General features: G+C 41.5%; 2 protein-coding genes across 6 annotated transcripts in view; one reads left to right on the forward strand and one right to left on the reverse strand.

Annotated features, from left to right (window-relative positions):
- Positions 1-24,400: 24,400 nt before the first annotated feature.
- On the reverse strand, positions 24,401-43,225 carry ELOB (elongin B). 5 transcript variants are annotated; one of them, XR_014494140.1, is made up of 5 exons: positions 41,169-41,305; positions 34,571-34,705; positions 32,804-32,912; positions 27,796-28,131; positions 24,401-24,888 (listed from the first exon to the last, which is right to left on the reverse strand). XR_014494140.1 is itself a non-coding variant. In XM_083376795.1 (4 exons), exons 1-4 carry the CDS (start codon positions 42,989-42,991, stop codon positions 28,019-28,021), a joined length of 360 nt encoding a protein of 119 aa, XP_083232921.1. In that variant the 5' UTR covers positions 42,992-43,225; the 3' UTR covers positions 27,780-28,018. The 5 variants fall into 5 exon arrangements, 4 of the variants coding, with proteins under 4 accessions (XP_083232921.1, XP_083232922.1, XP_083232920.1 ...); XM_083376795.1 differs by lacking the exons at positions 24,401-24,888; positions 41,169-41,305 and adding an exon at positions 42,989-43,225 and having other exon boundaries at positions 27,780-28,131; XM_083376796.1 differs by lacking the exon at positions 24,401-24,888 and having other exon boundaries at positions 27,780-28,128; positions 41,169-41,337.
- Positions 43,226-70,197: 26,972 nt separating this feature from the next.
- Positions 70,198-72,089, forward strand: part of LOC310650006 (vomeronasal type-2 receptor 26-like) — a gene marked incomplete at both ends in the record, with an annotated part of 9,535 nt that continues 7,643 nt past the window's right edge. The window contains one exon of the mRNA XM_083378841.1: positions 70,198-70,295. Coding sequence (XP_083234967.1) covers positions 70,198-70,295 — 98 coding nt within the window. The remainder of the gene's footprint in view (positions 70,296-72,089) is intronic.

The following is a 72,089-nucleotide window of genomic DNA, read 5'->3' on the forward strand; positions in this document are numbered from 1 at the left end:
ACCAGACATACCACAAGCCAGCATCTTGATATGCAGTGATTCTTCAGATTTCTTTAAATCTCTTGGATTCTATGCCAGTACTGAACTTCATACTTAATGCCAGTTTCTGGAGATAGCTTATTATCAGATTCAAAGCATTTATAGACATTATGTAGGACCCCTTTTCTAGGATATCAACATAAAGATTATTTTGAAAGTATTTTTGTTTCAATGAAAGTGGCAGAAATAGTTGTGGTGACCCTAGGCTTTTTTTTTTTGCCTAAACAGTTTGACCCAAAAGCATTTGGAGAAAAGATGCTCATTAAACTAGATGAAAACATCTTTTGAAATTGTCTATGGATTTGGGTAAGTCTAGTTTCTATTCTCTTGGAAATTCACACAAGTAATTTCCTTTTTCTGAAAGACGTTTTTTACAATATAATATTGAACTTAAATACGTTTATTATAAATACAACCCTTTACATTTTAAAAAATGTTTAAAAAAATTAAAAGACAAAATGGGGCAGAAAGACTATTGGGTACCCTGGTTTTAGATGATTCATCTTCAAAACAAATTAATTTCTGTTCTTGCTCATAAAATTGGTTAAGCATAGTGTGTGAAGGACTGACTCCTGAACAGATGTCTGTGCATATTATTATGGGCTACTTCAGGTATTATATTTATATGTTGCATTTTTACCTTCATTATCAGCCTTGGAGTCTGTGTGTTTGGAGCCCATGAATTTCATAACTAAATATGCCATTGAACCCCAATTCTTCTCATCCCCATGCCAAAAACTCTGTTGCCTTCCTCTCATAATTGTAGAGAAAGAGTTAAACTCCTGTTTTGTTTCCACATTCATGAGACCATGTCCTACAATTCCAAGTTCTCATTTCTTGTTTGTTTTGTAGAGGAAGTGTTCCCCTCTGTTGTAAATACAGGTACCAAGGAGGACTGAAACAGACCAGACTAATATTCACATACTGTAAATCTGCAGTTCAGGAATTAGTCTCCCTCATACTATTCTTTAACTCGTTTTATGAGTGCGAACAGAAGTTAATTGTACTAAATCATCTAAAGCCAGGCCCTCTGCCTCACTGGAGGTTTTTTTTTTGGATACTTTTATATATTGAAACAAGAAGGTAGCTTAACAAAAGGTGGATGATACTACATTGTGCCCAACTTGAAGCTTTTTAGCTCTTATTTTGCAACCAGCATATTGTTCAGACTTCTCCCAACTTGCTAAATTGGGGTACAACTCTCCTTACCCCAGGCCAGTGCAGACACCCATATTGGCTGGAAAGCATGAAGGAACCAGTTTGAAGAAGACATAAAACTTCTTTTTTCTCCCTCTCCCCTCATACCCAAGCAACACATTATTCAGTTTTCCCTTGTGGTTTCCTGAACGTACAAGAACATCTTATCTGATGAGGCAAGTCTTCTTTTTTATCTGTTAAGGAAAACAGGCAATGGTATTTACAACTAAGATACTAGTGTCTCAGCTAACGCTCTGTTAAGACTTTTTAATGATGGGAAGTTGGGTGACAGTTGTCTTGGGCCTCTGCTTGTGGATTTTTCAAAGGCATCCAAATGATCAGTATGGTATGCTGAATGCTGGATAAGATGGGTCTTTGGTCTAGTCAATTAGGACTCTCCGTTCATTCTGAGGACACGCAGTTTGGGAGCTACAGACAAAATTCCTGTTGTGACTTTTATTTTTTTAATGATCTGGGTTTCCCCCCCCCTCTTTTTGCAGAAGTAAGGTGACTTCAGGGGAAAAGGAAGTTAATAGTATGTGGGCAGTCTGTGGAGGCATCATAGCTTTGTTGCAAGAAATATTTTATAAGAGAGAGAGAGAGATTAATTTCTGGTATGTCAGACAATTCAACTAGATAGGGTGAGAATCTTCAGTGTCACAAACAGAGGAGAGCTCTTTCTATTATCTGGATTTGTCATTTTAAAAATTTTAAGGAAGCAATGGGTTAAATGCTGGACTACTTCTGAACACAAATATGTATTCTGAATATAGTATGGTTTCTTTTTAATTCAGGGATATGAATTGTGAACAAGTTTAGTGTTATGTGGTTTAGAAAAACAAACTGGAAATTCTTCTTTACCTATGTATTATATCTTCTGGTTGATTTACTAATTTAGCAATTTCCTAAAAGGAGAGAAGCTCTATTGAACATCATAATTAATTAATTGACAACCCATCCATAGAGATCACATCTCTAATGGGTAATGGGTTATAATATGTATATAACAGTCAACTGCATTCTGCCTTCCTTGAAACTATCTCTGTATCCCACAATATATAAAAAATACTATATAGAAAATATATTTTCTATGTGATTCTTTTCAGATATTAAAAATATATAATGTTCTTCTCAGTCATCATTTCTTGGGACTCAAACATACACAGTTCCCTCAATATCTCCTCATAAGACTTAATTTTTCAGTTTGCTATCATCCTTATTAACCTTTTTGCCTGTTTCATCCAGTTCTTCTGAGTCTTTCTTAAAGTATGCTGTTCAGAATCAGAGATAGTAGGTCTCAGCTACTGAGAATATAGTGGAAAGATTACATTCTCCAATTTGCAATTCTGCATTTCTGTAGTCTAAAATTTTATTTGCATTTTTAATAGTTATTTCATATGCTGCTTCATTATTCATTTGTGCTCACCTTCAGAATCCTTTTCATACTTATTATTGTAGAAAAACAGAACAACAGAGTTGGAAGGGACTTTGGAGGTCTTCTAGTCCAACCCCCTGCTCTGACAGGAAACCCTATACCATTTCGGACAAATGGTTGTCCAATCTCTTCTTAAAAATTTCCAGTGCTGGAGCATTCACAATTTCTGGAGGCTGATTAATTGTTCTAACCGTCAGAAAACTTCTCCTTAGTTCTAGGTTGCTTCTCTCCTTGATTAGTTTCCATCCATTGCTTCTTGTCCTGCCTTTAGTTACTTTGGAGAATAGGTTGAAACCCCCCCACACACACTTCTTTGTGGCAGCCCCCTCAGATATTGGAATATTGCTATCATGTAAATTGCTGTGTGAAGTAAATTTGATTTATTTTTTCCCAACTAAATCTGCATTTATTTCTGTTAAATTACATTTTAAATCTGTTCCCTCCCCTATTTGAATTTTGTTTGTACTGCATCTTCTAGAATGACAGCTATACCATCTACATTTGTATTATCGGCAAATTTGAACAATGTTCCTGCCAACTTTTCATCCAAGTCCTTAGTGAAAAAGAATTGGGCCCAGGATAAGTCTGTGGCTGCATACTTGATATATTGCTCTCGTTTAAGAAGAACTATTAATGAGAAATCTTTGAGTACAGCTTTCAAGTCAAATTTTGATCCACCCAATGCTATTCACCCTATATATATCTGAGTTGTTAATCAGAATATCATAGGAGAATACTTTTTTGGAATGAAACAAATCCACAGCATGTCCTTAATCTATTAAAGAAGTTAATAAAAAAATAAAATAAAACAAGACTTGTTCTTAATAACTTCATACTGACTTCCACCTCTTTATTTTCAAGATGCTTATATATTGAATTTTCACAATGCCAATGTCACAATAACTTATTGTAGTTCCTTGGGTTTACCTTTCCCCCCTTTTGAAAATAGGAATAACAATTGCCCTCTTCCAGTCATCTGTTAATTTAAATGTATTTATGTATGCTCGCCTTTGAGTCAGTCCTGGTCATGGACAGGTCCACGCAATTTTCTAGAAAAAATTTTCAGGAGTCATTTGCCATTGTCTTCTTCCAAGGCTTGAGAGAATGACTGGCACACAAGTTACTCAGTACACTTCTGTATTTAAAGTAGACTAGAATTCAGGTTTACCTACATTCCACATGGTAATTTGGGATTTCTCAAAAGATTTCTCTAGGATATTTAGATTAGAAATAGAGAGTCCAAATTGGTGTAGTGATTAAGGCACCAGGCGAGAAACCAGGAGATTGTGGATTCTTGTCTTAGGCACAAATCCTGTTGAGTGACCTTGGGCCAGTCACTCTCTCTCAGCAGTGGCATAATCTTGTCTTACCAAGAAAGCAATAGAGACTTGTCCAGAATCAACACTGACTTGAAAGCACAAAACAAAACAAAACAAAATGACAATGGATAGAGTTTTTGTTAGACTGTCAGCCAGGTTTTTTAAAAATAATAATAAGGAGCTTCTTATCATGTGTAGAAGAATGCAGAATAATGTTTTTGTTTTAGTCTAATAAAAACTTTATCCATTATTTCGCCTTGGAGATTTGAATTTGAGTACTTTCAAGTACCCTTAATATTTTAAGATCAGGCTGATGTTCTGATGTTTCAGTCTGTCCTCAGTTAACAGATGGAATGAATATTTATGTTCTTAGAAGTCTACTAGACTTCTTCTATACAGTCTATACAGGAAACTGTAGGTCCACTAAAGAGAAAAGATGGCAAGGAAATAACAGGCAACAGGGAGAAAGCAGAACTGCTTAACTCATACTTTGCATCAGTCTTCACACAAAAAGAAACTGTAGCCAAATTATAACCCCCAAAAACCTCTGCAAAGACAAATTAGAAACCAAAGTTAAAATAAGCAAGAAAATGGCAAGAGAACACCTATCTGACCTTGACGAATACAAATCACGGGGGCCTGACAGATTACATCCCAGAGTTCTGAAGGAGCTGGCAGATGTTGTCTCAGAACTGTTGCACCTCATCTTTCAAAACTCCTGGAGCACCGGGATAGGAGTACCTGAGGATTTGGAAAAGGGCTGATGTGGTTCCCATCTTCAAGAAAGGAAAGAAAAAACAAAAACAAAACACAAATCCAGGAAACTACAGACCAATCAGTTTAACATCAATACCTGGGAAGATCCTAGAAAAGAAAATAAAAAAAAACAGATCTGCGAACAACTAGAAGCAAACAAAGTTATAACTGGTAACCAGCATGGGTTTGTTAAAAACTGATCATGCCAAACCAATCTTATTTCATTCTTTGACAAAGTGACTACACTAATAAACCAGTGAAATACAGTGGACGTAGTATACTTAGACTTCAGTAAAGCATTTGATAAAGTAGACTACAACCTACTCCTTGGTAAGGTAGAAAAAGGTGGAATAGACAACATCACCACCAGATGGATCTGTAGCTGGCTGGCAAACCGTACTCAATGTGTAGTCAACAATGGCACTATTGAGGAGAAGTATGGAGAGAAGTAAGCAGCGGGGTACCACAAGGTTCTGTCTTAGGCCAAGTACTCTTCAATATCTTCATCAATGACTTAGATGAGGGAATTGAAGGGGAACTCATCAAATTTTCAGATTACATAAAACTGGCATGAGTAGCCAACACCCCAGAAGACAATCTCAGGATCCAAAAAGATCTTGACAAACTTGAACAATGGGCCCTATCCAACAAAATGAGTTTCAATGTGGAGAAAAGCAAAATTTTACATTTAGGTAGGAAAAATCAAAGGTACAAGTACAGACTGGGCAAGACCTGGCTTAAAAACAGTAACTGTGAGAAGGACCTTGGAGTCCTAGTGGACAATCACTTAATCATGAACCAGCAGTGTGCAGCAGCAGCAGCCCAAAAAGCTAATACAATCCAGGGTTGTTTGTATAAACAGAGGCATAGAATCAAGATTACACGAAGTATTAGTATCGCTTTATAAAACCCTAGTAAGGCCACACCTGGAATATTGCAGCCAATTTTGGTCACCATATCACAAAGAAGATGTTGAGAGTTTGGAAACATTCAGAGAAGAGCAACTAAGATGATCAAAGGCCTGGAGACTAAAACATACAAAGAACGGCTGCAGATCTTGGGTTTGGCTAGTCCAGGGGTCAGCAACCTGAAACAGTGAAAGAGCCACTCGGAACCGGTTCCCTCACAAAAGGAAAAACTGGGAGCCGAAAAAAATGTGTGCACATGCGCGTACATGCGCACATGCGCAGAACAGGGTTTGAAGAGTGGAGCCAAGGCGAGATATGCACCTACCCTGCATATTTGAATTGATTGGTTGAACTTTTTTAGTCCCACTTTTTTTTTGTACTGCGCATGGCAGAGGACTGGGAGCCGCAGGAGACGGCTGAAAGAGCGGCATGCGGCTCCGGAGCCACGGGTTGCAGACCTGTGGGCTAGTCTAAAGAAAAGAAGAAATAGGGGAGACATGATGGCAGTATTCCAGTATTTGAGGGGCTGTGACAAAGGAGAGGGGGACATGTGATTCACCAAAGCACCAGAAGGAAGGATGAGAAACCATGGTTGGAAACTGATCAAAGAGAGAAGCAACCTGGAATTAAGGAGAAACTTCCAGGCAATGAGGACAATTAACCAGTGGAATAGCTTGCCCCAGAAATCGTGGGTGCTCCATCACTGGAGATTTTTAAAAAGAGGCTAGATGGTCACTTCTCTGAGATGGTATAGGTTCTCTTGCTTGAGCAGGGGGCTGGACTAGAAGACCTCTAAGGTCCCTTCTAGTTCTATTCTATTTTATTCTAACTAAAAGAAGAGGCCAGTAATTCTGTCTCTTTATTTTGTTGTGTATTTGCTAGATTTATACCTTGTCTTTCTTCCAGAAGCTCAAGGCAGCATAATTAGTTTTTTTCCTCCCAACAATAAACCTGTGGGAAAGTGTTGAACTGAGAATAGTCACCCAGTGAACATTTATTGCCAAAAATGGACTTGAACTCAGGTGTCCCCGATTATTTAGTTGTCATCTTTGGTGAACAACTGTTTATTTTCTTTTCCTTCATTTTGAACTTATCAGATGTTCACGCTTTGAATTTTGTCTTAATTCATCTGATCTTTAAATAAGTCTGAGAACACCACCACCACACTGAGCTACTTATCAGTATTCTTCCTTGGTGATCTGTCCCTCTTTTCATCTCCTGCTTCTTAAAATGTCTTTTTGGACTGCAGGATATGCACAGCTAACTCGGCAGCTGCCACTGAACATCAGGTATTTTTGAACCCCAGTGACAAAAGACTGGTGCCTTTCATCTCCTTCACAAATATTCCACTGGAGAGCCCACGATCTGATTCAGCAAGTCTGTTGTTCATATGGCATTACTGAATCACCTTGTTCTGCTCTCATTTTTTTACTCTTTCATTTCCTTGGCTAGGAGTATTCAGTTCAGTATTTGCAGCCAAGAAAAGTGGGGGGGGGGGAAAACTACTGAGACCCGGCAAAGAAGACGAGGCAACCACATCCTGCCCAGAGCCTGAGAGCAAACTTGAAAGTCCTTCACAAGCTCGTCTGCACTTAGTTTGTTACTCCCTCCCTCCAGTTTGCAGCCTCCCTTGCTCAGTGGGCCTCCTGTGTCCTTACTGCAAGAGCCAGAGGGTGAAGGTGGCTGAAAGAGAAACAAACAAAGAACAACAACAAAAAACCATTGCTAGGAAGCTGGTAGACAAAGCAAGAAAAATGTTCCAGAGAAGGCATTGTACCATAACCTTCCCCTCTGTGAATAAAGGTAAAGGTAAAAGTTCCCCCGCACATGCGTGCTAGTCGTTTCCAACTCTAGGGGCCGGTGCTCATCTCCATTTCAAAGCCGAAGAGCCAGCGCTTGTCCGAGGACGTCTCCGTGGTCATGTGGCCGGCATGACTAGACGCCAAAGGCGCACGGAACGCTGTTACCTTCCCACCGTAGTGGTCCCTATTTTTCTACTTGCATTTTTACATGCTTTCGAACTGCTAGGTTGGCAGAAGCTGGGACGAGTAACAGGCGCTCACTCTGTTACACGGCACTAGGGATTCGACCCACCAAACTGCCAACCTTCTGATCGACAAGCTCAGTGTTCTAACCCACTGAGCCACCGCGTCCCTCTGTGAATATGTGCTTCAAATTTGTGTTGACTCTTAGTGACCACCTAGATACAAGGGTGCGTAAAAGCTTGGCAACCCTTTTGAATTTTCAATATTTCTGCTGATCTGTTCTCCACACAGTCCTAAAAGCAAATAAAGACAACCCAGTTAAACAAATGAGTCAAAAATATGAAACTTGTTCATTTATTTATTGAGGGAAATGATCCAAGTCTACATATTTATGCGTTGGCAAAGGGATATGAATCTCTAGGATTATCAGTTCATTTGAAAGGGAGATTAGAGTTAGGTGTTTTCATCAATGGAATGATAATCCAGTGTAAGTATGGGAGGTCCTGCCTTATTTAAAGAATACAGTTCCAGGTATTCACTATCAAAGTCTGATCTTTATAACATAAGGGTGTAGAAGTGTGTCATGGCTGGAACAAAGGAGATTTCTGAAGACCTCTGAAAAACAATTGTTGATGCTCACTGGACTGGGAAGTTTACAAAACTATTGCCAAAGAGTTTGGGCTAATTCACAGACAGGCAGATGGTTTACAAATGGAGGCAATTCAGCAGTATTGTTACCTTCCACAAAATGTTTGACCAACCAAATTACATCCAAGTGTGTAAGATTTTGGAAGATCTCAAAGAAGCCCACAATAATGTCTAAGGAACTAAAGGCCTCTTTTGCATTGACAATGCCAATGTTCATGAGATTACCATCAGGAGAACACTGAACAACAATGATGTCCATGGCAGGCTTGTTAAGAGAAGACCACTACTTTTCATCGCTGCTCACCTACAGTTTGCAAAAGACCACATGGATAGGCTAGAAGGTTATCAGAAGAATGCTCTATGGACAGATGAGACCAAAATAGAACTTTTTGGCTTGAATGAAAAGCAAGGTTTGGTGAAAGCTAGGCACTACATTCCACCTGTAGAACTTTTTCCCATCTGGGAAACATGGTATCATGGTTTGGACCAGCTTTGATGCCTCTGGACCAAGACTGCTTGTCATCATTGAGGGAACTATGAATTCTGAATTGTATCAGTAAATTCCACAGGAAAATTTTAGGGTATCTGTGCACGAACTGAAGCTTAAGAGGAAATGGGTCATGCGACAAGACAATGACCCAAAGCACACAAGTTGTACAACCAAAGAATGGCAAAAGCAAAAGAAAGTCAGTGTTTTGTAATGGCCACATCAAAGTCTTGGTCTTCATTCTATAGAAGCAGACCTGAAGCAGACAGTTCATGCAAGGAAGTCTACCAACTTTCCTGAATTGAAGCTTTTTTGTAAAGGAGGAATGGGCTAAAATTCCTCCAAACCAATGCATAGGGCTGATTGACAATTATTGGAAACATTTAGTTGCAGTTGTTATGCTTAAGGGGGGGCACAGCAGTTACTGAAAGCAAAGGTTTGCATACTTTTGCCACACACACAAGTACATCGTTTTTGGACCATTTTCCTCAATAAATAACTGAGCAAGTAAAATTTATTTAACTGGGCTCTCTTTATTTAGCTTTGGGACGTGTGGAGACCAAATCATGTCTTGGCTCATATTTATGCAGAAATATTGAAAATTCAAAAGGGTTTACAAATCTTTAAACACCACTGTAGATTTCCTCCTTGGTGAGCTGCCCCTTACCCTTCTTGCCCTGCCTTCAGTTACTTTGGAGAATAGGTTGAAACCCTCCCCCCCCGCTTCTTTGTGGCAGCCCCTCAGATATAGGAATACTGCTATCATGTCAATTGCTGTGTGAAGTAAATTTGATTCCCCCCCCCGCCAACTAAATCTGCATTTATTTCTGTTAATTTAGAGGTCCTTCAGGTCTTCTGATGGTGCATGTATCACCCTTGTAAATGAGTCCATCCAGTTTGCTGCTGGTTGTGCTCTTTCCTTTTCTTCCACCTTTCCCAGCATTTCAGCATTGTTCAGAGAACTTTGTATGTTTACAGAACCTGTCCAAAGTACCGTGATCCGCGGACGTCTCCATGGCCATGTGGCCGGCATGACTAGACTCCAAAGGCGCACGGAACGCTGTTACCTTCCCACCGTAGTGGTCCCTATTTTTCTACTTGCATTTTTACATGCTTTCGAAATGCTAGGTTGGCAGAAGCTGGGACGAGTAACAGGCGCTCACTCTGTTATGCGGCATTCGCAATTCGACCCGCCAAACTGCCGACCTTCTGATCGACAAGCTCAGCATCCTAACCCACTGAGCCACCGCGTCCCATATATATATATATATATATATATATATATATATATAGATCCATATACATATATATGGATATTAGGATGCTGTGAAGAGTGTATATATATATATACTCTTCACAGCATCCTAATATCTTTCCCAGACCTTCCTCGCTAATTCATAGTATTTTAGCAGGAGGGGACCTAGATCCTGGAGTGTAAAGGACTCCTGCTAATATTTCTATGGCATTTTTGTGGGGATCAACTCTATTTCTTTAGATTAAGTTACCTATTAATTTAATATTTACTACTGCAAGTGAGGGCTGGGTGATTGTACAGCTGAGAAGTGCTTACATTGCTTGGCAAACAGTTACATGGTGCTGCCACCAAGAAGGCCCTGCTCCTAGCTACTGCACTGCATTGTACTGCAATGGTGGGGTTATTCCAAGCCAAATTAGAGCCAATAACTCATTTTCCTTGCTGCTGTTGCTCTTGTCATCACCAAATCAGTCCACTAGAATCCTCAAATGCAATATTTGGCCCCAGAACCTATTTTTATTTGAGACTCATACGTGCTGCTGCTATCCAAAGATGCAACTGCTAACGTAGCAGTTTCCTTCTATCTTGAGAAGGAAAGCATGAAAGCAGTAATGTATATGCTAAAGTAGGCATAACATAGTAGTTTTTTTTTAAATTCAACTTACTGGCTAAATCCAAACTCATCCAAGTATTTAAGAAATCATAGTTCTGTCTGTTGCAGCTCCCAATACATCTTTAAAAGTACAATCTCCTGCCAAATGTTTTGCCTATATATTCAGGGAGACCACCTGAGACCCTTTTGCTCAGAAATTCCTTCTCTTTGGGACCAATGTGTTGTTTATTGTATGTCTGATCACTAACTGAGTACACATAATAACATCGATAAATATGCAAAGTATATCAGCCATGATTCCAAAATGCAGGCACTTAACAATTAGTTTTCAACAATCAAATTCTAAAATGTCTGTGAGACATTTTAGGCTATCTTAGCCTAGAACTGGACAATATCATATAAATGCAAGGTCCTGTAACTATGAACACATTTTCTCTTAGAGCTATCTTAATTTACTCATCAATGGTATTTAAGGCATCCTCTTTAGAAGATTGAAGTTTTCAGATTTTTTTTTTTGCACGAAAGTAACATAAGCCATCCTTTGCAGCAAGCTAGTATGAGTCTGTCACAGCTTAAAGTAGGGCAACTTCCATTATTTGAAGAGGCTTAGATGCATCCCTCACTTCTTCCTCTATCCCAGTGTATTTCAGTCTTGGCAATTTTAAGATGCATGGACTTAACTCCCAGAATTGCCGAACTAGCACGATTTATCCAGTTCTTGGTTGAATATTTGTATTCCTCAAAAGACTGGGTTTGGTCTATAGCAGGGACAGATCTGTAACTTCTCATTTCTGCTCTTGCTCTCAAGTGGTCTTGTATAGGACTCTCTTACAGATAGTCCTCGACTTACGACCACAATCAAACCCAAAGTTTCTGCTGCTAGGTGAGACATTTCTTAAGTGAGTTTTAACCCCATTTTTATAACCTTTCTTGCCACAGTTGTTAAGTGAATCACTGCAATTGTTAGGTTAGTAACACTGTTGTTAAGTGAATCTGGCTTCTCCACTGATTTTGCTCATCAGAAAGTCATAAAAAGTGATCATGCGACCCCAGGACACTGCAGCTGTCATCAATATGAGTCAGTTGCCAAGCATCTGAAGTTTGATCACATGACCATGGGGATGCCACAACGGTCATAAGCGTGAAAAATGGTCATAAGTCACATTTTTCAGTGCTGTTGTTACTTTGAAGGTTATTAAACAAACTGTTGCAAGTTGGGGACTGCCTCTACTCCCTTTATCCTTCTGCAGTGGGCCCCAGCATTGCTTTCTTAATCTGTGGCTGTCACTTCCATAGCATCTTATCATCGTTCTTTCCTTAAAATAATGCCTATTTTTTTAGCCCACCACAAAGCTCACAGAAATTACATGCCCCTTGTTACTCCCCTTTGTTATAGTATGAACCTCCCATATGATTTCTCTCATTCCTTTTGTGTATTAGTGATTCTCTGGGCCTAATTGGGAGATGCTCTTTCAGTTGGCCAGATCCGTCCATCTTCTTTATGAGTAGTTCTGCTTCAAGCAAGAACTTACAGATAGCACAAGGAAGCAGTAATGTAAGGTTTGGAACTGTTGAAATACACAGTTAGAATTACAAGCTAAGGTTGAACAGAGCATTAGTGCTTTTCCTGTGCTCAGGCTTGTCAATTTGTATATTTTCCCCATGGACTTAGATGTATTCATGTACCTCTTAAAACACGGTATGAAATTTCCCTGGTGTAATTTTTATCTATATATGATGTGGTAGAAAAAGTACTCTGTTACTAACATGTACATTTGGGGAAAAGAAATTGCCATCTGACATTACTGCCGTGTTTTTTAATCAGCTGTGGCAAACCTGTTTTAAACCTGCAATACTGGGTTGAATTGTGTGAATTTGTGATTCCCAGACATCTGGAGGACCTCAGATTGGGGGCATCTGGTTTAAAAAGTTGGGCTGACATTGGAATTTCCACAGGGCCTTTTTCCTAAACAAATTAAAGTGGCCATGTGATTAAACGAAGTGACCAACTCATATTGATTTAATAGATTCAATCTGGGTAAGCTAGCATATGAATTAAACCTTTCCCCCCCTTGAACATAGTGTACTTTGTGTGCGTGTGTGTACACAAGAGGAAATTATGTAGCTTATTTATTGCAAGCGTTTCCTCTGTGGTGGTGAAGAGGAAGAAATTGTTTGATAAGAATTTTTATACAAATAATTAACATTAAACCCAACCTGTTACTGAAATTAATCAGGGGATTTTAAAAAAAATGATTAAAATGCTTCACTGAAGGGTACTAAATGGTTCGTTAGGGGCTACTACATAATTATGGGTTCAACACACACATATAAACACCCAGGTGGAAGATATCATGTGTATCTAAACCTCAGACTTTTAATTTCTACTTTTACTGATTGGGCTAAAAAAAGAACTAGTTAGTAGCTTCCCTTTCCCTCACCCAACAGCCCACCTGCTTCCTCTCCAATTATACTGTTCTCTTCACTTCCCCATTCTGGATGCATATGTAATTGTGGGGGAGAGCAGAAGTGGGTTTAAACCCTGTGCAAGTTAAGTCAACATTGTCGGAAAGACCCTTGTTCATTGTCCACTGTATAAATGTTCCTTGGATCTTCACCATGAACTCATCTGCATTTCATGATTTTTCAGTGGTATAGTCTTTCAGGGAAAAAAAGGAGAAAAGAAAAAAGAAAAGAAAAGAAAAAATAAGGCATTTTTTTATCTAGGTGATTTTTGAAACTGGAGTGATGCAGAAGGTAATGTGTACAATGCTAAAGAATACCAATCAGCAGAGAATTGGAACTGGATTTAATTATCCTTAGTGTAGGTTGTTTGAAATCATTGGTATTTAAGTAAGTCAGGATATGTTTGAGATCAGCCAATTCCTCTTAAGGATGAATCAATTACATTAATTAAAACAATTCTGCCTAGCTCTGGAGTAAAATTTGTTCATGTTTCCCCTCTGCTCTACTACTCCCTTCACACTGTATAGTATTGACCCAGCATTCTCAAGATTCACATGTTGCACTAAACCATGATGTGTTGAATGAACCTGTGAACTAGTTCCTGCTTATTCTTAAGTCATAAACTATGTTTTTATATCACTGTGGTTGGATTTACACATTACAGGTGGAACCAAACAGAATTCATTAGAATTAAGTTTCCGATGTCAATATAGCCTCTGAAGCTTTAAATAGCATAGTTTTAAAAAAATCTCTACCTGTTTAGTTTAAAACAAACAAACTTTATAAATGTCTGTTAGCCTTAATGTACTATTTTGGTTTTCTTTTTTCTTTTCAAAGAATATTGCATGTGGGAGAAATTGAATTGAAACATTAAATTCTTTTGATGATACTGTCACTTATTTGCATATAAAGATTTTGTCCCAATGCTATGAGTTATTCTATGAGTTATAGCATTTAAAATCAAATACACGTTAAATTCTAAAAGACCTGTCTCCCTTCAATTAATTTTTTAAAAAGTGAATAAAATATAAATCTTTTATTTCTGATTTTTTAAATGCTTTTTTTAAAGGATGGTCTTGGGTGAAATATCAGTACTTGTTTGGTCTTCTGAGAAGTGGAATTTCAGAAAGCCAGACACAGTGAATGAGAATGGCCTTTTTCTTCCAGTGAAACATACCTTGGCCACCACTGAGATATAAAGAGTTTCTCCTTCAGAACATAGGAAATAGATGTGCTGGTACGGGAAGAGATGATCCTTAAGGTATTTTGGACCTCATGTATTTAGAGAAACTGTGATATTTTAAGATCTGAGATGGGTCTGAGAACAAACTGGTGATCACTGCAATCCTTGTAGATCTTGCTGCAAACGCCAATCCATGTTGTCATTGCATTCTGGACCGGTTGTCATCTGTGAAGACTCTTTATCAGATACACAGTTTAGTCTACATGTCACCCAGGCATGTGTTACTGTTGTCTGGTCTGATCTCATCTCATCAGAAGTGAATGTAGTTGGCAACCTGGCCAAAGGGACTCTTGCTGTAGTCACCAGCTGAGACATCCAGACATAAAGCTGAAAGCACCAATAGATTGTAAACTTGATTCTTAATTGAGGTTATCATGCAACTCAAAAACAAGCTTAATTCCTATTCCTGACTCTGTCTGCTTTCTATCCATGAGCTCTTTTGTCTTGGTCAAGATTATCTTTCAATTCATTCACCCTAACCTGCTTATTGTTGCTATCAGAACCAACTCTAAGCATGAATCAGTACCCTGATACTAAATGAAAATGAGAAACAGAGCTGCATATCTCACATATGTGGATAATAAGGCACTGCAAATCTCCTGATAATATTTGCAGTAATTTCATATAAACATACAATAATGCAGGGGACAAAATAAAATATGGTGTATTTGTGTCCAAAGGGCTATCCACGAATCATTCAACATTAATGTAAAATGGTAGTTCCCAAGCCCAAGGCCAGTAGAGACATATTCCCCCCACCACAAACCTGGTGTGGATAATCTATAAAGATAACTAATGTTATATTACTATTTAAACCAGGCCTGCTTTCCAATTAAAATAGAGCAAGATGATATTTTTCATCTAAGAATGACTAGAACTGAGATGCTACAAGGCCTTTAAGCACCTCATGCTGGAGTATTACATTAAAGTTTGGAGCAAAATTATCCAACTTGGTGCACCCCAGAGTGGACTCTTCAGTTGAGGTTTCCCAAAGTCACCTTAGAATGGAATGGAATGGAATAGAATAGCAGAGTTGGAAAGGACCTTGGAGGTCATCTAGTCCAACCCCCTATACCATTTCAGACAAATGGTCGTCCAGTCTCTTCTTAAAAACTTCCAGTGTTGGAGAATTCACAACTTCTGGAGTCAGGTTGTTCCACATTTCTGGAGGCAAATCCGGATAGCAGAGTTTCTCCCAGTGAAGCATTGACCAGTCTGGGTATTTGATCAACCAATCAGCCTTGGTGGAGCAGAGGGCTAATGCCTCCTTAAGTAACACCAGCTGCCTGCAATTAGTGCAGGTTCACATCCCACCAGGCTCAAGGTTGACTCAGCCTTCCATCCTTCCGAGGTAGGTAAAATGAGGACCCAGATTGTTGGGGGCAATTAAGCTGACTTTGTAATAATGCCGCTTGGGGTGTGTGTGAAAGCCCTAATAAGCAGGCATATACATAGAATGAAGGCTACTGCTAAGCTTGTAAGCCGCCCTGAGTCTTCGGAGAAGGGCGGGATATAAATGGAATTAAAATAAATAAATAAATAAAAACACCAACCTCTCCTAATTATCTTAGTCAGCCAGGAAGAGTCAAGGATCAAACATGCACGTAGTTGGCCTCGTACCAAGAGTTTTATCTACTTGTCTTTCCTATGTGGGGAAAACAAATGGGTTAAAAAAAAGAGAGAGATCCCATTTCAAGCTTAGTGCAGAATGTGACTTCTTTAGCTTTCAGCTTCGGTTTCTGTCTACGTTGGGCTTAGTTATGAAGCTAATGAGGCTATTAAAAATAGCTGCACTAAAAGGACTGAAGATATTCCCAAATAATTAGTTATGACCTGGACTATCAAAAAAAAAGCCCAGTGCTGTACTGTTGCTTTCTTATGGTAATTTGACTCTTTAGACAATGTTTTCTGTTGTACTAAATGAAATGTAAATGTACTAAATGAGGGGGTGAAAAACAACCTCATGCTAGATATGGAACAGGAAAGACCCTCCTTTGTGTGATGGAACCAATGTTTTTGACATGATAAAGGACAGAAGGTAGGCAGGCGAGTCAGGTTTTGATATGAGTATGGGTCGGTGCAAAGGCAACAGACATCTTGTGTCATTCACTTCCATCCAGTCCTTCTGTTCCTCCTTCTGGCTCTTGTACGTAAGCTCCAACATCTAGTTCCTTTTTCTGTATATCCCTATCTTTCTTGCTCAATTTCTCTGCCCGGAGAACCTTGCTTTTCAAGTCCTGACTCTATTTATCCCTCTCCAGACCCATGCATTATTTTTTCCCCAGTGGTGAAGCTTTTAAGTCCTGGTTTCCAGATCCCCTCCCTGTTCCTCATTGCAACCTGCTAGATGCTTCCTCTCCTCTCTTCGCTTGCTTGCCCAGATTGGCGTATGTGTGACTGAGACTTCCTGCTTGGGGTGCTGCACCTAAGGCTTCACGCGATTGGACGAGGGGTGAGCTATAGCGCTCATCGCTGATTGCCTTATATGGGCAGAAACTGCAGAGAAGAACCAGGCAAGGTTTTTGCCGCCATTTTATGAGACAGGATGTGGTTGGCTTGCGGTCTCTGCTAGCAGAAAGACGTTTGCTTGTGTGCTTGGTGAGGGGGGGAAGGGGAATTGTCACCTGCGACTACTGTAGGCTCAGTGACCTGTTCTGAAACCTTACTGACATGTTTCCTGCTGTATATTTCCATTGCCCTCCTCCCTCTTGCTAGGCCTATAGCCTGATTATCAGCACATGCACAAAAATTACTCGCAAGAAAATTGCTACTGGAATGGGTATTTTATGACCATAGCAATTTGTTGATCAACTGAAAAGTGATGGTCTGTCGTTTGCCAAAAAAGACATGAGTCCTGATCACGTTATGAGAGAAATTGGCCCCAAGAAACTGAAGGCATGTTCTTGGAAGCAGTCTCATCCAGAATCTTAACTGAAGTGTTAGCAATTCATAAAACTAGAACTTGGAAGAACACCTTGATTTTTGCACTGGTTTCATAGAAGTGTGATCATTTGCAATTAGTGCATTGTGTCTTGTCATGGGTGATAGGAGTTGTAAGCTTTCAATACCTGGAAGTTTGGTTTAGAACAATAATTTTTCACAGCTTGTCTTCTCACTGGCATTGCTTTGGTTATCCTGATCAATGATCTCTTATCAGGAGAGAGAAAGGGTGAAGATGACCTTGTATATCCTTGATCAGTTAAGAGCCTTCAATATTGCTGACTGTGATCTCTTAATAGACTGGCCCTGTGGGTAAGAGACAAAAATGATACAGTGGTACTGTTCTTATCTGTGCAAAGTTTTGGGCGATGTTTATTCACCCTTTGGCAATTGTGGCCCATCTTATCTTCTGTACTTTTTGTATAGGTCCGGTCCTGCAGCCACCTGCGGTGGAACTGTAACGACCTGGGGCAGCCTAGAAAGGCGGTCCGGATGGCGAGGCTCCTGGACTTGTGGCTGCTGACCTCATCTGCCCATCTGTTAGATCAACGAGCTTCCCCCCCGACAGAGGTTTTTGGGATGGTGAAGGCCGCCGTCCGATGGTTTGAGCGCCATTTAGAACCCTCCTGGACTAATCTGGAGGGTGGGAACATCTGGACCACTTGAAGCTAAAAATGGAGGTGGGACCTGCCGGATGGCGCCCGGAATAGTGGTTATCTCCTCGAAGATCATACTTAAAATCTGAGATAACCCTCCTCCATTTTCTTTATCCGGAGACATATTACAGCCCCTTGGTTGTGATAATATCTAGGACATGGAGGTGGATGAATTAACACCGTTCATCACCGAAGCTGCGAAATTCACCACCAATAGACTATTGTACCAGCCATCGGACTTTCCCTCCTCCTGCGACCTACCCAGGGCTGGATAGTGGTTTCCTGAGATCCTGGTCACTGTGAGAGGATGACCATGTTTTCAGGAACCACTATTTCAGTTCTGTGGATTTAATATGCAGTTCCAGCCAACTCGTCCTTTGCTCTTATCTCTATCTTTTAATGGCTTACACCAGAAGTGAGCTGCTTGCCCTGAGAGCTTCCTCCCTCTCTCAGATGTGGCCTTCCAACCTGCGCCGCCATTTCCTTAATGACGGGTCTTGGGACCCCGAGAGGTGGCATGGCGCTAAAAAGAGGCTTTTGGGTTTTCTTTTAAAATTTTTTGAAGGGTTAGGGAGGGGGGAGGGTCAGGCCCGGCAGAATAAGAGGAAGATTCTACCGGACCTTTCTCAGTCTAGGTTGGCCGATGGCCGCGGCAATATGGGGGCTGGGGAGAATCTTGGGACCCAGGGGGATGGGGTAGGGATACCGATCCCCACAGTGATTGCGAATGGCGGCAGATGGATGAGCAGAGGGCCATATCGTAATTTGAGATCACGCCCCCGCTATTTTCGAGCTGTGGCACGATCCGACCCTCTGGCTCTCACCTGCTGTCCTGGGGAAGGGGGAGGGCAGACACCTGAGCTCAGACTGATCTATTTCAATGCCAGGTCTGTTGCGAATAAAACTCCCCTCATCCATGATTTGATCGAGGAGGAAGACGCAGACCTGGCATGCATCACGGAAACTTGGTTGGGCCCAGAAGGAGGGGTCCCTCTGATTGATTTATGCCCTCCATGTTTCCGTGTGCTGCATCAACCTCGGGCTCAGGGTAGGGGAGGTGGCGTGGCAGTCATTATCAAAGAGACCCTCTGTCCATGGGAGACCACTGCCCCCCAGATAGACGGATGTGAATCCCTCCTCTTAAGGTGGGGTCCTGATGGTCAATTGGGCCTACTGCTGGCATACCTCTCTCCAAGCTACGTAGCAACGGCTCTACCCAGGCTACTTGACGCCCTCTCAGGACTGGCGGTTGAATTTCCCAGACTGATGGTTCTGGGAGACTTTAATCTGCCTTCCCTGGGCAGTACATCGGAGGTGGCCTGAGAGTTCATGGCTTCCATGATGGCCATGGACCTGACCCAAATTATTCAGGACCTGACTCACGAGGGGGGAAACACGCCTGATCTTATTTTTATCTCTGGGCAATGGCTTAATGGACTGGGTGGGGTTACTCCAACATCTCAACCCCTTTCATGGACAGACCATTATTTCCTGCGGTTGGGCCTCCATCATGTCACCCCTCACTGTCAGGAGGTGGAACCGACCAGATGGTTCCGCCCCAGGCGCCTGATGGACCCAGATAAGTTCCAGATGGCACTTGGACTGATCCCTACCTCCCTCTCCCACAGCCCGGTCGAGTCCTTAGTTAATGCCTGGCAACAGGCTGCTTCGGAGGCTCTCGACCGCGTTGTGCCTTTGCGTCCTCTGACCCGACGCAGATCCCGACTTGCTCCTTGGTTCTCCAAGGACCTGCGAGAGATGAAACGCCGGAGAAGGAGCCTAGAGAACATTTGGAGAACCAGTCGGTCCGAGTCTGACCGAACACAGTTAAGATCCTTTTCTAGATCTTATCTTGTGGCAATGGAGGTGGCAAAGCGCGCTTACTTCACCACCCTCATTGCGTTCGCAGACAACCGCCCGGACGCCCTGTTCAGAGTGGTCCGCTCCCTTTTAAATCAAGGGACAGGAGAGGACCCCTTACGAGGGCGGGCTGAGGAATTTAGTAAATATCTGGTGGACAAAATTGCTCAGATTCGGGCTGGTCTGGACTCTGACTGGGCAGTATCTGACGAGAGGAAAATGATGAGTTTGGCCGAGAACATTTGGGAAGAGTTCGACCCTGTGACTCCGGATGAAGTGGACAAGATCATGGGGAAATTAAGTGCCGCCACGTGTTTATTGGACCCGTGTCCCTCGTGGCTGGTGTATGCGTCTTGAGAGGTTACACGAGGCTGGATCCTAGCAGTTATCAATGCCTCACTGAGTGAAGGGTACTTCCCTGCCGCCTTGAAAGAGGCAGTAGTAAGGCCCCTCCTTAAGAAACCTGCATTGGATCCAGCTATTTTAAACAACTTTCGTCCTGTCTCCAACCTTCGCTTTCTTGCGAAAGTCGTTGAGAGCATGATGGCACGGCAGCTCCCTTTGGTCCTGGAGGAAACTGAGTATCTGGACCCGTACCAATCGGGCTTTAGGCCCGGATATAGCACGGAGACGGCATTGGTCGCGCTGGTGAATGATCTCTGGCGGGCCCGAGATAGGGGTTACTCCTCTATCCTGGTCTTATTAGATCTCTCAGCGGCTTTTGATACCATCGACCATGGTATCTTGCTGCGTCATTTTGAGGGGTTGGGAGTAGGAGGCATCGTTCTATGATGGTTGTCATCCTACCTCTCGGGCCGTTCGCAGACGGTATTGGCAGTGGGGCAGAGATCAACCCCAAGGCCCCTTAGTTGTGGGGTGCCTCAGGGATCGGTGCTCTCGCCCCTCCTGTTCAACATCTATATGAAGCCACTGGGTGAGATCATTCGTGGTTTTGGGGTGAGGCATCACCAATATGCAGATGATACCCAGTTGTTCATCTCCACCCCAAACCAACCCAGTGATGCCCTCGATGTGATGTCCCGTTGCCTGGAAGTGGTACAGATTTGGATGGGAAAGAACAGGCTCCGACTCAACCTGGCCAAAACTGAGTGGCTTTACATACCGACATCTCGTTTAGTCCAAGAGGTTCCATCTTTGATTATAGGAGGAGAGATATTACCTCCCGTTGATAGAGCACGCAACCTGGGCGTCCTCCTGGATTCACGACTCAGTTTTGAAGATCAGATTGGAGTCATGGCTAGGGGGGCATTTGCCCAGATTCGCCTGGTACACCAGATGCGCCCCTTTCTGGACCGAGATGCCCTACGTACAGTCACCCACGCACTCGTTACCTCCCATATAGACAGTAATACTCTCTACATGGGGCTGCCCTTGAAGACCACCCGGAGGCTTCAACTGGTGCAGAGTGCAGCTGCATGGGTAGTGATGGGAGCACCCCGATACTCCCATATTACACCCCTCCTACGTGAGCTGCATTGGCTACCGGTTGCCCTCCGGGTGAGATTTAAGGTGCTGGTTCTTACCTTTAAAGCTCTACATGGCTTAGGCCCGGGATATTTGCAGGACCATCTGCTACCGGGAACGAATTCCCATTGCCCAGTACGCTCACACAGAGAAGGCCTCCTCAGGGTACCGTCGGCTAGACAATGTCGGCTTGTGACCCCCAGGGGAAGAGCCTTCTCTGTGGGAGCGCCAGCCCTGTTGAACCAGCTCCCCCCTGAGCTTCGGATGGCCCAAGATCTCCAGTCCTTTCGCTGCGGCCTCAAAACACTCCTTTTCCACCTGGCTGACCTAGACTGACAGGGATTTTAATTATGTTTACAACTCTAACTCTATTCTTTAATTTATTTTAATTTATTTCAAATTTTTATTTTTAATTTACTGTACAGAGACCTTTAAGTTCTGTTGTTGTTAGCCGCCCTGAGTCCCTCGGGAGATAGGGCGGGATATAAATCCCATAAATAAATAAATAAATAAATAAATAAATAAATAAATAAAATATTGACGGAACTTTAAGTACTACTGATGACCTGTTGTTTTGCTTCTCCACACTATTCGAATTGTGTGAGGCTGTATGAATGTTGAATTTGTATCTGGATCTAGTGATGGTTGTGATGAGTTCAATGAATTAGGTTTGAATGTGAGATAGATGGAAGCATTGTAGCTATGGTTCCTGCATCAAGTGATTGAGGGCAGCTGTCTAAAGCAGCTGAGGAAAAAACATCTTAAACCTGTATTTTTCTGATAACAAAAAGCTAAGCAGAGCTGGGCCCGATAAGAGATGACCAGGAAATAACAGGACTGTAGGTGAGACTGAAGAGCTAGAAAAAAAAATCTCAAGGTAGGTAGTGACAAACCACTTCTATAATGTTGCTAAGAAAACTAGATGTATTTGTGAAATCATCAGGAGTTGAGTTTTACCTTACTTTAATCTCCCTAATAGATTATTCTCGACACATTGGAAGTGAAGTTGGCTTAGAAGTTTCCACTGTGGAATGGAGTAGACCAGGGGTGTCAAAATCACAACATCACGTGACGTGTCGTGATATATCGTGACTTTTTTGGCCATTGCTGGCAATGGGGTGGGCACGGTTTCTCCGTGATGCATCCGGCCTGCGGGCTGACAGTTTGACACCCACCCCCGGATTAGACTATGGTACTATAGCTATAACATACAAATAATGATTGTAGGAACTGGGTATACTTAGTCTAGTGAAAAGAAGGACCAGGGGTGACAAGATAGCAGTCTTCCAATACTTGAAGGGCTGCCACAAGGAACAGGGGGCCAACTTATTTACCAAAGCACCTGAAGGCAAGACAAGCAAGAAAGGATGGAAACTTATCAAGGGGAGAAGCAACCTAGAGCTAAGGAGAAAATTCCTAATAGAGCAATCAACCAGCCAGAGCAGTTTCAGAAGCTGTGGGTGCCCCATCACTGGAGGCTTTTAAGAGGAGACTGGACAGCCATTTATCAAAAATAGAATTGCTCTCCTGCATGAGCAGGGGGTTGGACTAGATGACCTCCAAGGTCCCTTCCAACTGTTAATGTTATAGCACTGATTGTTGAGTGGTGTTATTCTATCATCCTAAAAATGTAACTGACAGCTTCCATCAGTAAGAATGGCAGTTCATACTCGAGGATTCCTAGCCTGGTGAAATTGGAACAGAAAAAAAAGTCAAAGTTTTTGGGCAGGGAGACACAACATTGTGTGATCCTGTTCTTAAAAAGAACTTATAAAGGATCTACCCACATTCTCCTTTTAACACCACAGATGCTAGATGCCATCATCTTCTGTTATCATTTTGCACTGAATAAAGTCCCAATGTCAGGTGAGACCTTGTCCTTATTAAAAGAGAAAGGACAGCCGTCAAGATAAAGGATAATCGGAGTGAATACTTGTGTCATAAAGATGAGTCTGTATCAATTTGCCTTTCACCTCCCTTTGTTAGGCCCTATGAGTATATGGACATTTGTACTGGGATCCTTTGAGCAAACACCCACAGTCCATCTGGATGTCATAAATTTATATTTATGAATCTATGAAAAAAATATGGTATTTAAACCGTGCTGGTACAGTAATAAGCACTTTCTAAACCTGAACAGGTAAATAGATGAGTAATTTCTGCTGAAATGCAGAAACACTCTTCTATAGTTGAGGTAGAGTTTCCTTATTTGCTCGTCCTCATTGTTTCCTTCCTGTCCCACTTCAGTGGTAAATGGAATTACACTGTATGAAACAAATACAACTTCAACTGTTTACAGATTCTAGTTTTTTTTGACCATATAATACCTCGCTAGACAAGCCCGTCTACAATGCAGCGTTGGCTGTTCTAGAGTTTGAGTGCTGGTTGGCAAAACACGTCTTATTTTTCCGTACACTATATGGTAATTTGCACAAAAATACCATGAATGGACAATTCTAGTCAAGGTTGTGGGGGAATGGCAGATGCAAGTCGCACATGGCAGAGGATGTAACTTCATTATTTTGGGAGCTGCCCAGAGTTTGGAATATGACAAGTGGCTGTATAAGTGTTTTAAATAAATAAATAAAAGCCCCTTTTTATATGGCTCAGACTTCAGATTATCATAACCTTCGCAATGGATCTTCACCATTAAATAAGTAAGATGGTCTATCAAAAAACAGTTGCAGCCTGAACTGAGAACAAAATCACTTTCCAAATACAATTCTGCAGAGAATAATCTACATAAAACAGCTGCCTGACTCAATTCTAGACTAAATGTGACAAAATAAAAGTTTTCATCTAAGGAAGTAGGCATAGGCTGAGTTCATGCAACATGCTTAAGCCATGGGTTTGTTGGCTTTGAAGTAATAGCTGGGTTTTGTACTAGGCAAGTTGTGGCGTACTTAGTAAACCATGTCCCAAAGATGCTTTTTCATGAGGCCACTGACCTTCCTTGTTTTTCCTTGAAGACGTTTCGCTTCTCATCCAAGAAGCTTCTTCAGCTGAGAAGCGAAAAGTCTTCGAAGAAAAACAAGGAAGTCCAGTTGCCTCTTGAAAAAGCACCTTTCGGACAACCATGACCTGGATGACTGAGAATCTCCATAGACATTTAGTAAACCATTGTTTAATGTAATGTGTGAACTAAGTCCTAAGAAATAATTACATAACAATTTCAATTATTATTTGGAGAAAAATATATACAAACTATGGCAACATAGCTGAGATCCTTAAGCATAGGTCTCATTACATAGACATAACTCGTGGCAATAAATTGTAGCTGTCCAATCAGATTATGGCTTCCCATTCTAGGGGATGTGATTTGAAAGCAAACTGTTCTCTATCAAAGTGGACCATCCCGGAAGCAAATTCACATGGCCTTCCATTGGACAGTGTGCTGCTCCAATATAGAAAATGTTGGATACCAGGAGTCAGCATTATAAAAATAATATTGCGCTATAGGTAACTATATGAAAAATGGCCTTTATAGGTATAGGTAGGTATAGGTAGACATCTCCAGAAGAGAAAGTAAAACATATTTAAGGAAGTTCAGTCCTCTTTCACTTTTATAGTTCTCATCACTTTTATATGCTGAATACCTGTAAAGAGAGATAAGTCTGGTAAGCAGGTCAATGGATAAACTGTAACCCCATTATAATTCTCACAAAATATCAAGATTGTCTTTGTGTTTCAAGAGATTGTTGCCAGCAGACAGCAGTTCAGTTGCTGCAATGTTCACCATGCTGGTTCCTACACTGATATTGGACTACTTGTTAGGTAGGTCAAGAGATTCAGGAATAGTAGTCCAACACACATGATGAGTATCAGTTTGGAAAATTGATTTATTAGTAATACTGAGTTCAAGCACTACGGCCTGGCAGTCACAGTGATGATGCAAATAGCTTTCAGTGTAGTTTTTAATTAAAATGGCCACTGTAAAGATTTTATGAAGGGAGAGGAAATGTATGCGCTACTTTGATCTCTTTGTAAAAATGGTAGTCAGTTTTTTAAAAAAACCCAAATCCTCTCAACTCATATGGTGCCCTAAAGGTGGTAGATTTATAAAGCACGACTTTTCCTGAGCTATGCTTTTAGTATTCCCCATTTTTGAAAGGAAACACGAGCACTTTACAGAGTTAGGTAGCATTAAAAAAGGTAAGGTACGTTTGAACCTCCATATTCCAGATTACATTTCATCTTTTCCCATTGGTCCTTAGCCCTTAATTTAAATGTGATAAACAGCATACCTGAAATTATCCTATTTAATCTTTAACAAAGCTGTGGAATGGGCTGAGTTGCTTGCTTGATCAGAGGTGTAGCATAAGATCACTGAGTAAGCTAGACCTTTGCCAACTATACAGTACCTGGTTTAGGCTCTTTTAAAAAAACATTTAGTGCCCCCTTGTGGCCACCTGCTTGCATTTATATATTCTGCCCTTTTGCTTAGGAAAATTAAATGGAGGATGCCTGAAACTTAAGGAGAGCATAAACCAGCCCATTGTGTCTTCACCCACCCTTTCCATTTTTGGCACTGCTTTTTTCAGTGACGCAGGACTGCTAATGGTACGTTGTTATTTTAAACAACACAATTTCTTTCCTGTGTCAAATCTGAAATCTATTTATTTTGCATTGTCTCGTGGATACGGGTACTTTTATTCAAAAGCTAATCAGTCTCTAAAATTATTTCACACTGGCCTTGTTTGGCTGTCTTTTTTTTTTTTTAGGAACCTAGACATCACAGTCAAAGGAAACCTGGATTTCTCCAAGCAATTTCAGGTGATGGTTTCTAAAGTTAAGAATGACAGAGATATGGCCATAAAAATGGTTATTGCTTTCACTTTAGATCCACTAGAAGAAATAACTAGCTCCTACCTTGCATCTAGAAAGTGACACTACAGGAAATTACTGCTGTTGCCACCTTTTGGTTAGTCATCAGCTTTGGGGTCACAGACTAAACTCTCAACTTGCAGACTAGATCCAACTTGCTGTCTAGATCCGACAATTATTGAATTTGAATTTATGTACCGTCCTTTCCTGTAGGACTCAGGGCGGTTTACAGGGTACTTAAAACGATACAAAAATTAAAAACAATTTTAAAAGATTAAATTAAATCCCTGAAGAAATATAAAACCCCCAATTAAAACTCTCAGCCTGGGCCGGAAAGCTCAAAGAGCCAGGTCTTCAGGTCCTGGCGAAATGAACGAAGGTCGGGGGCAGTCCTAAGCTCCACGGGCAGCTGGTTCCAGAGGGCAGGTGCACCCACAGAGAAGGCCCTCCCCCTGGGTGTTATCCGCCGGCAATCTTTTACCGCTGGCACCCTGAGAAGGCCCACCCTGTGGGAGCGCACAGGACGAAGGGAACTTGATGCCGGCAGCAGGTGTTCCCTCAGATATCCCTGACCCAAGCCATTCAGGGCTTTATAGGTCATCACCAGCACCTTGAATCTCACCCAGAGGGCAACCGGAAGCCAATGCAGCTCGCGGAGTAGAGGTGTTACATGGGAGTATTGGGGAACCCCCATCACAACTCGCGCGGCCGCATTCTGCAAAAAAATAAAAGTCAGGAGAGCAAGTGAGCAACACTACAGTGAAAAAGTAGGCTTGGGTAGGCTATTGAATGCCCTCTTAAGTATTTTAATGTCAACTCCATCAGGTTCAGCCAGCACATCTAATGGCAAGCGATTGAGAGACTTGCAGTCCAAGACACGTAGAGGGCACCAGGTTGCCTATCATGAAGTAGAGCATTAACTGCACAAGTGTTGCAGTGACATGTGATTACATACAGCAGTTTCCAAGGAGCCTAATGTTACCTAAGATATGAGGAGTCTGTCTTAATCCTGACAAGCAATAAGAAATTCACATTTCCTAGTGATTTTTCCCCCTTCATATGACTACAAAAATTAGATGAGGGAATCCCAACGCAACGGAAAGTTACAGGTTGATAAAAGCTGCCTTAGAAGACTGATTCTCAGTCATCCAGGTCATGGTTGTCCCAAAGGTGCTTCTTCCCCCTTTTCTTTCAAGAGGCAACTGGACGTTGTTTTTTCTTGAAGATGCTTTTTCACTTCTTCGATGAGAAGCGAAACATTTTCAAGAAAAAACAAAGAAAGTCCAGTGGCCTCTTGAATGAAAAAAAAAGCACCTTTGGGGTTGCTTTAGAATAGACATGTCAAACTTGTGACGTCATGCAACGTATTGGAGCTTTTTCTCCATTGCCGGCAACGGGGTGGGCGCGGTTTCCTGGTGACATGTCTGGCCCGTAGGCCGGCAGTTTGACACCCCTGCCTTAGAAGGTGTCGATAGCGTATTTAACTACAGGTTAGCTGTCTTTTTGTTTAAGACAGCAGGAAAGACAGTTTGACATAAAGACATGAGCAGGATAATCGTTGCAGAAAAGTTTATGGAATAATTGTCATGATATCGCCTCCTCTTTGTCCCAGGGCCATCTTTCCATTTCACTGCACAGGCATACAACGCAAGACAAGAAGGGGGAAAAAAACAGCTGACCTTTTATTATTTTCAAAACCAAAGTGAAAACAGCTCTGTCAGATGAGTGAGGATGGGCTTAGAAGGGCGACATGTAGTCTTGCTTAGAGGAAGAGGGCTAAACGCGAAACCAGGATCAGAGACAAGGGATGACGCCATATCTTTCTCCGTGTCAGATGAGGCTGGGGGAAGAGGGCTCAAGGATATCATGGGTTGTGCAGCTAACTCCAGTAGCCTCGATCTTTCACTGCACTGCTTGCTCATTAGCACTGCTACCAGAGTCCTGGGGCTTCATCACGTCTGGGAGCTCTGGGGGGCTGGAAAAGGAATCGATGCGGAGGTTCTCAAAGGCATCTTCTGAAGAGGGAGAAAGGTATGCATGAAACCATCATTTTGGAATGGTACTGTTTTATGCTACGTCACTGGCTACTATAAATCCCAAATCAAATAGGAGGATCATGAGAAAGCAATGGCAAACTAGTTGAGCACATAAACAGCTCACACCTACAGTGAGGGGAAAAAAATTATCTGATTCCCTCCCTGCTGATTTTGTACGTTTGCCCACTGACAAAGAAACGATCGCTCTATAATTTTAACGGTAAGTTTAACAGCGAGAGGCAGAATAACAGTGAAAAAAAATCCAGAAAAATGCATTTCAAAAAAGTTATAAATTGATTTGCGTTTTAATGAGTGAAATAAGTATTTGACCACTTCGCAAAAACATGACTTAGTGGCAAAATCCTTGTTGGCAATCAGAGAGGTCAGACATTTCTTGTAGTTGGCCACCAGGTTTGCACGCAGCTCAGGAGGGATTTTGTCCCACTCCTCTTTGCAGATTCTCTCAAAGTCATTAAGGTTTCGAGGATGACATTTGGCAGTTCAAACTTTCAGCTCCCTCCACAGATTTTCTATGGGATTAAGGTTTGGAGACTGGCTAGGCCACTCCAGGACTTAATGTGCTTCTTCTTGAGCCACTCCTTTGTTGCCTTGGCCGTGTGTTTTGGGTCACTGTCATGCTGCAATACCCATCCACGACCCATTTTCAGTGCCCTGGCTGAGGGAAGGAGATTCTCACCCAAGATTTGATGGTACATGGCCCCGTCCATCGTCCCTTTGATGTGAAGTTGTCCTGTCCCCTTAGCAGAAAAACACCCCCAAAGCATAATGTTTCCATCTCCACGTTTGATGGTGAGGATGGTGTTCTTGGGGTCAGAGCCAGCATTCCTGCTCTTCCAAACATGGCGAGTTGAGTTGATGCCAAAGAGCTTGATTTTGGTGTCATCTGACCACAACACTTTCACCCAGTTCTCTGAATCATTCAGATGTTCCATTGACAAACTTCAGACAGGCCTGTACTTGTGCTTTCTTGAGCAGGGGGACCTTGCGAGCACTGCAGGATTTCAGTCCTTCATGGCGTAGTGTGTTACCAATTGTTTTCTTGGTGACTATGGTCCCAGCTGCCTTGAGATCATTGACAAGATCCTCCCGTGTAGTTCTAGGCTGATTCCTCACCATTCTCATGATCACTGAAAGTCCACGAGGTGAGATCTTGCATGGAGCCCCAGACCGAGGGAGATTGACAGTTATTTTGTGTTTCTTCCATTTGCGAATAATTGCACCAACCATTGTCACCTTCTCACCAAGCTGCTTGGCGATCGTCTTGTAGCCCATTCCAGCCTTGTGTAGGTCTGCAATCTTGTCCCTGACATCCTTGGACAACTCTTTGGTCTTGGCCATGGTGGAGAGTTTGGAATCTGATTGTTTCCTTCTGTGCACAGGTAACAAGCTGAGATTAGGAGCACTCCTTTTAAGAGAATGTTCCTAATCTCAGCTCATTACCTATATAAAAGACACCTGGGAGCCAAAAATCTTGCTGATAGGGGATCAAACACTTAGTTCACTCATTAAAATGCAAATCAATTTATAACTTTTTTGAAATGCGTTTTTCTGATTTTTTTTCTGTTATTCCGTCTCCCACTGTTAAAATAAACCCACCATTAAAAAAATTATAGACTGATCATTTTTCCCCCCAGTGGGCAAACGTACAAAAGCAGCAGGGGATCAAATAATTTTCCCCCCTCACTGTATGGAGATGATGATGATACCTTTATTGTCACTTTGAATGTACACCAATCGGCATACATCAAAATGAAATTTCATTGCCTACAGCTCTCAAAGGGTCACCACCTCCAATATATACTCCTTGTTCGTGGCCCACTCAAATTTCACATTGTCCATTTTAGTCTCTAGGGAGTGAACGATGGCAAACAGGACAGATGGAAATGGGGCTCCATGTGGATTAGCCCTCAAGTTAGCTTGTATTCTGACAACCTCGCCTTCTTTCCTTTTTTTGGTAGGTGGTAGGTCTTATCTGGGATGACAATGAAGAGGCGAAGAGGCGAAGGCTCTGGTGGACTGGTGCAACAAAAGTAACCGGCTTCAGAAGCAGCATATAACCATTTTATTTCTACACCAGGGGTAGGCAACCTCGGCTCTTTTATGACTCATGGACTTCAACTCCCAGAATTCCTGAGTCAGCTATGCTGACTCAGGAATACTGGGAGTTGAAGTCCATGAGTCATAAAAGAGCCGAGGTTGCCTACCCCTGTTCTACACCATTCACACTGATGAAGCCACATTCGGAATACTGCATCCAGTTCTGGTCACCATAATGTAAAAAAGACGCTGGGGCCCTAGAAAGTGTGCAGAGAAGAGCAACAAAGGTGATTACGGGTCTGGAGGCTAAATTCTATGAAAAATGGCTGAAGGAACTAGCTGTTATTAAGCTTAACACAAAGAAGCATCCTAATATTTGAAGGGTTGCCACAGGGAAGAGGTGCTTTCTCCGCAGCACTTGAGGGTAGAAGCAGTGATCCAACCTGCAAATGAGCAGGAATTTCCTGGCAATGAGAACGATTAAACAGTGGCCTAGTTTGCTTTCTGGAGTTGTGAGTGCTCCATCATTGGAGGTTTTTAAGAAAAGACTGAGCAACCATTTGTCCAAGATTGTTTGAGGTTCCTCCCTTGGGTAGTAGGTAGGACTAGAAGACCTCCAAGGTCATTATCAATCCTAGGATTCAATGATACGTGGATGTAAGTAATATTATTAATATCCTTTCTTTTGGTTGCCTGCAAACCTAGGGGAAAAACAGTTGTTATCCCTGAGGCAACCCTATTTGCTTTTGTTCTCTATAACTACATGATTTCTTTTAAAAACCAGTGGCTTGTTTCCCATCTGAGATAAAATTTATTTAATCGCTATATTTATGCCCATCTTTCTGCCAAAATCGACAGTCCAGGCAGCTAAAATTATGAATAGAAATAAATGAGGTAGGTAGGACTTTGGTGTGTTAAGTATTAAGCGGATGAATTCAATGGGTATTTATACTGCTCTACTTTTAATAGTGCTTTGTAAGGGTATGCAAAATATGTTGCATTTCAAACACTTCAAGTTTGAAAGAACCCATTTTCAAGCTCAACAGCTTGAAATGTTCCAGCCATTCAGCAGTGTTCTGTATTCCCAATAACCAATTTTGAGCTCAAAATAGTAATATAAACTTGAAATAGAGTTAAGAGGCAACAGAGTTAAGGGGATATATTCGCTGCTTTGAGTTATTTGTAAAAATAATAAAGGCAGGATATAAATAAATAAATACATTTTCAAAGTGACCCAAACAATTGATTTCCATCTCTTTAACAATGATTTTGAGTTCAAAACATTATTCTATTTATTCACTAAAGGCCTGTCAAAATAAAATTGATTTTCCCGAAAGGGATACCCACATGGTTAACAATATGGGGGCCATCATGACTTAATATGGCTTTATAGGTTACAACCAACTCTTCCAATTGATTTGTGGAGGGGGGAGGAAGACACACACAGAGGTGGTGTTTTAATAAAATCTTTCTATCATCAATCGTGACTACAGTTAGCAGCTGGATTCTGGACCACCTGAAGATTCCAAATGTTTTATAAAAGCAACCTCGCACAGGGCATTTTACAATAATTCACATTATTGTAGCTGAGCAGCTTACAGTCCAGTGAGAGACACGTTAAAATTCATCAGCTTGTTGCTTTGATGACATCTCACTCTCGTGCTTAAGGGATTCTGGGTTGTCTAGTCTGTTTTTGAGAATTTAAGTCTCTGGAACAGGATTAGACCACTGGGAGCTGTATTTTTTTATGTGAGGAGTAAAAGGAGTGCAGCTAATGAAGCAATTATGTAAAAATGGCAGGGATGATCGTTCTCCCCCCCCTTTCTGAAAAGTTCAAGATTTTATAGGTAGTCGTCAACTTCCAACTATTCGTTTAACAACTGTTTGAAGTTACAACAGCACTGCAAAAAGTGATTTAGGCTCGGTCTTCACACTTAAAACCATTGTAGCATCCATGAAGTCACATGATCAAAATCTGGGCACTTGGCAACCAGCATGAATTTATGATGGTTGCAGCATCCTGGGGTCACGTGATCGCCCTTTGCAACCTTTGTAGGGGGTTTCTGATAGGCAAAGTTCTTGGGGGAAACTGGATTCACTTATCAACAATTCACTTAATGGTTACGGCAAAAAAGGTCATACATTCAGGTATGACTCAATTAATGACCGTATTACTTAGTGACAGAAATCCCTGCCCCACCTGTGGTCATAAATTGAGGACTAGCTGTATTTTAAAAACTACCTTAAGCCTGTTTCAAGGCTTCTACTATAGTTTGTGCATATTTCTTGCCTCAGTGCAAAATGGTAGACATCGATGTTGCCAATTTTCAGCATGATTAGTTAGCCAATGATTGGGAACTCCTGGACCAGATTTGGCTCTAAGATGGCAGGTGCTAAAAGCTCTACATGGCTTGTGTGTGGCATTATGCCATTGCAAGTGAATCTTTGTGCATCCCAGGCACAGAATATTGTTCAAATTTGGTCAACTCCCTTAGGTTATCGGTATAAACCACTTCATTATCTTAGGCTCTGAATCTTCAATGACAATGTTGTGTTTCTTTGGTTTCAAGAAGCACGCAACAACTTCACTCACCACTGGCTCTGAAGGCCAAGCCGACTGTTGCTGGGGCCTGTGGCCGTGCTGTCTGACTAGTGAAGCCGCAGTCTCCAAGAGTTTTGCTATCATCCAGCAGCTGATCATCCTGAAAAATGGAGTAATTTGCACCAGAATGCAAGAGAAGTCTCTTTTAAAAAAAAATCAGGTAATCAGGAACTACTACTACTTAGAAGAGTAATTAAAACCAGGAAATTAGGCAACTAGACTGCAGGTTCTTTAGGATATGGTTTAACTGTCCTATGCATATCAAACTGCCATAGAGTTGAGGGTAAAGGATAGAATACAGGTAATTCTCGACTTATAACAGGTCATTTAGTGACCATTCAAAGTTACAGCAGCACTGGAAAAAGTGACTTATCACCATTTTTCAGTTACCACTGCTATAGCATCCCTATGATTAAGTGATCAAAATTCAGATGCTTGGCAACTTGTTCAAACTTATGACCATTGCTATGTCCCAAGATCATGTGATCACCTTTTGCAACCTTTTGACAAAGTCAATGGGGAAGCCAGATTCACTTAACAACTGGGTTACTAACTATATCAACTGCAGGGATTCACTTAACAATTGTGGCAAGAAAGGTTGTAAAATGGGGTCAAAACTCACTCAACAACAGAAATTTTGGGCTCAATTGTGGTTGCAAGTTGAGGAATATCTGTAGTAAGGAGTCTGTATTAACCCCCCCCCACACTAAAACTGTTCTACTTACAAGCCAGTATACACTGGAAACCATTTGCTATCTCCCTTTTTGATTCTATTTCTGATCTTATTAACAAAATGAAGTATGAGGTTAGGGCTCCAATTCTAAGGATTCTTTAATCCCTAATTTTCCAGGGCATGCTGAAAAACAGTTTCTTAGATGGGACAAAGGACTAGGTGTGTGATGAACCAATTGCATTGGTATACCTGACACAACTCTGTGGATTGTTAATTGCTTGAGGTTTTACACGGATATTGTTTGATGGCTGGTTATGAATTTATTCCACAGAAGAGATACTGTACTCAGGTGTCTACTGTATAGGATTTTTAAGCAGCATATGAAGATCAGAAAATTAGAGAGGGCTACTTCCAACACTAAAACAAAGATATACTGCATACAGCTGCACGTCAAGGCCCTAGATGTGCTTCCCAAACTACTCAGTACAGAGATAAGGACCAGAAAAATCCAGAAGCCTAAGAGGTATCTTCTTCCCCTGAATAGTGGGGATTCCAAAAGACCATCAGAATCAGCTAATGACTGATTTGTTCCTTCTAATCTGGTTCAGACCAAGCAGTGGAAAAAAAGGCAGATCTCCTGGAAATTCTATAGGCTAAAAATGCAATTAAGAGTAATTGGGATTTCTGGGTGCTGCAGACTTAAGTATTTACAGGACATATATGGTCACTTGTTTCATATGATGATGTTAGGCACCTCATAACAATCCATTAAAAAAAAGTTAAAAACAAAAATATTCTTCCCCCACGTACCAACCTATCATCCTTACAGCTCAACTGTTATTCTAACCCAATGCTTAGGGGAAGAGCCAGGTGTTCATAGACCTCTGGAAAGTTAACAGGGTAAGATCTCAGATGAGAGTTTCTCCTAAGAGCAGCAGTTTAGTTAGACTAAAAAAAATGGATGTAATAAATGGTCAAAGAGAGTACTTGTATACCAACCTAGTAAACAGCAGGCCCTGGTGTAATGCTGTAATTTATTAGAAGAGTCCCAAAGTACAGTACTTTCTATAATAAACTCTTCATACCTTGTATAATCTCTGTTCTTCTGGAGGCCTCTTAAGAATCCCCTCCACAATTCTTTTCAGCTCATACACTGTACTGGACTCCTTGGCGTCTGTGAAGATAGTTGTCTTGTGACGTCGGATCATTAGAAAGACATCCTGTTGGGCAAAAGACCGGTTCATAATATTAGGTGATCTGTAGCATTCTTAGTTTTATCCAGACAAGCCATCACTAACAATAATGATAATGACATTGTTTTATACAAGGTTCCATGGGAAAACTACAATTTGGTATGTAGGACTGACAATTATTCTCCAAAGTATAAAATACAAAGTACGGTAAAATCTATGTTTTACAGAACAATTGAGAGGAATTACTACCAGGTGTTTGCTACATCCACATTTACGTAATAAACATAAAATATATGTATTCTGTTCAGATTGATTTGCCAAGTCCACTGTTTGAAAAAGTGGTCTAAATTCAGATTTTGTTGTTGCTTCTGAGGTCTTCTAAGGGTTAGCCAATTGAGATTTGCTATAAATAAAACACCCCTTCATGGATTACTGCCTTGTCGTGGCGAAGGGGCTTGCGTAATTCAATGAAGCTATGAGCTATGCCGTGCAGGGCCACCCAAGACGGACAGGTCATAGCAGAGAGTTCTGACAAAACGTGATCCACTGGAGAAGGAAATGGCAACCCACTCCAGTATCTTTGCCATGAAAACCCTATGGACAGTACCAAAAGGCAAAACGATATGACGCTGGAAGATGAGCCCCTCAGGTCGGAAGGCGTCCAATATGCTACTGGGGAAGAGCAGAGGGCTAGTACTAGTAGCGCCAGAAAGAATGAAGCGACTGGGCCAAAGCCGAAAGGACGCTCAGCTGTGGATATGTCTGGTGGTGAAAGGAAAGTCCGATGCTGTAAAGATTTTTTCTCCATAGGAACCTGGAATGTAAGATCCATGAATCAAGGCAAGCTGGACGTGGTCAAACAAGAGATGACAAGACTGAACATTGACATCTTAGGTATCAGTGAACTAAAATGGACAGGAATGGGTGAATTTAATTCAGATGACCATCAGGTATACTACTGCGGGCAAGAATCCCTCAGAAGAAATGGAGTAGCCTTCATAGTCAATAAAAGAGTAGGAAAAGCAATACTGGGATACAATCCTCAAAATGACAGAATGATCTCAGTTCGAATCCAAGGCAAACCATTCAATATCACAGTAGTCCAAGTCTATGCCCCAACCACCGGTGCTGAAGAGGATGAAATTGACCGGTTCTATGAAGCCCTACAGCACCTTATAGAACTAACACCAAAAAATGATGTCCTTATCATCATGGGGGATTGGAATGCTAAAGTAGGAAGCCAAAAGATAACCGGAATAACAGGCAAGTTTGGCCTTGGAGTACAAAATGAAGCAGGGCACAGGCTGATAGAATTTTGTCAAGAGAATACGATGGTCATAGCAAACACTCTTTTCCAACAACCCAAGAGACGGCTCTACACATGGACATCACCAGACGGTCAACACAGAAATCAGATTGACTATATGCTCTGCAGCCAAAGATGGAGAAGCTCTATACAGTCAGTAAAAACAAGACCAGGAGCTGACTGTGGCTCAGACCATGAGCTTCTTGTTGCAAAGTTTAGGCTTAAACTGAAGAAAGTAGGGAAAAGCACCAGGCCAGTCAGGTATGAATTAAATCATATCCCCGTTGAATATACAGTAGAGGTGACAAATAGATTTAAGGAATTAGATCTGATAGACAGGGTGCCTGAAGAACTATGGACAGAGGTTCGCAACATTGTACAAGAGGTAGCAACCAAAACCATCCCAAAGAAAAAGAAATGCAAGAAAGCAAAATGGCTGTCTGAGGAAGCTTTGCAAATAGCTGAGGAAAGGAGGGAAGCAAAAGGCAAGGGAGAAAAAGAAAGATACGCCCAATTGAATGCAGAATTCCAGAGAATAGCTAGAAGAGATAAGAATGCCTTCTTAAATGAACAGTGCAAAGAAATAGAAGAAAACAATAGAATAGGGAGGACCAGAGATCTTTTCAAGAAAATTGGAGAGATGAAGGGAACGTTCAATGCAAAAATGGGCATGATAAAGGACCAAAATGGCAGGGACCTAACAGAGGCAGAAGAGATTAAGAAGAGATGGCAAAATTACACAGAAGAACTATACAAGAATGAGCTTAACGTCCCTGATAATCACAATGAGGTGGTCACTGACCTCGAGCCAGACATCCTAGAATGTGAAGTGAAGTGGGCCTTAGAAAAGCTGAGCAACAACAAAGCTAGTGGAGGTGACAGTATTCCAGCTGAGCTATTCAAAATCTTAAAAGACGATGCAGTAAAAGTGCTACACTCAATTTGCCAGCAAATTTGGAAAACTCAACAGTGGCCACAGGATTGGAAAAGATCAGTTTACATTCCAATTCCAAAGAAAGGCAGTGCCAAAGAATGTTCAAACTATCGCACCATTGCACTCATTTCTCATGCTAGTAAAGTTATGCTTAAAATCCTACAAGCTAGACTCCAGCAGTATGTGGATCGAGAACTACCAGAAGTACAGGCAGGATTTCGAAGAGGCAGAGGAACTAGAGATCAAATTGCCAACATACGCTGGATCATGGAGAAAGCTAGAGAGTTCCAGAAAAACATCTACTTCTGCTTCATTGACTATGCTAAAGCCTTTGATTGTGTGGATCATAACAAACTGTGGCAAGTTCTTAAAGAGATGGGAGTACCAGAACATCTTATTTGTCTCTTGAGAAACCTATATGCGGGCCAAGAAGCAACAGTGAGAACTGGACACGGAACCACTGATTGGTTCCAAATTGGGAAAGGAGTCCGGCAAGGCTGTATACTGTCGCCTTGCCTATTTAACTTATATGCAGAGCACATCATGAGAAAGGCAGGGCTAGATGAATCAAAAGTTGGAATTAAGATTGCTGGAAGAAATATCAACAACCTAAGATACGCAGATGATACCACTCTAATGGCAGAAAGTGAAGAGGAACTGAAGAGTCTCTTGTTGCGAGTGAAGAAGGAGAGTGCAAAAGTTGGGTTGAAACTAAACATTAAGAAAACCAAGATCATGGCATCCGGCCCTCTCAATTCCTGGCAAATAGATGGGGAAGAAATGGAAGTAGTGACAGATTTTATTTTCCTGGGCTCCAAGATCACTGCAGATGGGGACTGCAGCCAAGAAATTAAAAGACGCTTGCTCCTGGGGAGGAAAGCCATGGCAAATCTAGACAGCACACTAAAAAGCAGAGACATCACCCTGTCAACAAAAGTGCGTATAGTCAAGGCTATGGTCTTCCCAGTTGCAATGTATGGCAGTGAAAGTTGGACCATAAGAAAGGCTGAGCGCCAAAGAATTGAAGCCTTTGAACTATGGTGCTGGAGAAGACTCCTGCGAGTTCCTTGGACTGCAAGGCGATCAAACCGGTCAGTCCTAGAGGAGATCAACCCTGACTGCTCTTTAGAAGGCCAGATCCTGAAGCTAAAACTCAAATACTTTGGCCACCTAATGAGGAGGAAGGACTCACTGGAGAAGAGCCTAATGCTGGGAAAGATTGAGGGCAAGAGAAGAAGGGGACGACAGAGAATGAGGTGGCTGGATGGAGTCACTGAAGCAGTAGGCGTGAGCTTAAATGGAGCCCAGAAGATGGCAGAGGACAGGAAAGCCTGGAGGAACATTGTCCATAGGGTCGCGATGGGTCGGACACGACTTCGCAACTAACAACAACAACAAATAAATAAAACAGCAGTGGTTAACAATTGTATACTAAAATTAGCACTATCATTTACCACCAGCTTAACACCTTAGAATACTGAGGTTGTAATAAATGTAATCCTTCTTCAGGCATTCCCAAGGGTGACACCATTGAACAACTATTTTCACAATATACTACAATCCTATCTCTCATGCTTGCCATCTAATAACCATGTGACTAGTTCTTAAGGCCTACTTTAAGGCTCAGGTGAGTTTTTTACAGATGCAGGTAGTCTCTCTGTTAAACCACATACAGAGAATTACAACTGTCTTCTCCAGACAGAACCCAGGACCACAAATGACTATGGCAAAATGTTCCTTTCTATGTAGATATGCAGCTGGGCATATTAGCTAAAACCAACAGAAGGCACTCCAAGTAGTCAATGCTACCAGACTCTCCACAGATACCAAAGATAATATATAACATATTAGATCTTAATTGGTTAAGTATACTGGGCAAACCCAATTAATTCATTTGTTAAACAAACCTTGGCTTACTACAATTTGTGAATCTAACAAAAGACACCCTGGCAGGGGAACCACAGGTGCTAGATCTTCCAAATTGATTTAGAGAATTCAAGCTTCCTGAGCCTGGTAATCTTCATATGTCTTGGCCGATAATTCCCATTGTTCATGGCCAGTAGGAAAAACAACAGAATGGGTAGGCATTGTAGTCCAGTATATCGAGATAGCACTAATTTGAGAAAAGCTCTGGTAAAGCAATGGTTCAGTTCTCATATATAATGAAAACCCATATTAACAACTCTGATCCTCACATCTGCATGATTCCCCAAACTATTATTTTATGGGGGTTTTGTCCTATTTCAGAAGTTATTCAAAATTCTTTTGTGGTAAAAATCTCAGAGTTAGTTTAGATATTTGCCCATTTACAATGCAAAAATCCTGGCAACTTAACTTCTCTTCATCATAAAGGATAAGCTTCCTTAGCTAACATTTAAGTCGGCCTATTTTACAGAAACCAAGTTTTTGATTCACTCCTTAGGCTCAGACATTGAACTGGAGAGAGGCAGATTCAATCCAGCCTAAGCCAGGAAAGCGGTGTAGTTGATTTTGGTTTGTAAATGCCTCCCAATCCCTGCTACTTCACAAGTTTGTTGTAGGAGGAAAAACAGGTAGGCTATAGAGATGAGATATGATGTAGAGAGCCACTTTGGTCTAGAAACTATGAATTCTACTACTACCTTAGGCATGAAGGCCAGATGGGTGACTTTGGGCCAGTCGCTTTCAGTCAACTGACAAGTTGTTGTTGGAAGAAAATAGGAAGATAAAGAAGTATTAGGTATGTTACCTGTCTTGAGTTATTTATAAAAATAATAAAGGTGAAAATTAATATGGTGAGGAAAGGCAGGATACAGATTAAATCATATCCAAAATCGTGACATTAGGGTTTATGTATCTAGTAGGCCATAACAGAGCCCAAGCTCAAATTCCTCCTCAGACAGGATATTCATAGGTAACTTTAGATGAGTCTCTTACACTTTCAGTCTTAATATATGTATATGTTTACTTCTGTTCAATTGTGACTGATTCTTAGAAACTGCTTGGATAAATCCCTATATGTCATTGCCTCTTTTCTAGGGCCGAAAGACTAATCAGCCCAAGGTCACCCAGTTTCTTATATAACTTTCATTGTTTTATCAATGTATAAAATACAAAGAAAAATAAAAATAGGAAATTAAGGGAAGAAAAAAGAAAGGGGGGAAAACTGAGGGAAGAAAAAGGCGTTGACTTATGACTATTTTTAGCACAGTACAAGACAACATTACAACCTCAACTTTTTACTTTTACACATTAGTATATAACTAGCCATATAAGGGACGCAGTGGCTTAGTGGGTTAGGATGCTGAGCTCGTTGATCAGAAGGTGGGCAGTTTGGCGGGTCAAATCCCGAGTCCCGCGTAACAGAGTGAGCGCCTGTTACTCGTCCCAGCTTCTGCAAACCTAGCAGTTCGAAAGCACATAAAAATGCAAGTAGAAAAATAGGGACCACTACAGTGGGAAGGTAACAGCGTTCCGTGCGCCTTTGGTGTCTAGTCATGCCGGCCACATGACCACAGAGACGTCCTCAGACAAGCGCTGGCTCTTCGGCTTTGAAACGGAGATGAGCACTGGCCCCTAGAGCCGGAAACGACTAGCACGCATGTGCGGGGGAACCTTTACCTTTAACTATATAACTAGCCATTTCTAGAACACCAAATCTATCCAATCGGCAAAACCAAAGTCAAAATTTCATTTTTTTCATCACAAGCACAAAATCCAGAACTGATATCCAAATAAAAAACATGAATATATTCTCCTCTTTGAATAGAACAATCAATTCAACCATTACTGCTTTCTCTTCCTGGCTACTGAAATAATGTTTTGCACTTAATAATCTTTATAAGCTATCACCATTTAGATTAACAAAATTCCCTGTATTCTTTCAGATTCTTTAACCTTAAAGGGAAAATTTCCCCCCCATCCATTTAAAAAAAACAAAGCTTTTCTTTAAAAACATTTCTAAAATTAAAACATTCTAATACATCTTTTTTTTAACTTCCTCTTAATATACGTACTTTAAAGCAGGGGTCCCCAACCTCTGGTTGGGTCCATGGCATGCCAGCAATCGGGCTGCACAAACAAGCAAAGCCCCATCTGTGGGATGTAGGCAGCAGACAAAACCACGTGTTCTCCGGTCCGTGGAAAAACCTTTCTCCACAGAACCAGTCCCCAGTGCCCAAAAGGTTGGGACCTCTGCTTTAAAGTTTACTTTCAGACCAATAAAATCACAACTCCAATTAACTCATTAAATTTAGATTACTGCAAGTTACCTTCATAGAATATTTTTCTTCTTCTTGTATACATCCTTTTCAAAACTCTAGATAAACAGTAATGGTGCTTTGGCCACTTATCAAAGACTCAACCCAATCCACTTGTCTCTTTACATATTTTTGTTTACACTTCCCCCAATGCCAGGGGCCAGCTCACCAAGGGGTGATGGGAGTTGAAGTCCAAAGGTTCTGGAGAGCATCTTAGGGTAAAAGTCAAAAACTAGAAAACTGACCAGGCTCAATTGTTGGAGGTGGTGGCTTCTGGCTTCATGTAGCCTTTTTGTACCCTTGAGAGTAAAAGTACCTAGAAGTTTAGAGTTATGTTTGCAACACTGTAAGAGCCAATTGCAATGTATGGCAGTGAAAGTTGGACCATAAAAAAGGCTGAGCGCCATAGAATCGAGGCCTTTGAACTATGGTGCTGGAGAAGACTCCTGCAAGTCCCTTGGACTGCAAGGTGATCAAACCGGTCAGTCCTAGAGGAGATCAACCCTGACTGCTCTTTAGAAGGCCAGATCCTGAAGTTGAAACTCAAATACTTTGGCCACCTATTGAGAAGGAAGGACTCACTGGAGAAGAGCCTAATGCTGGGAAAGATTGAGGGCAATAGAAGAAGGGGACGACAGAGAATGAGGTGGCTGGATGGAGTCACTGAAGCAGTAGGCGTGAGCTTAAATGGACTCCAGAAGATGGTAGAGGACAGGAAGGCCTGGAGGAACGTTGTCCACAGGGTCGCAATGGGTCGGACACGTCTAACAACAGCTAACAACAACAAGAGCCAATTTGGTTTACTAGGTAGAGTTTGGTATAGTGGGTACTTTTTAACCCGGAAGTTTTTTTGCACACCGAAGCACAAGTTTTTTCCCCTATACTTTTCCTTTTGCCCAAACAAAGCAGCCCGGATGCAAAAGCACTCAAAAGCCTCTCTTAACTTCCTGGGAGATCAAGCCTTCCAAGCTTAAACTTCTCCTCTTTCAAACCAAGGTCTGTTCTGCGTGCCTTTGAAAAAGCCGCCCACCAACGCTTGAACCAAACGAACGAAGAGACAAGACGAGTTGCGAGGAATCACAAAACGACTTGCAAAAGGAAGAACGAAGCAGCGTCTTGGAAGTCCCAAGATGGGGTGTGTGTGTGTGTGTGTGTGTGGAGGTGTGTTTGTGTGTGTGTCGGGGGGCCCGTCGTCGTCAAGACAGCCCAGCCTCACCAACAGCACCGGGATAGACCTCGCCTGCCTTCCTCCCTCCCTCCTTCCTTCCTTCCTTCCTTCCTTCCTTCCTTCCCTCCTTCCTTCCCTCCTTCCTTCCTTCCTTCCTTCTCCTTTCCTTCCTTCCTTCCGTAAAACTTCCGAGCTGCTTCTGCCCCGCAACCCTAACTCTACTCGGGAGCTTACCTGGCAGGGCTGTTGGGACGATAAAAGCGGACTGGATGGCCCGAGGCAGAACCAGAGGAAAACCCGATTAAACCGTCGGGGGGGGGGGGAGCGGGCTGGGTGGGTGGGTAGGAAAGAAAGCCCGAAGGAAGCAAACCACCAGGAAAAAGCCGCCTCTTCTGGGGCGTCGGGAAAGGGGCTGCGCGGAGAGGAGACCCGGACCGCGTCCGCACAAAACGGAGCCGGGGAAGAGATGAGAAATGGGGGTGGGTGGGGGGTGAACGAGGAGCATCCCGTAGAAGGGCGGAGGGGGGGGTGAAGAGAAAGGAAGGAAGGGAAGGGAGGGAGGACGGTGGTTCCAGGAGGGTGGCGGTGGCTCTTGTCTTCCCGCTGCTACTATTTCAGGCCCGGCCCCGCTCCCGCAGGCGGCTGGCTGCCCTTCCCGACTTACCATCTCTGCAGATGCAGCCTCGGCCCAGACCCCCCAGAGAGGAAAAAGCAGCAAAACCCCCGGTTTCCCAACATGCACTGCAAGCTCGGTATAACCCAACCCGGTTTAGTGGGGGTGGGTGGGGAAGAGGAAGGGAAAAAAAAAAGAAGAGCACCGTGGCGCATGCGCCCCGTTCGAGACTCGCCTTACGGCTTTCGGTCGGAAAAAAAACAACAAAAACAAAACACCCCACAATCATAGATATAGAAGTAACTCGCGGAAGGAAGGAGCCGCCGGAAGAAAAAGACGGCGCAAACGACACGGAAGCGCTCGCGGCCATCTTGGGAGAGGCATCTGGAAGTCTCGCCGGATTGGGAAGGTCATCGCGGCTTAAAAAGCAGCGCCACCTTTCAAGTGCTTTCTTTCGTGACTCGGCTGCTCTCTATGGTCGCTTCCGTTTGAATGCGGAAGTTAAAACTGTCTTCGGGTTGGTTTTTTTTTAAAAAAAAATGCCAGTTGTTGTTTCTGGGGAGACCTTTAATCTTTTTTGTATGTGCTTAACACTTGAGTCTTGGCGAGAATTCCCTTCCTCATAAAGTGGGAGGTGTATTAAAGAGGTAATTTCCGTTTTATGTCTCTCCGAGCTAAAATTGGTTCAAAAGTCAAGTGTAAATCTCATACGTAACTACGCAGGAAAGTGGCTGCCATCTTGAGAAGGGAATTTGTTGTCTCTACAAAGACCCCCATTTTGCAGCCTAGAGTTTCTTGACCCTGCATAACCAAGATTTTGTCCCTCCCAGAGCTTTGCAGCAGCATGCTGCCTCGATTCAAGTGTGAGAATATTAAACCACTTATCCCCATCATTTCCCCAGTTGTCCTGTATTACAAATCATTGAAATATTAAGAAATGTGTTAAAAAATGGGAGTTGTATTCCTGTGCACCTAAAATGTGACTTGTTAACCTTTTGTTATCACATCTCCCTTTAATGTAATCTTCATGTACATCCCTGTCCCCAAAATCCAAACACCAAAACGAGCCCAAAAGAACAATGAAAACACTTTTTAAAAGGTGGGTTTATTGCAAATATGTAGCTAAAAGGATCTTCACACCTCCCTTGAACCCTAGCTACATTTCACAGTTTGAGAGACCTTCACATGCCATATTGGGGTAGACTGCTAAATCTGAGTCATCCTAAGATTTTTTTTTGCGGAAGAAAAAGCTGCATTGTGTATCTAGTACATTTCCAGCCTGTAGTTATAATGCACTAATCTTTTTGGCTACCAGGCCATAATGTAAATTGGACATTGTCAATTCAGACTGTTTGAGATGTGTTTGAATATTAGTAGCTCGGATTGGTTGTTGGGCTGTTGGTTTGATCTCCAAGCTTGGCAATTTGGCTGCAAATGTTTTGTCTCCATTGTGGGGGACATCTTCAGTGCCCTTTGAATTGTACTGGTCTGTCAGAGCCCTGGCCTTTAAATACCTTTTTGTGTGATGTAAATTGGTGTGGGTGTTGTTTGTCCGGATGTTGCTGAGTCATGGTCTGTATTCTGGCTGTTTGATTGGCTGTTTGTTGCTGCTCCGTCATAGTCCTTGTATTGTCTGTGTGATGCAAATGGTATTTGTTCGTTTGGTTGCCTTTGAGCCATGGTCTGGTTTCGGGTTGATTGAATGGATGATTGTTGTCAAAATGTGGTCTTGTGGGGGGTTGTGATTTTTGCTGTGCAGTGGGGTACCTGTTCATTTTAAATCTGAGTTTGGGATTGCAGTTGATGTAATTATTTTGTTCTCAGCGTTTGGTAGATTGGGTCAATGTCAATGTGTCTGTTTATTGACTTTTTGGTGGAGAACTGGTTGGATCAAACTGTGTCATTCTGAGTCTTTGTGGATGGACATAAGGGAAAGTGGGTCGTGTCTTTTGATAGCCAAAGAGGGTTCATGAGTCTGGTAGATAGTTTTTTTTCCTGTTTAGCTCACATAGTTCTTTTCACAGTTGCTGCATTAAGTTGCTCACATTGAGACTGTAGAGACTCAAAACTTCTGTTTCTTCATTTTCTGAGTAGCTCAGCATGCTGATGAAAAGACTACAAAGTTCTTTTTTTCTAATAGGCAAGTTTTCCCAACATAGAAACACTGTCAAATGTGGTTCAATTCATACTACCCAATAGTGCTTGATAAACTTAACTGAAATAGAATATCAATAGAGATACTTGGATATTTGCCATCATCTTCAGCTCTATAGACAGTGGTCAGTTCAACAGTCTCTGCTAAACCATAAATATTGTGTACAGAACATAATTGTTTGAATTCACATCATGTGCTAAGCAAAGCCCAAACTACATCATGCACCAATAGGTTGTATGGCCCCAGCTGATATTGATAATGAAAAGTACCATAAACACTGTACAAAATACAGTTGTTTGCATTCACATCTGGTGGTAAGCAAAACTCAAGCTATCCTGCACCAATGGCTTTTATGGACCCACTTAATATTAATAATGGAAAAGTACATTGGGCGGCCTAGAATTCATGGAAGCTAGGTAAGGTGCAAATGTTTTAAGCAATTTTAAAACCCAGTGCTACAATGGAACAAAAATACACAGTAACAAGTGCTTACATTTATATATTTCATCACCAGATGGCAGAATATGCCTTATTGTCTTAGATCTTATTTGATAAGTGGGATTTTCTGTTCTCAATACAATTTCCCTCTCTTTTCCCTCCCAAATTGGTCAGGATTTCTTAGTACTTGACTCTCACTGGTACAGATGAAACACTGCTTTTCTGCAGTCTGTAGTAGAACTTAAGCAACTACTTCATGATATATAAATCTTGTATCCCCAAAAGAATCTGACAAGATCAATCACTTGGTCAACAACTTGCTGAAAATGTATCACAAGGAAAGTACAAATTCATAGTGTTGCTGGTACAGATTTAATGTCTGGAGTGTTTGAGGGTGTTTATTTTATAGGAGGGTTGGTACAAAAATCAGCAAAAGTAGAGTCACCCTGGGAAAGTTTGAAAGTCCACTATTGGTATTTATATTGTTTTGGATCCAATCTAGGTAGAAAGGCACTGATGTATAGACGCCAGCTTTGAGGGGTTGGGCACAGCCTTTCCCCCAACTCACCACCCCAGCCAGTGTCCAAGCCCCATTGGATTTACAGGCTAAGGGCCCTCCGGAATCACCCTGCGGAGAAAAAAGAGAATAAAGGGAGTTACTCCTGATAAGAAACAGTCAGTGGAATAGGAATGAGGTTCTCCAACTCTTATCCACTTCACATCGACCTAATCCGTGGAAAGAAATGCTATGCAAAAGGCCATGACATTCTCAAGTTTTTTTTTTTAAATTGCAGGTAGTCCTTGAGTTGCAATGGCAATTGGGACTGGAATTGCTGATGTGATCGTGAAGTGCAATGTCCCAGGACTGCATCATTTAGTGATAGCAATCCAAGTAGTACCAGTTGCTGTCATAACCCCAAGATGTGCGGGTTAAGTGAAAAATGATGGGAGTCCTAGGTAAGGAGCACAAAGGGGTAAGGTGCCATGGGAGTGTGTGGGTGGGTGAGGCTGGGCCATTTGCTGTAAAAATGCAAGGATATTGCTTGAACTCAGAAGGACGAGAGATGTGCATTTGCAAAGCCTGCATAACAAAGGTAAAGGAAGAGGGAGTGTGGACAGATGGGGACCCCTTTCAATGTAGAAAACAAGAGCTGACTGTCAGGCATATCATCCAAGCCATATTGCTAAGATAGAGCCAATAGAACACTTACTAAAAGTCTTCTAGAATGCCTGTTAGTTAACTTTTAGGAATGGGATTGAAGTAGAACCAACAGAACACTTGTTAGATAACTTTTGAACTGTTTTATTAGTTAAGACTTAGACATAGGAATGGCGTGGAGCCAATAGAGCAGACATGTCAAACTCACGACGTCACGTGACATCGCGCAACGTATCGGGACAGTTTTGCCATTGCCGGCAATGGGGTGGGCACGACTTCTGCGTGACGCGTCTGGCCCAGAGGCCGGCAGTTTGACACCCCTGCAATAGAGGATCCTTTAGATAACTTTTGAAAAAGTCTTTTAGAAAAGGCTTTACCATTATCCCTGCCTAAACTTCTCCAAAAAAGATGTTGAGACTCTGGAAAGAGTACAGAGAAGAGCAACAAAGATGATTGGACTGGCGGCTAAAATATATAACACATGGTTGCTGGAATTGGGTATGTCTAGTTTAACGAAGAGAAGGGCGAGGGGTGACATGATAGCAGTGTTCCAATATCTCAGGGGCTGCCACGAAGAAGAAGGAGTCAAGCTATTCTCCAAAGCACCTGAAGGCAGGACAAGAAGCAATGGATGGAAACTAGTCAAGGAGAGAAGCAACCTAGAACTAAGGAGAAACTTCCTGACAGTTAGAACAATTAACCAGTGGAACCACCTGCCTCCAGAAGCGGTGAATGCTCCAATACTGGAAGTTTTTAAGAAGAGACTGGACCAAGCCATTTGTCTGAAATGGTATAGGGTTTCCTGCCTGAGCAGGGGGTTGGACTAGATGACCTCTGAGGTCCCTTCCAACTTATTATTTTTCCCCAGCTGCTATTATTATTATTGTTTTTGTTGTTGTTGCTCTTTTTTAATTGGTTGGGAACCCCCCACCCCTTTTTTTTTCTTGCCCTTCCAGAGGATAAGAGAGAACTGATAATTGGGAATGGCTTCTCTAAGATAGGAAAGAAAACCTCTGTGACTGATTATTACACCAGGACCTCAGACTTTCTGTCAGCTTGAGGGTCCCAGCAAGCTTTGCATTGCATTTCAAGGACCACTCCTGAAAAGTAGTTAAGGCCAAGCTCATTTTTGGTTTTCAGGATTGAAGTTTCCCATTTTGCCCCAAGGCACCTGCTACCTATAACCTTTCTTCCCCACAACCTCTTCTGCAAAAAAAAAAGAAAGAAAGATACGGATGGATTATATTTCTTAATCATCTCTTTGAATAGTAATGACCTCTCTCTTTACGTTCAGGAAGACCTGCATCCATGTATAGACCACAAGTGGTGCAGATGGTTTTTTTTTTAAATCCGTTTGGAAAAGTTTTATCATTGAAGAGATCCAGAGGTGGAGGTTACTTTTAGCCTGGAGAACCCTGAAGAAAATTGTGGACCACATTTTGCACCTTTGGTCTTTTGAATCAGTTTGACAAATGCTATACAAATTATAAACAAATGCTTAATACATTTAACTCCTTCTCAGGACAGTGAGGATACTTGCAGAACTTTATTTTAGTTGCTTAGGACTTTATATTTACATGTCATTTTGCTTCTCTAAAGAATAGGTTTTAGAATATCCTACCTGACAGGCATCTTTTCCACCTTCTTCGTACCCTGCACAGATCATATCAGCCTTGACAAGATCATTTTGTAACTGATATCTGCTGCTTAGATTATAGAGATTGTTGCAAGTATCACGATCTATGATGGGTACCTCCACTTCCTGAAGTGTTTGGGGGGATGCCAGGTCTTCTGTAGAAGAGGAAAATGGGACGATTTTCATTCCCAGCATGCAAAGATAACAGATTTATGCACAATATATATAGATCTCCAGATGTTGCTAAGCCACAATTCCTAGCAGTCCCAGGCAGGATGATGAGTGATGAAAGATTCTGGGAGACATATTGTATTTCATCAACATCTAGGCAGGTTTATAATGTGTACTTATGCTGTGGACTACAACTTGCCACTTGTATAATCTTGTTTCTTATTGTATATTGTTGAGAGCCATGAAAAATTGCACTCCCCATATTTTTTTAAAAAAGACTTCCATTAGTTTGCCCTCAATGATGTTTCAGAAAGGTTTTTGCTGACCTTCCCAAACTAGTACTATAACTACTTCCAGGTAAGTGCAAACAACTCATCTGTACTTTGAAACCTATCACCCTCTTTTCCACTTCTCCATGTAATAGATTATTTTGATGGATAAGGTAAAGGTAAAGGTTCCCCCGCACATGCGTGCTAGTCGTTTCCAACTCTAGGGGCCGGTGCTCATCTCCATTTCAAAGCCGAAGAGCTTGTCCGAGGACGTCTCCGTGGTCATGTGGCCGGCATGACTAGATGCCAAAGGCGCACGGAATGCTGTTACCTTCGAACCATAGTGGTCCCTATTTTTCTACTTGCATTTTTACATGCTTTCGAACTGCTAGGTTGGCAGAAGCTGGGACGAGTAACAGGCGCTCACTCTGCTACGCGGCACTCGGGATTCGACCCGCCAAACTGCCGACCTTCTGACCGACAAGCTCAGCGTCCTAACCCACTGAGCCACCACGTCCCTGTCATTTTGATGGATACCCGCCTATATACTTTGGTTTTCCGGTTCCATCACTCTTCTTTATTCAAACTAAATAAAACATTTCTTAGAGATGGACTTCCTCACTCAGATTACCCAATGACAACTCCCACAAAGACTTTGCTATCTATGATGCAACATGCATCAGGTCATTGTTGAGGAAGATTATGGAAAACCTTTAAAACCCACATAGGAAAAGCAGCCTCAGCAGCTTTCTTTTCCCAAATAACAAATGTGTATTATTGAAGAAACAAGCAAACAAAGAAGCAAAAAAAAATCACATATAGTCCAGCTTTCTGGGTCTCTTTAAGAAAATGTTACCTCCAGTTTTACTCACCTAAATTCCCAGTCCGTCCCCATCCAGTGACCCAGCATTTTGTGTCTGCAGGAAACTCCACAGAAGATGCTGGCAAGCAGATGGGAAGGATATAGTCATTGAAAGTCACTGGGGAATTCAGCTCCACTAAAGCAATGTCTCCAATGGAGCCGGCCTCGCCATTGTAGTCAGGATGGGAGATAACACGTTTGGCGGCCGATGTCACCATATTAGGAGAAGGGTCCAAGAGTTTATAAGCACCCAGCTGTACTTCATAGGGTGTTTTGGGTCTGAAAGTTGAGAATCAAAGGTGAAACAAAGCTTGTGCAGGAGTGTTTGCAGAATGTGGTAAAAAAAATCCAGATGTTGGCTGTGACAGTGTGATCTACATTCAACCCACTTTTTATGTGCTTTCTGTATAGTATATAATCCATATTAAAAATGAGAGAAGCTTTGAATGCGCTCTCAGAATTGCTATTTTGATTTTTAAAGCCATATTTGTTAATACTCTTGGAGCTAAAAACTCATTAACTCTTTAGTTTAAATTACTTGTTGCACAGCTGAGTAAGATAGTAGATTAAGTCTCCTAGATCCAGTTGTACCTGGAAATCCATTTCTCCACCACTGCAAAGTTATGGATAGGTTATTGCTACTAACTTTTCTTGGCTGCAATATCTATCATTTGGACATCTTTAATATCCATTTGCAATGTCCATCGTATTCCATTATTTCTTGCAAAAAGTCAATAAGACCCTTCTCTTTCCGGATTCAAGCTTTGATTCAATCCTTGTACATGATAAATTACGGTGAGCCAATGTATATTTCTTTTGTCTTTAATGCAGCCAAAGGAAAAGAGCTATCTGCTGTTAATATGTTGTTAATATGTTAAAAAAACCCAATACTATAATTGTTTGAATCTGCTTTTCTCTGGGATGTTTTCACTTTATATTTATCAAATTTATTGGCTACCTATCTTACCACAGGATAACTCTAGGTGGCTTACAATATTAAAAGATAAAACTGCATAAATAGAATTCTACAAAAATATAAAAAAATACAAAATACTCTTTGAGATGCCTTTAGTTTTAACCAGTGTTTTTCAACTTTGACAACTTTTAAGATGTGTGAACTTTCAACTCCCACATTTCCCCAGCTAGCGCCAAGTTGTTGTTGTTGTTATTGTTGTTGTTGTTGTTATTATTATTATTATTATTATTATTATTATTATTATTGGGACTTATATGCTGCCCTATCTCCCGAAGGACTCAGGGCGGCTAACAACAATAAATACAATAATACAGAAGTTAAAAGAAAAATTAATGGCCCCTGTAGAATAAATTAAAATTAAAATAAGTTAAAAATTAAAGTTAAAAATTAAAAACTTAATTAAAATCCCTGTCAGTCCAGGTCAGCCTGATGGAAAAGGAGTGTTTTGAGGCCGCGGCGAAAGGACCGGAGATCTGGGGCCATCCGAAGCTCAGGGGGGAGCTGGTTCCACAGGGCTGGCGCTCCCACAGAGAAGGCCCTCCCCCTGGGGGTCGCCAGCTGACATTGTCTAGCCGACGGTACCCTGAGGAGGCCCTCTGTGTGAGCGCACTGGGCGATGGGAAGTCATTCCCGGCAGCAGATGGTCCTGCAAGTATCCCGGGCCTAAGCCATGTAGGGCTTTAAAGGTAAGTACCAGCACCTTAAATCTTAAGTTGATGCCAAGGTTTAGAAACACTGATTTAAACAGCAAAAGCATTGCATTTGGCAGGACTTTGCAAAACGTGATGTTTGCTCAGGCTCAATAATGAAGAGAGGTTATTTTCTCCTATTCCTCTTTCCTAATAGTCTGCCAGTTTGCTTCCACAAAAGCTGGGATTGATTTATGTCATCGGTATTTGAGGTTGAGACCTCCACTTCTGCTTATTGTATATAGAAGATGAACAGACTGGAAGATCTGTCTCACCTCAGTCTACTTGGCTAATTTCAGGGGGTTTCAGAAGGTGTATGTGACTGACCCAGTTTATTTTTCTGGCATTATACAGCAGCTTCAGCATCTTTTGAGCAACTGCTGCCCAAGGCAGTCTTGCTGCTCTGCCTGATGGGAAGACCTTCCAGCCACCACATCCCAAAATTCTTCTGCTTTGCCTACTTTTCCTCGACTGCCTGACCCCACTTCTTGGCACCCACAACTCTGATGACAGAATCATTCAGCCTAACATCCAGCTGGTTTTGGAGCAAAGCTCGGCCATGCCTGTGTGGTAGTGTCTATTGTCTACTCACAAAGGAAAGCAGTGAGCTGCAGAAAGTACCCAGTTGGAGTTGATGAGGGACCCTCCGCAAATCAGTTTGTTCGCTTGAAAAATGCTGGCTTGCCAGGGCCACGTCCCTTCAACAGCTGCCTGCCCTCCAACAATCCGTGATGTCACAGGCTGCCCGCAAGCTGGGAGGAAAGAAGAAGGATTACAAGAAGAAGAATATCATGACCATCCAACAACATTTCTACTGGCAAAAATATTATCCCTTTTAATGTCAATTTGCTTTAGAACGTTTCTATTAATATTCCACATGATACATGAAAAGGTTGCCTGGATGCGGTTAGAATGCAGTGCCTATGCCACACAACAGTGCTGGAAAATTTTGGAAAATGACGGATAGGGCGCTCAGAGCTGCAAAGGTGGGGCAATGCTGCAAAGTGGCCAGAACCACAATCAGGCATGGCGGAATTATGAGAGTTTTCTCTCTTTCAGTTTTATCATTTGTTTATTAAAACAATCTCAAATCTATTTTAGGGTGTCCAGTAGTTTTGTTTTGGAAAAGCCGTTGTTAATTTGCAACAGTGACGAGTATCTGTAGCTCGGGTGTAGGATGAGGGTGGAGTTTCATTCGTTCTCTGAGCTTGTGGGTTGGTTTCCGAACGTTTTTTACGAGGCTAGGTAACATCTTCAGTGGAGTTTGGGGAAAGTCAGGATCAGTGTTCTTCTGTTTATAAGGGTGTGTCGAGTGATGGATCTTTTTTTATTTTTTATTGAAAAGTTTTACAATACATTTTAAATTTCCATCCCTCCCCCACCCAATTTTCCCACCCTCCCCTTCCCCGACTTCCCAGAGCTGGATACAGGGTATTGCCTTTAACAATCTTAAGCTACAATAAGCTAACTAACTATAATTATACTTAAATCCTATCGCACTTTAACTCTCCTTAAAAATAACTAGATAATAATAAATCTTATAATTCTAATATTATTCATAACTAAATAAAACTTTTTTGACCCATATTTGTTCTAAATATAATCAGTCCAACTTCTCCATTCCAAAATATATATTTGTTATGAATGGTCTTTCAAATATACTGAGATTTTGCCAATTCTGCCAAATTCGAAACTTATGAGTTCCAGTCTATTATAATACAGTAGGCAGATCCTCCTTCTTCCCATATTACGCTACCAAAAATCTTGCTGCGAATGTTAAATTCAACATCAATATAACTTCTATAACAGTACAATCCATAATAATGCCCAGGAAAAATGGTTATAGAAAAAACTTATCTTTTCTTAAATATATTCTGTATATTCCACCAAATTTTAATCTAAAAAGCTCTAACTTTTACACAAATACCCCATACATAATACGTTACATCATCACAACCACACCTCCAAATACCAATTTTTAATCATCTTTCCATCTAGCTAATGACTACCTCTATTAAAACCAAATTTATACTATCTTCTCCTCTTTTAAAATATTAAATGGTTTTAATAATCATGCGTTTCATTCCAATCTAAGAGTTTCTTTATATAAAATCATATCATGTCTAAATCCCACATATTTTCTATCGCATGTTTCCTCCAACTATCTATTTCCTTTTATATTTTTAACCATAACAATTCATAATTATTTTTTATATAATTTCATATTTAAAACTGATACACCCCCAAATATTTAATCATTTTAAATATTTCAAATTCTAATATTTTTGATCAGATACTCAAATATAACATCATTTTTAAATTGTTCCAGATACTAAAATATTTTCTTTCTCTTTTGTGGTGAATACACCATTAACATTCCGAATTAGAAACTTTGTCGCCGTCTTTTGCTACTTGAAGCCTTTGAAGTATATCCTGCAAAACCACAAGCATCTGCTTCTTTGGTCTCGCTCCTCCCACTGCTTCAGTAGAAGTAGATTCTTGAGCTGTAGTAATAGAATGCTGTTTCTGTTGTTGCCGTTGTTGTTCCTTTCGTCTAGATCAGACATGTCAAACACAAGGCCCGGGGGCCAGATGCGGCCCGCGAAGTGGTTTCATGTGGCCCACGAAGCCATCCTGGAAACAGTGAGGGAACGGCCCCCACTGCCTTGGCCTTGGCCCAGGGACCCTGCTTCTGCCAGAGTCCCTCAGATCTGTCCTACTCCTGCCCAGGCCCCCATAGGCACTCTTGATGCGAATGATACAGAGCTGGCCATGCCCACCCAGTAGGCCATCTTGCTCTGCTTAAAAGCAGAGGAGTCCTTCGATCCAGAGCATTTCCGGGCTCCGGGGGAGCTCTCACCCTTTAAGCCCCAGAATAAATATTCTGGGGCTCTAGGGGAGCTCTACCCCTACCCAGAAGCTCCCCTTCCCCTCTTCTCCCGAGGGGAAGGGTTTCCAAGCCGCAGAACAGCTGATCGTCGCTGCTCTGTGGCTTTTACGAGATCGGAGGGCTGGCGGTCGATCCCGACCGTCCACGACGCTGGAGAGCCACCCGGAAGTCCGTGATAGATCTTGTGATGGATCAGGTGTGAGTCATCAGTGAGAGGCTTGGGATGGGTCTTGTAATGGGGAGCTTACATCAGGTCAGGATCATTGGGAAGTAAACTGCTGGTGGGTTGAGGGTTGGTGCTGTCTCTAGTGAATTCAGCCTTGGAGCTATTGGTTGTCCACATACAGATTTGATAAATGGTTTCCCCAGTGTTATCCACTTAAGGCCTTTTTTCGGTGCTTGACAATGAGTACCTTCAGTTACAACTGGGAGGGATGGAACAGTAGTCCATGCTTGTAGTTGCAAATAGATTGGGAAAAGTGGCTTTAGATTTGATAGTTGGGCTCATTAGTAGCCAAAACTTATATTTTTAAATTGTATACTTTGGGGTTCATCTAGGCCACAAGCAGAAATTTTACTTGTTTCTGATCTCAATTATTAATGTGTTATTATGTCAATTGTGATGTGTTGGTCCTGGTTAATATTTAGATGGGACACCACTAGAATATCCAAGACTCTGAACTAGATTGGGAAGTTGAGAAAATGTCCTGGAAGCAGGCAAAGACAAATCCTCTCCATGTTTCCACGAGAAAACCACATGGATGTATTTGGGTAGTCATCAGCAGTCAACCATGGGCCATGAGAGTCTCTACATTGTATGTCAGCAGAATATCTGAGAAGAATAATTAGGGCCATTAACGATGCCTGTCACCCAAGAAGAATTGTCTAGAAGAGTAGCTGGATCTCTTAAGTCTGTACCATCTTTAATATCATATGCAATTTAATATCCATTTCTTCCTGTGTAGAAAGGTTTTCCATTGAACTGTATTGCTTACCTGCTTTTACTCTTTCAGCATCTGAAGAAACAAAAAAAAAGAAAGTTATTTCAAAGATAGAAGGGAAAAATAAAAAAAGAACTGTATATGTACACTCAAAACAAGAGACTTTGGTTGAAAACTCTTCCCAGTTATAAAATTAATACAATTAAATATGCCTGGCAATCATATTACAGGTTTATATTTGTAGCACAAATATCAGAGTGCACGCAATGCTGCATTTCATCTTGGGTGTGTCAGAGCTTGATCTTTAGGTACTTGATTTTAATTTTGTAACACGACAGTTGGCGAGTGTCCATCTGTAGATTGGATGGTGGTGAATCCCATGTTAGTTTCTTCTGGCCTTAGGACTGTAGGATCCCATGACTCTGGGAAAGAGTTAATGTATTTAAACTTTGGACTGAAATACTTTCTTCATGTTTGTATAAATGTGATTTATTCATTTAACTACAGTTCAAAGTTACAGTGTTGTTGGGAAAAGCGATAGATAACCTATTAGAATAGAATTGAATAACAGAATTGGAAGGGACCTTGGAGGTCTTCTAGTACAACCTCCTGTTGGGCAGGAAACCCTATACTACTTCAGAGAAATGGTTGTCCAATCTCTTCTTAAAAACTTACAGTGTTGGAGCATTCACAACTTTCAGAGGCAAGTTGTTCCACTGTTCCACAAGTTGTTCTAACTGTCAGGAAATTTCTTCTTAGTTCTAGATTGCTTCTCTCCTTGATTAGTTTCCATCCAGGTACTTGACTCCCTTGACTAGCTTGATTCCCTCTTCTTTGTGGCAACCCTGAGATATTGGAACATTGCTATCATGTCACCTCTAGTTCTTCTTTTCATTAAACTTTGTTGTTGTTAGTTGCGAAGTCGTGTCTGACCCATCACGACCCTATGGACAACGTTCCTGCAGGCCTTCCTGTCCTCTACCATCTTCTGGAGTCCATTTAAGCTCACGCCTACTGCTTCAGTGACTCCATCCAGCCACCTCATTCTCTGTCGTCCCCTTCTTCTCTTGCCCTCAATCTTTCCCAGCATTAGGCTCTTCTCCAGTGAGTCCTTCCTTCTCATTAGGTGGCCAAAGTATTCCAGCAATTGTTTTTTATGTGTTTTATCTTTAACCCCGATCCTCTTTGTTGCTCTTCTCTGCACTCTAGAAAGAGTTTCAACATCTTTTTACAACGTGGTGACCAAAACTGGATGCAGTATTCCAAGTATGGTCTTACCAAGGCATTATAAAGTGGTATTGGCAGTTCATATGATCTTGATTCTATCCCTCTGATAATGCAGCCTAGAACTGTGTTGGCTTTTTTGGTAGCTGCAGCACACTGCTGGCTCATATTTAAGTGATTGTCCACTAGGATTGTTCTTGGAAGTTACGACTGTTGAACCACCCCAGCAGTCCCATGATCACAATTTATGTGCTTGGCACATAGCTCACATTTATGACCAGCTGCAGCATTCTGTGTTCACATGATTGCAATTTGCGACCTTCCCAACTAGTGTTCAACAATATCAATTGTAGAAGCCAGATTTGCTCAACAGTTGCATGTTTCTTTTAATGCTCATATGATTTGCTTAATGACTATGGGAAAATGGGAGTAAAATTTTGTTCAGTCTTGGGATGACTCAAATAAAGTTTGCCTCATTTCACAACCAAAATTCTGATGCCAAATGTGTTCCTAAGTCAAAGATCATCTATGCAAAATGTGTGTAACTGGGCCCATTGTATTACTTAGGTTCTCTTTGAGAATGCACTTACTTCTTGCATCAAAACAGCAGTTGTTCATGTGTGAAATCTTGCAAGAATACTCCCCTGAAGATGCAGTTGAGCATGGAAAAAAATAACTGCATTATTTTCATCCTCCGCTCTATTCTTTGTAAATGGGGCCCTCTAAGACCGGTCTGTTGAGATCAGGTGTTGACCTGTATTTTCTGTTTTTCTCTGTTTTGCTTTTTTCTTAATTAATAAATAAAGGTAAAGGTAAAGGTTCCCCCGCACATGCGTGCTAGTCGTTTCCGACTCTAGGGGCCGGTGCTCATCTCCGTTTCAAAGCTGAAGAGCCAGCGCTTGTCCGAGGATGTCTCTGTGGTCATGTGGCCGGCATGGCTACACACCAAAGCCGCATGGAACGCTGTTACCTTCCCACCGTAGTGGTCCCTATTTTTCTACTTGCATTTTTACGTGCTTTCGAACTGCTAGGTTGGCAGAAGCTGGGACGAGTAACAGGCGCTCACTCTTTTACCCGGCACTCGGGATTTGACCCGCCAAACTGCCGAACTTCTGATCGACAAGCTCAGCGTCCTAACCCACTGAGCCACCGTGTCCCTTAATAAATAGGTGCATCAAATTTTTAATACAAATTTTTCATATGTGAACTTCAGATCATAGAATTTCCCAGCAAGCCCAGCTGGGAATTCTTGGAATTGAAGGCCACACATCTTAAAATTGCCAAGTTGGGAAATACGGCTCTACCAGATCAGACTTATATATTTGGTTTAACTCTTTCCAAACACTAAAAAAGTGAATGGACAGGGGGTCCTTTCATGTAATGTACATTCTGTACACCTTTGTTGCTAACCTAGTGCGAGAGGTCCTTTGTGGTCTCTGAGCTTGGTTATTATTATTTTTTCTTTTTTGCAGACATTTAATTACTCAGCACTGATGATGTTACCTAGTTTGGGTAACGAAACATCTGCAAGTTGTTTCACTTGCAGTCAAACTCAGAGAGCACCAAGGACCTCTCATTTCAACTCTGACCTATGAATATTCTTTATTGGCTAACTATTGTGCAGCACAAACATTTTTTCCCCTAATGCATCCTCATGACATTGCTTTCCTTTTATCCACATGAATGAGATACGCTTAAATTGTCAGTAGCTGTTCAAGTATTAAAATGGGACCTCTCTCTCTCCCCCTCTCTCCCTCTCTTTCTTTCTCTTTCTCCCTCCCCCCTTGGATTTTTCCATGCTTATCTTAGAGGAAAATTGGGGGATCGGGAATAAGCATAGAGGAGGCATACAGCAGACATGTTAGGATTACCAAATATTATTGAATTTTGTTGACTTTTGCTTGGGTGGAAAGCACTTCATCTCAACAATGGGAAAATCCCCTGAAGTTCACTCCCTATCCCAGGGGTGTCAAACTTAATTTCATTGAGGGTCGCATCAGCATTGCAGTTGCCCTCAGGGGGCCGGGTGGGTATGGCCTGGGTGGGCATGGCCTACTGGGTGGACGTGACTAGAGTGCATATGGCCTACTGGGTGGGCATGGCCAGCTCTACATCGTTCACATCAAGGGCGCCTATGGGGGCCTGGGCAGGAGTGGGACAGATCTGAGGGTCTCTGGTGGAAGGAGGGTCTCTGGGCCAGGGCCAAGGCAGTGGGGGCTGTTCCCTCACTGTTTCCAGGATGGCTTCGTGGGCTGCATGAAACCACTTCGCGGGCCGGATCTGGCCCCCGGGCCTTATGTTTGACATGTCTGCCCTATCCCATAATTCATGTTTTTTTCTAGATTCAGAAGACTAAAGCAAACTATTGCCCCTCAAAAAGATATTTTCTAAAATATATTCCTTGGCTGCTAAAAGATTTCTCCCTTTCCCTGTGGTATCCTGGTCTGAAGATGTTCAATATTGGGTATGAGAATACCATATTCAACAGGTTTTCAGTTTACGATTTCAAATTCATAGGAAAAAGGCAGGATATGAACACAGTAAAAGTAAATATTCAGAATATGTTTCCCCTCCTCTGTTCTCTAATCTATGACAGATATGATTCACTCCTGAATATCACTGAGGCTGGGGTTTCAATGCAAAACGTCTGCTTTTTATTTCCCATGTCAGTGAACTAGGAGGACTAAAACAGGAACTAAGCTCAATCTACACATGCCACAGTTCTCGGTCACCATTTCAGTGATGGGATTTCAGTGAACGGTATCTTTTTGAAAAAGAAATGTTTTACGTTGCCACAAATATGCAAGATAACTTTTTCTGCCACTCTCTAGGGTAACTTTCCCTAGCCCAATGGTTTGAGGCTTTGTTGGATTTTAATTCCCAAATCATCCCAAGCCTACTGATCATCCTGGCTAAAGAATAATGGGAGTTATAAACCAATTCATCAAGATTCCAGCTTGGGGAAGACTGCTGTGCATAGCCCATCTCTTTTTACCCTTTTATTTTCAGAGCATGTCTGAGATTGTAGAGCAGACATGTCAAACACAAGGCCCGGGGGCCAGATCCGGCCCGCAAAGTGGTTTCATACGGCCCGCAAAGCCATCCTGGAAACAGTGAGGGAACGGCCCCCACTGCCTTGGCCCTGGCCCAGAGACCCTCCTTCTGCCAGAGACCCTCAGATCTGTCCCACTCCTGCCCAGGCCCCCATAGGCACCCTTGATGCGAACGATGTAGAGCTGGCCACGCCCACCCAGTAGGCCATACGCACTTTAGTCACACCCACCCAGTAGGCCACACCCACCCAGGCCACACCCACCCGGCTCCCTGAGGGCAACCGCAATGCCGATGCGGCCCTCAATGAAATTGAGTTTGACACCCCTGTTGTAGAGCATCTGCATTCCTACTGTGGTGAAATTACATTGAATCATCTCAAGAAATTTAGGATTAGGGAAAGGAGCTTTCATTTTTTTTCCCTTTGAAACCTTAATCCTTGCTCTCTAGCATGGGTGAAAGAGGCCTCAGCTTTACACTAACTAGACATTAGAGATCAGTTTTTCTTCTTTAGAGTCAAGACCAAAGACCCCTACTTTCCCTTCTTGCATCCCACCCACCATGAGCCCATCCGTCACCTTGTAGCACCAACATCAGCGGCAGCCATACCACCAGAGAAGAGGGAATGTGTGCCATGGTCCTTTCCCTGCTCCTGTATTTCCCTCTTGAAATGACCTATGAATTGTTCTCTTTCAGGAAAAGCTGTTTTATTTCAGTTTCTGCTATCTGTGCAATAAAGTTAATTAATTGCAAAGGTGAAAGAGTAAGAACAAAAGCATTTCCTCCTCCTCCTTTCTTTGTTCTTTGTTCCTGAACATTTTTAATAAAGAGGAGAGAAGGGAAAAGAGAAAGAAAAATGCCTATTAGAAAGAGCTGCACGCATCATGTATGTACAAACAGAAAAAGAGATTTTATTTACAATATTCACATCTGAATTGGTTTACTTAACGTATTACTTCCCTCTTACAGTTAAGAAGAGTCTATATTTTAGGTTCTATTGACATCATATCCCCAAATGTCTGTGAAATTGCTTTGAAGAAAGAAGTTTATTATTTGATGCTAAAGGTCATGTTTAATCTTTATACTAAGTCTTGTATAGTATAGGCTTGGTTAGCCTCATTGTCTACCCTTTCTCTTCATTAAATATTACTCACTTCTCTGCAACTTTGCCTGATTTTCTGTTCTCTTTTCATTACTAGCCATTAGGCTTCCTATCTGCCCTTTTCTCGATGCACATGAAGTTTGACCACCAGGAAGAGAAGTTGATCCCAGAAAGAAAGAAAAGATGAATAAAACCTACTTTCTTTAAAAAAAAAAGTTTTATTCCTAAAGGGAGCTTGCCCTTGGTTTCTGGCACTAAATATCAACTCATCCATTTCCTGGTTTGAATGAAGGGACATTGTCTTTTTCTGCTTCCCCACAAAGGAGAATGAGGTACACTTCATTACAGACCGCATTCTTTTATTTTTCCACAAAGGCAAATGCAGTGATAAAATATTAGTCCCCAAACACCTTCTGAGGGCAATGGAATGTGCAGATTATCAAGTTACTACAATATACTGAACCGTCTCTTCTTCATTTCGATACAGGACATAAAGGCTTTATGGAATTGACTTGTGTTTTAATTGGAATAGAGCTGAATCAAAGATCAAATGGAAATCAAAGAGGAAGCCATAAATATGCCCCTCAGAGGCTATATTGCAAAACTTTTGTTGACCTAGCAATGCCATAAAAGGCTTTAAGTTCAAAATCACAGCTTGAATTGTGAAGCAGATATGTAAAATGTACTCTTCTAGGAGCACACGTAACTGTGTGTGCCATTACATTTTATACCAGCACAAGCTTCCAAACCCTTTTCAAGGGCAGCTCCATGGAGAGTGCATTAAGGTGGTCCATTTAAACAGGGCATGAGTGACTGTGACAGAGCTATTGATCCAGGATCAGTTGTTACATAGCAGGGAGGCCAGTAGAGAAGCAACAGTCCCAAATGATCCCTAGAGCATAGTTTAATGAACTGTGTCTCACATCCGGTAACCATAATCAGGAGGACCAGTGGGGAGAAACAAAGAAGACTTCTATATTGCTGAAGGAATTGGAATAAGGTTCAAACCTTATGCTATTCATATACAAGATCCCCTATTACTACAGTATGTAGGTATATGTGTGTATGTAGGTATATGGGGGCGAACTAGTAATTAGCGAACTAGTGCAGGGGTCTCCAACCTCTGAGCCTCTGACCAAGGTTGGGGGCTGCTAAACTAGTGAACAAGTGGCACTGAGATGATGTGCTCCACTGTGTAGGACATGTCATCAAAAAATGGTCAACAGGGCATCCAGGTTTGGGAGCATGGATGGAGTCTGGGTGAGGCCAATGGGTATTGGAAGAATTGCCTTAATAAGGCACCCTTTCTCTGTGCTAATGTGCACACCAGCATATCTTAGATGGTAGGGGTAAGATCTCTCTAATTTGATGGGAAGCCCCAGGATAAAAACGTCCTTTCTGTATCAACACAATCTTAACCCATACATGTCCTTTTCTTTCTTGTATGTATCCAGCACAGAGCACTGTGGATTGGCTTATAGCTCATTTTTATCTAGGCTAATTCTCAAGAAATTACTGCAGGAGGACTTCCGGTGGCTCCGCGGCGACGGAGGGAGCCTTCCCGGGCTGCCCGCGGCTCAGCTGGTGTTTTTTCGCCCGAAACAGCGCCGATCAGCTGTTCGGGCGAATCTGAAGCCCCCTCCTCGGGAGAAGAGGAGGGGGTGAGCCCCCAGGTGGGGGTTGAGTTCTCCGGGGCCGCCTGAGCTTGGAGCTTGGGCGGCTGAAGGATTGAACTCCCCCGTAGCCTGGGCTGCTCCCAGCTGACCAGCGTCTCTGCTCCGGACTTTATGGAGCAGAGCCAGGCGTCTGCGACCATCCCTGCTTGAAGGAGAGACTATGAAAGGGAAAGAGCAGGCAGAGCAGTACAAGAGGGAAAGATGAAGAGATGAAGAAGATTTTATTTTACTCTCAAGCTTGATGGACTTTGCTTAAAACTTAAAGTGAAAGTGCGTCACAATTGTAAGTAAAAGATGGCGGCTAAACCTCCCCCTAGAACTTTTCGGAGTGCTGGAAATTCTCCGGTGCAACAACAATCATTGCTGCAGGCGTTGCATTCTCCTGATGTATTGACATCGAAGGATCTTGAAAAACATACCCAGTTAATTTTGGAGTCAATGGGTGTTAAATTTCTACAGATGGAGGAGAAATTGGAGAAATTGGAGCAGAGAATGGAAGAAAGGATGGAACAGAAACTTAGAGAAATGAAGGTAGACATTTTGTCCTCAGTGCAAAAAGTTGCTAAATGTGTGGAGGTGCTGGATGATCAAGTGCAAGACTTGATTCAAAAGAATGCTTTATTAGAAGCAAAAGTATTGGAAATTGAAGATTTAAAAGACAAAATTGACAGTGAACAGAGCTTGGCCCAATTTTACCAGATGCAGTTTGCTGTGAGAATTAGAGGCCTAAAAGAGAATATTAAGGAAGATTTAAAGCAGCTGGTTTCTGAGGCTTTTGAGGGAGTATTGAACCATCCAGCATCTGAATTAAAACAAGGTATGGACAAAGTGTTTCGTGTGAATTCGTGGATTGCTAAACAGAGAAAGTTGCCTAGAGATGTGGTGGTTTATTTTGTAAAAAGGGAAATTAGAGATGAAGTTATACAAGCTGCCTACGATACCAAAGTTGTGATTGCTGGTCAACAAGTTTTGGTTCTAAAAGAAATTCCTCCAAAGATTTTAAAGAGAAGGAAGGATTTTATATTTCTTGTGCAAGAGCTCAAGCAAAGAGATATAAGGTTCAGATGGGAGATCCCAGCTGGGTTGAGCTTCATGTATGATGGCAAAAGGTACTGTTTGAGTAATGTGAAGCAAGCGCATGATTTTTATAATAATGTTTTGAAAGTAACCCCATCAACACTTCTGGAAGCTGCAGAGGGATCTGGAGAAGGAGAACATCAAGAGGATGAAGATGCACAGATAGACGAGAAGGGTACAGGAGGAGTTCAAGCTGCAACTCTTTTGGATGATCTTAGAGAACAGAGGGTGACGCGTGCTGCCTTAAAACGCTCAAAAAAGAAAAAAAAATAAGACCAGTAGAAATCTATGGAACTTCCACAAAATATTTATAGTTAAGTGGTAGTTGTGTTTTTTAAAAAAAAAAAAAAGTTTTGGGATGCTATGTATGGTAATAGATTTTTTTTTTTTAATTTGGAATTAATGGACAACTTACTACAGAGGAAGAGGAAGAAAGTTTTGTGGGTTAATGTGGGTTAATTTGTGTAAGAACTATTTATTAATGTGCAAATGAGAATATGTTAAGGTAATAGTGAATTGTGGAAGAACATAGATGGGAATGATGCTAGTTTTCTTTTATTTTAGTTTTTTATATATATTTAGTATTATTAAGGATTGGTTTACTATATACAAGCTAGAGAGTGATGGATTTTAGAGTTTATAATTGTTAGTATATGATTGTTTATGATTGCCTTTTAGATATATACCTTGTATTTTGCTCTGGGAAGTCGGGGGGGGGGAGGGGGGAGGAGGGGAAGTGGAGGGGGGGAGGTAGGGGAGGGAGGAGGGGGAGGGGGAGGGGGGGAGATAGGGGGGAGGTAGGGAGGGGAGGAGGGAGGGGGAAGGGGGTTTTTTTTAAAGGAAAATTGTATTTTATAAAACTTTTCAATAAAAAAAAAAAAAAAGAAATTACTGCAGGAGACATCATTTAGGAGTGGAACTTGCAATTCCTGCAGTGTTTCATGGCAAATCCTTTCTGCAAAAGAAAGAAATTGGAGAATACATTCCTGGAATTACAGGTGCAGTGTTTCTCGAATTTAGCAGCTTTTTCTTAAGATAAAGAGTCCAAAATACTGACATTTTTCTTCACCAAATAACTATATCTTGGATCATTTGTGATGTCTTGTTGCCCAGGGAATCAGGAGCCAGCTCTCAATTTATTCTATAAGATTGATAATTTGAATCCTTATATCCTGCAATTCAGGTCATCAGGAATAACTAATTTTCGTTTCTGTGAGAAAACAATGCAATTGATGCAAGTGGAGCACATGGTGAATTATTGAATTTCTAGTCAATCATCTCAGATGGACATGGACAGAAGACCAAGTCAAAAGATCTCACATCACCCAGAAGCCTATAGTGCCCCACTAGTTTCTATTAAACTTTTGATATACTCTGGCTCCTCAGGTGGACAGGCTGGCTGCTCCACAACTTGATTCGCCAAACTGTATGAAAACACCTCTGTGTCTAAGATAAAGAGCAACATTCCCTTCCCTCCCTGCAATATTCACTGTACAGAGGCAGATATATTTGAAGACCTTTCATTACATGCATATGCAAGAATCAAGTTTAAGAGGCTTTAGAGAAGGCCGTATGAGTCACGTAGCTCAGATTTGTTGCTGGTATGTCATACCCTCATCATCTGTCAAAATGGTATATTAAGTCTACCTTGTAATGCATTCTATACATCATTTTCTGCAACACCACTAAGCATTTGGATATCTCTTAAAAATAATGTAGTCAACTAAAGCACAATGACTGATGAGTCCAACTCTCAGAAGAAGCTTGGACATGCATAGATTCATGTCTGATGATACTCAATAAGGATGCAATCAGTCATGTACTGTCTCCTAGTGGTCAATAATAATAATAATAATAATAATAATAATAATAATAATAATAATAATAATAATAATAATAATAATAATAATAATAATAATAATAAATCTTTATTGTCAAAGTACAACATGTGTACATTGAGATTAGCTGAGCCTCCCCCCGTGCTCTCTCCCCCCAACACACAGTGACAACAAACCCTCCATCCTACCACACCATATGAACCAACTACACCACACACTGGCCTCCCAAGTCAATTCTGCATAAGATTATGTCTCATTTAAAAGCCTAATAGCCCACGGATAAAAGCTATTTTTCAGCCTGTTGGTACGGCTGGCTATATTCCTATATCTCCTACCGGATGGTAGGAGAGTAAAGAGTAAAGAAACCTACTGTTTCAAAGAGCCACCCCCTTCTGCCCCAAAGGAGGGCAGGCTTCCCTGCAAATTTGTTTTCTCCCTGTGCTTCTCACTTTCCCCTTCATTGATCTATCTGATTATATGTGTTTGACATAAATACTGCACCAATATTTGCAGCTCTTTTTTGGGGGTGTGGGGGAGAGGGGAAGTTACATAATATGTTTCCAGAAACATCTATCAGATACTTCTAGATAATCACTGAAACAGTGAGCAGCTGACACCATTCATTTTGAGATTGTGAGAGAACCTCCACAGACAAACTTACCATTTTTTCAAATATTGAACTTGCCAGGGCCACTTTCCTTCATGTGCGTTTTGCCCTCCAACAATTCTTGAAGCTGCTTGTGTTTTCTACTGGCTATGAAGTAAAAGGAAGAAGGATTGGGAAGAAGTTAAAAAAGCCTTTGATCTGCCCCCCCTTTTAACAGTCTTCTGATCTGCAGCCAGAGAAACCCTGATTCCATTCATAAAATACAATGTTTCCTTGAAGGCAATAGAACACTGACAGGCAGCGCTATGTGGGAAGAAAAATCAGGTCCAGTTCCAAGCCGGGAGAAAGACACTTGTTAAATAGCAGGTTCTTTGGCGCAGGAATGAAGATGCAGAACGGAGTACAGGGTAACTCATCGTTTATTTCGTTCAGGAACTGTACTGGGGGAATGGCTGCAACTAGCTGCAATATATAGTTTAGCCCCTAGGCGGCAGCCAATATGTTTGAATCAACCATTGCCGCCTGGAGATAGCCAATTGCAGCACAGGAGACTTGTAGTCCGGGTTGCTGGAGAACCGTTAGCTGCTCCAGCAACCCACGTGGTGTTCCTTCAAGAGCCCAGTACATAACACCCCTCCCCTTTTAGAACAGACCATATTAATACCAATTAGTCTCAACAATTGTCAAGACTCAATATCCAAATACACTAAAGTAAAAGTGATAATAATAAAAAAAACAATGTAGACTACAATGTTATTAAACAACGTCTGAATGAATAGGCTACCAAAATGGCACTTTAGACAGTAACATCAAAGCACTAGTTTCTGTAGTCTAGTGGCAACAGGATTTACAACAATATATAGCTCTTTATTTTACAATGTAATCTGCAAGATATGAAGGAGGCTTGTGTGCCCTAGAGGAGTGTCTCAGAGTTCCCATCACTTTGTAATCTACCAGCTTACCCAGTGGGCTGGGTAGACTTGTGTCCCTTTGTGTTCCTGAGTCAAGGGGATTTGATGCACTCTGACTGGCCTCTCCAGGTTGGCCCACCCCAGAGTCAGACTGTTCAGCAGAGTTGCACTCCAGAGCTCCCCAGTTCTCCCTTCGGTTCCACCTCAGTTAAGAAGGAAAAGTCCTGGTAGTCCATGTGAGGGCTGGCTTGGCCGCAAGTTTGAGGACCTTGGGAGGGACTTATGATGCAGTCCTCGCTTAGTGGCCGTTCTGGAAACTATTTCCTGAGCTGATCAATGTGTCGTCTGACAACTCGCCCTCCCTCCAACCCCACTTCATAAGATAGGGGTCTGGATGCCTTGGTGATTTGACCAGGAACCCACAGATTTCCATGACCATAGTTCCTGGCCCAAACCCAATCGCCCATGTGCAGCCCCCTCGGGGGTTTTGGTCGAGAGGCTTCTGCTGCCACTCTATCTGGATGCAACCTGTCCAGTTTAGTGATCAAACGCTTCCCCCAACGTAGTTCTGCAGGACTTTTGCCTGTGGCAGTGCAGGGCGTAGAATGCTGGCAGAGTAAAAAACCTGTCAATCTGTGATGCCAGTCACCTGTGACAATGTGCTTAAGTGCCTCCTTCATTGTCTTCACCATGCGTTCAGCTTGACCATTAGAATATGGATGAAAAAGTGCAGATGTTGCATGTCTGATGAGATTAGCTCTAAGGAAAGCCTGAAATTCAGCAGCAGTGAATTGGGCCCCATTGTCTGAAATTACAACATCTGGCAACCCATGTGTGGCAAAGAATTTTCTCAGCACCTGGATGGTCCTAGCAGTAGTCATATTAGGAACTGGAATTATTTCCAGCCATTTGGAGTGGCTATCCACTACTATAAGGAAGAGCTGTCCCTGAAAAGGCCCAGCGTAGTCTATGTGAACCCTAGACCAGGGTGTGTGCATTTCCTTCCACCTGTGAACTGGAGCCTGTGGCATTTCAGGCCTAGATTGCTGGCATGTATAACAACCATGGACTTGAGCCTCAATGTCCTTATCAAGGCCAGGCCACCAGAGGTAGCTTCTAGCTAAAGCTTTCATTCTGACAATGCCTGGATGGCCTTCATGTAATGATTGTAAAACCCTGTCTCTTAGGGAAGTGGGAATTATGACTCTGTTTCCCCATAATATGCACCCTTTATGGGCAGATAACTCATGCCTTCTGACAAAATAGCTTTGAAATTCTGAGCCTGGACTTTTTTCCAACCAGCCCGTGTATACCCATGACAACACTCTACTAAGTATTTTATCTGTGGCAATTTCAGCAGCAATGTCCCCTGCATGGAGGGGAAACTCAGGTATGTCCTGTATGGACAATATTCTAGCAGCAGGAGCCAGATCTGGATCCATTAGTGGCAGTTGTAGTCTGCTGAGGCCATCAACTTGGCCCATTTCCTTGCCTGGTTTGTGAATTAATTTAAAATTGTATGCAGATAGGAAAATAGACCATCTCAACGTTCTTGTATATGGGTTTTTTGTTTGTCTGTTGTGAAAAGTCCCAACAGAGGTTTGTGGTCAGTGTAGATCGTGAAATCCCTTCCATATAAATAGTCATGGAATTTTTTTATTCCAGCAACGATGGCTAGGGCCTCTTTGTCAATCTCAGCATAGTTTTGCTTAGCAGAGGACAATGTCCTTGAGTAAAATGCTATAGGAACCTGTTTCCCATTTTTCTCTATGTGACTTAAAACTGCCTCCATGTTTAATAGCGATATTAGTCTATAGTTTTTTATTTGTGTAAGGTCAGTATCTTCTTTAAGTGTTAAGGTAATATTAGCTTCCATCCATGACTTTGGTATTTTAGTCTCCAAAAGTATTTCATTACACAGTTCTTTCAAAGTCAGGCTTAATACATCTTGTAATGCTATATAAAATTCTGCGGGAAGTCCATCTGGGCCTGGAGTCTTATCTTTTTTTGCCTTTTTATAGCTTCTATTTTCTCCATCATTGATATTTTTCCATTTAATATATTTCGAATATTCTCTGGGATTTTTGGCAAACCTGCTTTTTTAAAATACAACTGTATTTTTTCTTTAGGAAATTCCTCTGCCTTATAAAGTGTCTCGTAGTAATCTCTGATAATTTTTTTTCATTGCATCATTTTGGAAGTGTAATTCTCCTTTTAAATCTTGTAGCTTGTTTATCATTCTTTTTTCCTTTTCTTTCTTCAATTCTATATGCTAACCATCTCCCTGGCTTATTAGCATTTTCAAAAAAGTTTTGTTTAGTCCATTTAATCTTTGGGGCCATTGTTTCAGTCTCAGCTAAATTTAATTTATGCTTTATTATGTCCATTTGTTTCTTAAGGACTTTCTTTTGTGGGTTTATTTGTAGCTGTAGTTCCATTTTTTTAAAATTCTTCTCTCAGCTTTAAGTGTAATCGCTTTTCTTTGTTCTTCTTAGAAGCATACGTTATAGCCAACCCTCTGAAGTATGCTTTGGCCATATCCCATACATTTTGAAGAGATGTTTTAGCATTTAACAAATATTTCTATCACTTGGGCTAGAAAGAAAACTTGGTAGAACATTTTTCATTTTTTCATAATTTTTTTTAAAAAATGTACATCTTTTAGAGTTCCATCCATGAACATGTAAAAAACACACCTCAGACAAATTATTGTGTCACTGGGGTTGCATACACAGGGATTCAGGATCTGGTGGAGAAATAAGACAATACAGTTTTCATGCTTTTGTTTAATTTTATTCTTACGACAGAAAATTTTGTGTCCTTTGAGTTGTTGTCTTGCTGTATGGTCCACTTTCTCTTGCGCTTCAGTTCATGGACAGATATTGTGATATTTTCCAGTAGAATTTGTTGGTAAAATTAAGAATTTGTAATTCCATCAATATTGGTAAGCTGTCCTGGTCTGGTCCAGCGAAACAGACCCAAACTATGTTACTGCCACCATGACCTTTCACAGACGGGAAAAAGTTCTTATGCTGAAATACAGTGTTCCCCTTTCACCAAATTAGCTAATTCAACTTCTAATTCAAGCCCAAAAGTTCTATTTTGGTCTCATCCATCCATTTTTTTTCAATAGCCTTTTAGTTTATCTAGTTTGGATTTCACAAACTACAGTATATGCAGATTGCAATGTCCTTTTTGGAGAGTAATGACTTTCTCCTTGCAACCTTGTACATCACTGTTGTTCAGTGTTCTCCTGATGGCAGTCTTACGAACACTGACTTTCACCAATGTAAGAGAGGTCTGCCTGCATCAAGTATTATATGCTTTGATCTTGATGTGATCTTGGTTGTTCAACCATAACAATCATGTTGAATTGCCTCCATTTGTAGATGATCTGCTGACTGAACTTTTCCAGCCTGGTGAGCATCAAAAATTGTTTTTGAGCGGTGGTACTGGCGTGATGAGCCACATGGCCTGCCATGACTGGTGCACCAACACGATAAGCCACACAGCCTCCTTCTGTGGCAGTGGCACTGGCATGGTGACATGTGGCCTCCTGCCACGGTGGTGGCACTGGCATGAAGTGACATGTGGCCTCCTGCTGCAAGTGTGGCATCCTCCTGCCACATGGTGTCCATCCATGAACGGCTCCAAGCGGCCGCAAAAGTCCAGCAGCAGCGTGACAGGTGTTGGGGTGTGAGAAGCCTGGCTGTGACGGTCCTAAGCTAAGCGGGTGCAGGGCATAGCACCACTCCCTCACCACTGCCCTAGCTTGATTTTTATGCATTTGCCTCATCCCAAAACTAGGGCTTATTTTGTGGGTAGGGCTTATATTAGGTGCATGCATAACAATAAAGCTAGGTCTTATTTTTGGGATAGGTCTTATTTTTCGGGAAACACGATATCATCTACCTACTTATCATTTATCTATCTGTCTGTCTATCTATCTATCTATCTATCTATCTATCTATCTATCTATCCTCTCTCATCTCTCTGTCTCTCTCAGACTTTCAGGCATATCTTAAGAAAACTGAAGATAGGTTAGTAGCAGGCTGTCTGCTACTGTGCAAATAGGAGAATTACATGATGTAATAGAAATGAGACCTGGGAGAGAAATGAGACATTCTCATATGCACAGTGTGAAAACAAGCAAAGTAGAATTGTTTCTTTATTCTGGTAAAATATATTGGGCTGTATATTTTAGGTGTAGGCCAGAAGGTTGGGGAAAGATGATGTTATGCATAACTTTTTTTGTAACTGATTATTTCATAATAAATGTTCTTTCCAAAGCATATATTTTTCTTCATTTCTCTGGGATTTAATCTGGTAATTACTTAGTTCCTTAATTATAATAATACTGGTAGTTTTCTTTTTGTTTACTTCATGCTGAACCTCAGTGTCCAAGTTCAAGATCAACAGCAAAAAGTTTGAAGGATATTATTAACACACCAGTTTACGGTATATTTCAAGCTGGAAGAAAGAATGAAAACAGACACAAACTGTCCAGGGTGATTCTTAATAGATTCTGCTCTAAAGGGTTGGCTGTCAGGAGTTTTTATTACTAGACATTTAATTTTCACATCACAAAGAAAAAAAGATAAAAATAGGGAAAGTATAATATTTACGATAGGCAAAATTTGGATTTGCTTTGAGAATGGCTTTAACAATCTTGCTGCTAACACTATTTTCTCTCCAAGTATATAGGACTGATCAAGTGAAATGTAAATTTCAAAGTCTTTTTGTGCCACATCACAGATATCATCAATGGGGAGATCTCATAGTAGGTGGCATAGGGACCTTAGGCAGTTTTTTGCATGGTGCCTTAAATTTTGATGAAGTGCCACGACCACTATTGCATGAAGATCTCATGTAAGGATTTTGCTTTAGTTTTGTTGTGGGAATAATTGGTCATAGAGCTGGATTCAGTTACTCAGTTTTAAGTTGTTATAGATGTTCATAATTTCCTTTATTATTTTCCTTGCCAACTATCATTTCCTTTTGAAACCTTCTCAAAGAAATATTGCCTTTTTATTGATCTGATCTCTCCTTCTTCTATCCATAACTTAATATGTTGGGCAGAATATTAGTGAAAATACAGCATTAAAATTCTTCATGTAACTATTTATTCAGAGTTCCGATTAGCTTAATAAATAATCCAAAGCCTTCCCTTTATAAACTGCAGAGATTGTCCCTTCCAATTTTCCCACCTTTGGCTATGGAGATCATTTTGAGATGCTATTCTCCAATGATGAGTGGTATTTGTTTAGATTAGATTATTTGTTGAGTGGTATTTGTTTAGATTATTTAATGATCCAAACTCAGTTTTCATTGACTTATATTTTGTATACTACTCTTCACCACAGAGTTGCTTGCAGAAATAAAAGAATAGAAATGAATAAAACACCATTTTGTAACTTTGTAAATTTTATACTGCCCTATCATTGTCCTTAATCAATTAAACATGACGCAGATGTCTGTAA

This window comes from Vipera ursinii (assembly GCF_947247035.1).
Source record: "Vipera ursinii genome assembly, chromosome: Z".
NCBI classification, from domain to species: Eukaryota; Metazoa; Chordata; class Lepidosauria; order Squamata; family Viperidae; genus Vipera; species Vipera ursinii.

What these genes read in the sequence shown, in the direction of transcription:
- ELOB (XM_083376794.1), bottom strand. An exon ending in AAGAACAGAGATTATACAAG is followed by an intron (nt 32,913 to 34,570) that starts GTATGAAGAGTT and finishes TCCATTTTTCAG; the next exon opens with GATGATCAGCTGCTGGATGA. An exon ending in CTTGGCCTTCAGAGCCAGTG is followed by an intron (nt 28,132 to 32,803) that starts GTGAGTGAAGTT and finishes CTCCCTCTTCAG; the next exon opens with AAGATGCCTTTGAGAACCTC.